Raw genomic sequence first — 72,089 nt, 5'->3', positions numbered from 1 at the left:
GGAGACAGATGTTTAAAGCCAACTAATACTTTGAATATTAGACACCATATACATCAAGGTGAAGACAAACCATGCCTTCCCTCAGGGAAAAAATTAAAAGCAGCATCTAAAAGAGCAAAGGCAGTTCTTATGGCAGGTGAGGCCTCTAGAAAGCTTGAAGATCTTTTGTTAGACTAGTCAGGAACTCTTGCTTTTCACACCCCTGTGAAATGGAAGGTAAGCAGACCAGATGCAAAAATCCTGAGTGAAATGGAAAGTCCTTTAAGGCAACTGTTAACCTTGGCCACTCATACATTTGTAAAACTCCATGTCCAGACCACACCAAGACCATGACATCAGAATCTCTATGGTGGGACCCGGGAGGTTCCAAAACCAAAGGCTGTGTTTGTGTGACTTACCTCGGATACCTTAGGATACGTAGGTTGTGATAAAGTACAATCTCGTGTATTTTTTTAAATTTATCTTTATCGTTGAAAGTATTACAGATGTTCTCTTTTTTCCCTATTGACCCCTTCCACCCGCACCACCCAATCCCCACCCCAGGCCTTCACCACACTGTTGTCTGAGTCCACGGGTTATACATATATGCATGTAAATTCTTTGGTTAATCTCTCCCCACCCTCCTGCCCACCCCCACCTTCCTTCTGAGATTCGTCAGTCTGATCCATCCTTCTATGTCACTGAATCTATTTTATTCAGTTTATTATGTTCCTTAGATTCCACATATAAGTGAGATCATGTGATGTTTGTCTTTCTCTGCCTGGCTTAATTCACTTAGCATAATATTCTCCAGGTCCCTCTATACTGTCCCAAAGGGTACGAGATCCTTCTTCTTTATAGCTGCATAGTATTCCATGGTATAAATGTCCCACAGCTTTTTCATCCACTCATCTACTGATGGGCACTTGTTTCCAGATCTAATGACGGTGTTGCTCTAACTTTAAGGAGCATCAGAGATACCTGGATACTTGTAGAAATGTGGACCAGCAGGTCCCATCCCCCAATATATTGCTTCAGCATGTCTGACTATGGTTTAGGAATCTGCATTTTAAACAACCCCTACCTCCAGGCAATTCTCATACAGACTAGTCTCAAGCTATATTTTGCGCTGCCCTATAAACTGTCTTCCAGCCGCTGGTTAACTCTAGTGCAAGTCCATATACTTCCAATTCCGTTTTCTAGGCCATCAGGAGCTTTTGCCATCTAACTTTGGAAGAATGTCTGAGATGCTTCCATTTCTGTCATCACTTCCTTGCACCCAGGGGCATTCAGTGTCAACACCAAGAAGGGAGAGCTTGAGAGACGCTATTATGAACTGAATGTTTGCGCTCCTACAAATCCATACAGTGAAGCACTCACCCCCCAGTGGGAATGTGTTCGGAGGCGACTAGCTTGCAATGAGATCATGAGGGTGGTCCCCATGAGGGTGGGATTACTTACCTTATAAAAGAGGAAGACAGTCCAGAGCTCGCTCACTCTCTGCCATGTGAGGAAACAGCAGGACGGCTGTCATCTGCAAGATGACCTCACACAAGGAACCAAATCTGCCAGCACCGTGATCTTGGACTTCTCAGCCTACTAGACAGTGAGAAGTAATATCTTTTATTCAAGCCACCTGTCCGTGGTATTTTGTTACAGCAGCCCATGCTAAGACAGGTGCTGCTTTTCAAACCTGAGTCTTGTTGGTGCTGCTGTGAAAGCAGCCTGAACATGTCCCCCCATCCCTTTCCTTTCCCATAACAATAAATCTTACATCAGAGGACATGCACTAAGCTCAAGCAAACAGGTTTTCATTAAAACATGAGTCATCTTGGCCCTCAGCCTCATTCGTAACTGAACTAAAGCTGACCGTTTTTGTTAAGCTTTGCTTTATAAATACAACAGGCGAGGGCCCTTGACTTTAATCGATGGAAGAGCAGATTGCATCCAGCTGTGGTAGGTCTCATGGTTCACTGGAACCAGCAGTGATGGATTTGGGGTGGAGACAGGCCTCCATGGAGGGTGCAGTGAGCAAAAGATGCCTGAACTGCCCCATTCACCCAACAAGGGCTCCGAGTGCCTACCACGTGCCCTGCTCCAGGGACCCAGCACTGAGCGGCACTGGCCACATTCCAGCAGGGAGCGATGGGAGATTCTTCATGATGGTCATAACAGCTAGAAAAGAATGAGAATTGGAAAAGAGTATGATAGGAAGGTAGGGAATGGCTATTTTCGGTGGCCAAGCAAAGCCTCTCTGGGAGAGTGACATTTAAGCAGAGACCGGCATGTCAAGAGGGAGCCACGCGGTTGAGCGTCAACCTATGAACCAGGAGGTCACGGTTCGATTCCTGGTCAGGGCACATGCCCAGGGTTTCAGGCTCGATCCCCAGTCGGGGGCATGCAGGAGGCAGCCGATCAAGGATTCTCATCACTGAGGTTTCTCTCTCTCTCTCTCTGTCTCTTCCTCTCTCTGATCAATAAAAACATAATTTTTAAAAAATCATTAAAAGAGGGAGTCGGGCATGAAAAGATTTAGGGGGAGAGCGGTAGGTACGAATGCCAGAGACAGAAGGAGCCTGGCCTGTGTGAGGAACAGGAAAAAGGCAGTGTGGCTGTCACTGCTGAACAACAGGAAGGAGGGGCTGGAAAAGTAAACAGGACCCTGACCTGCAAAGGCATCACTATGGCTACAGTGGCTGAGAGCAATTCAACAGTTCACACTCCTGGTGACAGAGCTTGGTTTTGTGGGCAATCACCAGGCTCCACCTTCTGCGCTGACACAGCGAGTCACTGGTCTTCAGGCAGGTGATCCCAAGCTTGGGGAGCCATCCTCTCCCTCCAACCCCTCCCCTCCCGGTCAGGAGGCCCGAAATTATAGCAAAAAGGCAGACTCAGTATCTGGCTGTGTTGCCAGACAACCCAGGTTTCAGTTTCGCCTCTGCCACTTTTTAGCTGGCTAGTTATTTAAACAACGTGCATCTCATTTTCCACAGCTGTTAAGTAGGTATAATGTGAATACTTTACTCATTGGGTTGTTATGGGCATTATATGAGATAACATATTAAGTCATTTACTACAGCTGCTGGCACATAATGACTATAAATGCTATTCTTATCCAAGAAGCTTCGTTTCATTTCTCTCAAGACATTGATACAAGTTAAATAGGAAATCTCTCTGGAGTAGTCACACTGTACGTTATTAGTCATTTATACTCTAGTGTGAATGAGTCTGCAACTGTGTTCTCCAAAGCCCCACAAAGTTGGATTTGAGAGAGACAAATTCTAGATTTCAGAGGAACTTAAGGAAGGAGAAAACTAGATGGAGGAGAGAGGGAGGTAGCCTCTAAAATCTTCGCAGGGTTTCAATTCCTCTAAAACTGTTAATAAAGGGAAAGAAGGCTTTATTCTACTTTTCCTATAAAAACTGCATTTCAGGGTCACCAAATGTTGATGAGAAAGTTTCATTTTATGAACGGCATTCTAGCTAAGCCACGAGAGGCAGTGATAGAACTGAAATGTAACCACTTAGCAACCTCTGCCAAGCTAATGGACCAAGGTCAGGATCAGGGTTGCTCCCTGAACAGAGCATTTTGTCTCCTGGGAGAAGCATACACACCCCGCCAAGGAGGCGTTTCCACTCTGAACCCAAGCCTACAGCTTTCCAGCTAACAGTTTTAGGGACATACAGAGAATAGAGGAACATATTAAACGTTACAGGGAAGCTATTGGCAAAATTCAGACCACGAGAAACTCTCTGGATAAATCACCCAGTTTCTTCCACAAACTGCAAGGAAAAGTAATGAGTGTGAGGGGAAATCTGCAGATTAAAAAAAGATTTAAGAGGCACCCAGACCAACTGCAACATATGGACCTATCAAAAGGTCCCGATTCAAACAAACAAGCTATAAAATCAAAAGCTATAATAAAAACCAGTGAAACTTGACTGGATATTTGATAATATTAAGGAAAAGCTGCTAAATTTTCAGGTGTGATAATAGTATTCTAGTTACTTACTAAATTATCCTTATCTTTAATAAATACATACTAAAATATTTATATTTACATATATCTGTGTTTATAGATATTTATAAATAGATATTTACATGTAAAATATAAAATATCTGGAATTTGCTTCAAATTAATCCAGTAGGGAGATGGGGTTTTTGTTTTCAATATTAAGAGTAACAAAAACTAAAATAAATCAGAAATATTCAAGGATAACTTTCCTTAAGGTTCATCTTTCTACACACAATAATCTTTCTACACTGATAATCCAGGGCTCCGTGAGTTGGAGGCATTTGAAAAGTTTTTGACAACCACATGACTTCATTCATTTGTGGGATATAAAACTGAACCTCACAGACACAGACAACAGTCAGGTGGTTACCAGAGGGAAGGGCAGGGGAAGTAGTAAAGGGTAGAGAGAGCCAGCTCCATGGTGGCAGAAGGAGATTTGACTTCGGGTGGTGGGCACACAATGCGATGTACAGATGTATCAAAGACATCTACACTTGAAACCCATATAATCTTATTAACCAATGTCACCCCCGATGAATGTAATAGATAAAATTTCATTTTTTAAAACAAAGATAAAAAGCCTTTGGCATGGGCATGATAACAATAATGATGACTATCATTGATTGATAACCTATGCATGGCACTAAAGCCAGTCCAGGAAGATGCTCAGCCAGAAAACTAGTGCAAGTGTCAGTACAAAAAAAAATCCACAAAGAAGGAAGGAGTCACTCACCAGAAGCTCCTTGCACTTCTGCCTCCCAAGCTCACGGCGAGCTGCTGAAGGCCAGGACACCACGTTTTATGCGTCTTCCCACTCACTCCCAGGTGCTAGCACGAAGCCCCCCGCGGGGCATCCCCAGGGACTAAATGAGGAGAAAGGGAAAACATGGAAATGTGGCCGTAGGAAGGGAATCCAGGCTTCTGATACCTAAAGCAGGGGGAAGAGAGCCGGGCCAATCTGCTTGGACGTGCCAGGCCACCGTGAAGGTACAACGCTCCACGCTACCTGCCTGGAGCTGAAATCATAACCAACACCAGAAAACCAAAAAAAGAGGCAAAGTCAGCAATCAGGGCATGTGCTTTGGTTTGGTCTCTCTTTTGCACAGTGAGCTGTGCATCCCCAGGTGAGTCTGGGAGCTGAAGGGCCTTGTAGGAAAGCAAGCTTCATCCACAGGGCCAGCAAAGAGCTCGTGTCCTAAAAGATGCTGAAACCACATCCACAGGATGTGCCTCTGCACTTCCTGCTGGGAGCTTCCATCCCTTGCATCAGTGTCTACCTGTCTCACTGGGCAAGAAAAAGTGAATAAGGAGCTTTTGGAGAAATGTGGAGAAGCAGGAAATCGGTAGCTGTGTGGCAGGAATAAACATTACTGTGACAAAGTGATCATGGAGAAGGCAGAGTGTACCACGTGGAAAGTTTTTCATACGAACATCCAGAAAACCTACACTTATCTAAACCTCAGTTACAAATTGTTCTGCAGATTCTCCCTCTCAGCGCTTGCCCAGAGCCATGGAATTCCATCGAAAAGCCAATTCCTTGCACATCCACAACTCAGCCTGAAGCAGAATCACCTGGAAGCACTGTGTGTCATTATTATTGGCTTTCTCCTCCCTGGGTTCCTTGCTGCTTTCTCCACCCAAGAACATGAACAGAAAAAAAGCTTCTGAAGAGACACTGAGGCCTTGGGAGTGAACCAAAGTTGATCAGGATAAACAGAGCCACTCGTGCACAAGCCGACCTGCTGCTTGCTTCCAGGCCCTGCTCCTGGTGCCAGGCAGACCAGCAGCCTGCACCACACTTGGGAAGGGCCTGGAGGCCTTGCAAAGGTCCTGTGTTCACACAGGCAAAGGGGTCTTGAACAGCACGTTCTGGGGGTTTTTCTCTTTCCCAGTCTTTTATTTCATTTTATTTTTGTTTTTGCATTCAACATTTTTTGTATTAGTTTCAGATGTACAACAAACATCGTGGTTAGGCAGTCACATACTTTACAAAGTGGTCCCCCTGGTATTTCAAGTTCCCACCTGTCACCATACAGAGTTATTACAATATTGTTGACTGTATTCCTGGTGGTGTGCCTTACATCCCTGTGACAATTCTGTAACTACCATTTAGTACATCTTAATCCCTTCACCTTTTCACCCAATCCCCCTACACCCTCCCCTCTGGCAACTGTCAGTCTGTTCTCTGTATCTAAGAGTCTGTTTCTGTTTTTGTTTGTTTCTTGAACAATACATCTCCTGTCATCTTCAGACATGCGCTTTCCCTTCTGTTCAGGCGCACGGCCTCCACCCCTCCCCCTTCCTCCCTGCACATGGTGTTGAACGTGAGCTCGAGGGAGACTCACCCTCCCTGCCGTATCCCACAGCCTGGATGTAGGGAAGGGTCAGCTCTCCCCCCTTCCCCACAACACCCAGTTTTTAGGCTCTGCCTTTAAAAATTCACTGCTATCTTGTGACAAAACTCTCCCAGGACCCTCTCCCACATTGTTCATCTTTATTAGAGACTCAACTTCTTCAAGATCATCGTCAGCTGCTGAGAGCTGCTTCACCTATGGCCACACCCTTCCCGGAACAGCCCACATTCAGTGGCTGAGCAAAGCAGGGGGACAAGGCCAGCTTTCTGGCCTGAGACAGACAGACAACTCTGATGGATAACATTTGCTCCTGGGTTGGCTAAGACTTTGCTAGCCTGGCATCACAACGGGTCTTTCCCTCTGCTTCCCGGCACCTTCCTCTCATAGGTGTTCATCTTCATTCATCATCTTGCACCAAACTGTCTCAGCATCTGCTTCCAGGGATATAATTTGCAACACCGCACTTCCTTTCTTTTCATACTATTTAAAAAATATATGAAGAAACTAGGACTGACCGGATATTTTAAAGTACTCTTTTCAGCATCTCCACATTCATTTCTCAAGAGCAGAAATTATAAGCCAAACATTCTCATCTTCACTAAAAGGAATCTGATCAACTGAAATAAAAATAAATAAAAAAATAAATACAATATACCTTAACGTTGCCACCTTGTTTTCTAAAAAAGCTAAACTATTTTATATACATTTCTTTTTTTAATATGTTTTTATTGATTTCAGAGAGAGGAAGGGAGAGGGAGGGAGAGATAGAAACATCAGTGATGAGAATCATCTATGACTGCCTCCTGTACACCCCCTACTGGGAATCGAGCCCACAACCTGGGCATGTGCCCTGACCGGGCATCAAACCATGACCTCCAGGTTTATGGGTCAACACTCAACCACTTAGCCACACCGGCCAGGCTGATATACATTTCTATTAAATTGCTGGGATTGCCAAAAAAAAAAAAAAAAAAGGCCTAGATTCCTAAAAAGACTATAGTCATATGTAAATTATAATAAATCCATAGATCGCTCACTTTCTTTACCCCTAATACAGCCAGGGCCAACTTGAGAAACTACAGGCTGTAGGGAAATAAATGAATTAGAACCTAAAACCTGTCCTAGAGTACATGGGCATGTAACTAAAAAATGGGCTGACCTAAAATAAAGCCTAATCAACTCCATCTTCTGGATAAGTGACTAGAACAGCCACTTTCCCTCCAGAACCTCATTTTACTCACCTGTAAATTAGAAACGATTACACTTCCAACTTCACAGAGCTGGTATGAGAACCAAATAGATACTGGAAGAGAAAGCACCTGGGACGTGGTTCCATGCTCACAACTGCAAATTGTGCCTGTTCTCTCTCACGCATGGGGCTCATGTGCTAATTCACCTGGTCGGTGGAAAGCAGAAGCTGGACCTGAACTAGTCCACCTTCCCCTCCCCTCTGTCAGCCTCTCTGACTCCTAAGCCAGGATGCTGTGTACAGGGGAGCCTGGGACATTTTTTAATGCTCCAAAACAAGGACACTCTCAAAAATTAATGAAATCATAACAAAAGGACACAGGAGTACGTTGAAGGGGATCTTTGTGGCCTAATAGTGATCTTATAAGCATCAAAAAGAATAATGATCATGGTTGAATGACATACATTGAACACAGGGGTGGACAGAAATAGGTTTATAGTTGTGAGTACTCAAAACAAAAGTTTATTCTTGTATTAGTATTTATTTATTAATTATTGCATTTATTATTACTATTACCATTAACCTACTTTTGCCCACCCCTGTATATAAAAAACCAAAATTCCATTATATTTGTTCCCCATAAGATTGGCAAAAAGCATCAGCTCTTAGCTTGAGTAATGCTAATATGGGCATGCTCACTGTGTGATAATTCACGCAGATGTATATGTCTGATGTGAGAATTTTTGTATGTATGTTATACTTCTATTCAAATGTTTAAAAATAAATAAACAGCACAATACACACAAAACGCCAATCCCCTCCCTCACTCTACTCTGCCCGCAAAAAATGCTTGGTCAGTAGCAAATGTGAGCAAAGATGGGGAACACACAAGCTCTCATATCTTGCTGGTGGGAGTATAAATTGGTATAACTCTTTTGGAGAGCAAGTGGGAATATTAGCAAAGTTGAAAATGCATGAGGTTTTACATGAATACAAAGACACAGACTCGCACTACCCATTTTTCTATACCCTCCTTAAACTCTCATTTCTGTTAAGATGTCGAGGTGGGGGAGAGGGGAATCATTCAACAACAGCTCTAAAACTCTGTGACCCTGGACACATTTATAGTCTTGAAAGATCTAACGTAACAAACAGAAATGATCATTCTGCTTACAACCTCAGAGACATCATGTGAAGCATGCCAGGCATGCTGAGCACTGTGTTCCTCTGGAAAGGAGAATTCCTAGATAAAACGATCATTAGGACTTGTAAAAAAGCAGGACTCAAAACCTGAAAAGGAATTAAGAATGAAGTTATATTAGGGGTAGTAAAGAAAATGGGAGAAGGGATTGTCTTATAATCAATCCACTACTTTTTTTAAAAAATATGTCTTTACTGATTTCAGAGAGAGGAAGGGGGAGGGAGACAGACAGAGAGAGAGAAACATCAATGATGAGAGTCATTGATCAGCTGCCTCCTGCACGCCCCCCACTGGCGATCGAGCCCGAAACCCCGGCATGTGTCCCAACCGGAAATCAAGCTGCAGTCCCCTGGATCCCAGGTCAATGCTCAACCTCTGAGCCACACCAGTCAGGCCTAATCCAGTACATTTTTAAAATATTTTTTATGTGGTAGAATATATATATATATAACATAAAATTTGCCATTTCAACCATTTTTAAATATACAGTTTAGCGGCATTAGTTATTCACAATGTTGTGTAACCATCACCACTATCTAGTTCCAAAACTTTTTCATCACCCCAAACAGAAACTCTTCAATAATAACCATTAAACAATGATTCTCTCTCCCCACTCCCCTAGCCTCTAGTAACTCTGCTCCACTCTCTGTCTCTATATATTTGATGACTCTACTAGATACCTCATATAAGTGAAATCATGCAATGTTTCTGCCTTATTTCACTTCGCACAGTATTTTTACAGTCATTTATGTTGTGTCACGTTTCAGAACTTACTCCCTCTCCATGGCTGAGTGGTATTTTACTGTATGGGTATAGCACATTTTGTTTATCCTCTCATATGTTGCTGTTTTTGCTATTTATCAAAAGAACCTAATTGACCCAGGTGAGTTCACATCCAGTAAGTGACGAAAACAAATGAAAATCATGTCCCTCTGACATCAAAGTCTATGCTCCTTCCTCTACTTTACGCTGCCCCTCTGAATTATTGTTTTTAGTTGTTTATATTACTGCTATTAACTTTTATTAGCTATTATTAATGAATATTTTAGATCACATGATTTTTCATTTTGTGCCAGCTCAATATATGAAAATCTGGGTTTTACCAAAAAATAAATGATATAGTAAGATTTTGAGATTCTTTTGCAAAAGGTTTGATTTATTTCAAAAGAAACCTCTTTGGATCCATTTAACTTATGAAAAATTAATATACAGAGGACATGAGCAAGGACAGAGAAGTGAGGATAGGGTGTTCGAGGGAAAATGAGTAATACAATTGGGCAGGAGTGTCCAGTGTGTGCTGGGAAGCTGGAGGTAAGCCTGGAAAGGTAATTTTATTGTAATTATTTATACGTAAACCCACATGTGGCTGCACCTTATTAGGTGGCATCTGCTCAGTCTCAGAAGAACCTAATTAAAAACACAGACACAAATCTAATTAAGAATGAACTGATGAGTAATGTAGAATTTTTGAAAATGCTTTGTTGTTCTAACTTAGGTATTATAAAGGGCACATATCTTCATTGTACAGCTCAAAAGATTTTAAATGTTTACCCCTTTATAGCCACTATTCAGATCAAAATAAAGAAAATTTCCAGCACTCTAAAAGGCTTCTTCAGACACTCCAGTTAACACCCTCCCCCCAAAAAACCTAATCTGACATCAACACAGATTAGTTCCCATTTGTTCTGGTACTTCATGTAAATGGAATCATACAGTTGCACTGTTTGGTGAATTACTTCTTTCACTCACCTGTATGTTTGTGAGATTTGTCTATGTTGTTGCAAGTAGCACTAGTTTGTTTTTATTGTGTATAGTACTCCACTGTATAAATATGTATATGGAAGAATAGAGGAATAAATATATGTAATTTATTCCTCTATTCAGTTGTGGGTGAGTGTTTGGATTATTTCCAGTTTGTGACTATTATAAAGCTGCAATGAGCATGTTGTTTGGTGAACTAAACATTCATTCCTGTTGGGCATACACCCAGGAGTTCAACTGCTGGGTTATAAATTACACATGGTGGTTGGCTTGAACATGTCCTAACAATTTACACTTCCACCAGCAACAGGAGAGTGCCAGTCGCCCCACACCTGCCCCCAACACTCGTCATTGTCCGTCCTTCTCATTTTTCACCATGGGGGGAGGTATAGTGGTGTCTCAGCCTGGCTTTGATTTGCATTTTCCTGAAGATGCTAAGCACTCTTTCATGTGCTCATTTGCCATGAAGTTATTTTCTTTATGAAGTGCCTGCTCATGGAATGTAGATTTTACCCAAGATTTCCTAAAAATACAAAGGTGTGGACTATATTAAATAACATAAAGTCAATCCTCCCCACAAAAAATCCCCTTAAATATCTTTGTTCTTTCTTCTCATGGCTGTGTCTTCCTTTTCTTCCTCTCTCCCATCTCCTCATAAAGATAAAAGAAAATATAAAACCTCCTCGATTTCTCCTCCCCACACTCTCACTAAAAAACCTCTTCACTCCTGCTCTAAAAGGCAGTACTAACTAGCTAATTGATTCTTACTCAGTGAATCAAAACCTTGGTCCTAACCTACTGAGTCATAGCTTGCTGCCCAGGAAACCTCAGTGCATGTCATTCAAACCAGGTCCTAAATCAACTAGACTGTGAACTCCTTCCTTCAAACCCTATCTTGATTATCATATCATTTACTCGTTTAATTTCTATGTGTTCTCAGTGGAAAAAGTTCTTGGTCAGTTAGTTTTGTTCACTGTTGAATCTCAAGTGCCTGGAAAGAGTGTGTGGCGCATAGTAGGTGCTCCATAAACATTTGTTGAATAAATAGAGGAAAGATTTAAAAGAAAATACAGAGTACACTGCAGTCACCTGCTCAGCACCCAAGGCCCTCTATTGGAAACCATGGCAATTTCAGGCTGAGTATCCACATCTCCCCAGGGAAGCCCATGTCCTTCCTGCCAGAAAACCCAGCTCTACCCTTGACGCTCAGGACCAAGCAGGTGGCAGATGCTACCTCATAATCCTGTTTCCTGGCCATAGTTACTCTACCCCAACATCTGCCAATGAGGCTGAGGGCAACCCTGAAGGATTCTAGAAAAGTGGTTTTCTTACTCTTCTGAGAGACTTTCTAGAAACCATCTTCTCCTCTCCCCACTGCACACCACCCAACCCGGATGTAGACATGGAGGCAGGTAGCCCAGGGGTTGTCAGCAGCTATCTTGTAATGTCAGCCTTAGGATGAAGGTGACACAATAGAAGACAGAAAAGGAGGAATCTGGGTCCTTGGTGACATCACTGAGCCACTATATCAGACCAACCCTAAAGCCTGCCCTGCTGTTTACGTAAGTCAATGAACCTGCTTCATTACTTAAGCCAGTGCAAGTAGGATTTTGCATCACTAGAACTGAAAACATTCTGATACAGCAAGGCAAGTCCATTCATTCTAGGTAAGAGGAGAACAAAGGTGCAGAGGACAGAAACAGCATGACTTCCAGGAACTGCGGGCAGGTCTGCGTCTGTGCACAGACTAGGAGGGAGGCACACGAGCGGTGAGGCTGAAGATGTAATCAGGAGTCAGGATACGGAGTTAAATGTGTGCGTGGAGTCTATAAAATTGCAAGGTGACAGATGGTTACTAGACTCAGTGAGGTGAGCACATTGTAAGGTTTATAAATGTCGAATCACTATATTGTACACCTGAAACCAATATAATATTGCATTCCAGCTATACTTAAGTTTTAAAAAACATATTGGTAATGGAATTTGGGGAGCAAGGCAATACCTTGCTTCGATTTTTATTTTAGGTTGCTAGAGGATTCGACATGGGTGACACTAAAGACTGAGAAATGGATTAGGCCAGGAAAGGAACTGTGAAAACCTGAACAAAGACAGTGAGAATAGAAATGTAGATTAGATACCAAATGTAAGAGACAGAGATTTCAGAAGGTTGAATTTACATGGTTAAGTCACCTATTGGATGTGAGGCAGAAAGGAGAGGGAGGAGTCGGGGCCGATGCCCAGCTTTCTAGCTGAGTTCCTGGCAGTCTTTTGCTGAAATAGAGAAAACAGACTGAGTTCCATTTTGACATGTTGAGTTTCAGGCGCTGTGGAATGTACAAGTGTCATTTGGCAGGTACAATAATGACCCCCACGTAGTGCTTTTAAATTTTTAAATCAGTTGCCAACGTTTTGTGATTAATTTGTGTGTGTACATGTGTGCGCGTGTAAAAACCCAAATGTACCCTTTCTCTTGAAAAATCAGAAGAGCTGACCACATTGGACCAGTATTCCCATATGGTACACTTAAATTTGCATATGCCTTTTTATTCACCATAATCACATGCCTCCCTCTTATTTTATACGCAGCCTGCTCTGGCTGGCCCCTTAGGAATCAGACTTTGCAACTCCTCTGATTGATGCAATTGATATCCTGGGAGTAAGGATCGCCCCCTGAATCAAGTTCCCACCACTCCCATCACTACCTGTATATCTAGTAACACCTAGAACCCCTGCCACCACCAAACTCTCTGTTCACCATGCTCCACTGCCTGCTGGCCACCTCCCCTTCTGCCCTAATTTGGCTTTCTGCTACAATCTGTCCCGGGAGTGCCTGCTTTTGAGGCAAACTCGCTGCCTAGAAGCTCTGAGCTCCCTGTGAGCCTTTTCCCTTCCCTTGTCTTTTTAGCCCTGCTAACTTCTGCTACCAGAGAAGAGGGTTCCCATCAGACTGGGAAAGTGTCAGAAACAGGTCAGTCTGGTCAGGGCAAGCCGGGCTAAACTGACACTAAAGGATAGACCTTCAGGTACATCTCTTTACCCAGGGCTGCCACCAGCTCCTTAACTGAAATTGTAATGGAGGCAGTTGTGTCACACTTCTCTTTTTTTCTCTTAGCCCCTGTTATCTGCCAGCCCCACCACTCCCAACAATAATCTCATCTCACCAACCATATTACCAAGTATTTCCTTTTTCTTTTTGGCGCGTTCACCCTCCCTAAATAGCTGTACCAGTAAACTTTACTCAGACAGTACTTGAACTTGAAAACGTAGTAATCTGAATTGAGAAGCGAGTCTAATTAAACCCTGCTAAGGACTTTGGCATTGAGAGAAAGAAGCTTCCTATGCTAGGCGATAAATAGGAAATACGTGCGCATTGGGGCATCTACCGTCAAATGCATTTCTGAGCAGCCACTGGACAATTTATCAGCAGGCTACTCCTTGTCATACCCCTTACACCAGAGCAAAAGCACTGAGTCCCAGTCGCTGCGTTTGTGCTGATCCTTGGTTATCTCCGCACAGATCTCTGCACCTTCCGTCTGAAGCATGCTGTTCTCATTAGCACTAATGTCCATATCAGGCCTGCTCATGAATGCTAAGGAAATAGAAGCTCTTCACTTCCTTTCACTTGAATTATTGCTTCCTCTCTTGGCTTTCAGAATTATATTTGAGTCTTATACAGGAAGACGTGTCTTCCGCACATTGGCCACATACTTGCTTATAGTTAAAACAGTCCTCTCTTCTTTTCTCTCTTACCAATAATATCTTATAGGTCCTATATATTTTTAAAAGGGCATTGCTAATGGAATTGTTTCGGGTGGTTATGGTTTGGTGAAAGTAATGGTAATATGGTTTAGCTTCATTAGCAATAATACGATAATAGTATTTTTTAAAATGTTAAAAATAGTATAATATCTAAATCCCACCACCCTCACATTATATTTTAATTTTTTCATATAGCTTCATTCATTGTGTCCTTATTAAATATATTTTATATTTTTATGTTATTATCACTTAATATATGATAAGCAAAACATCTGTACCTGGTGCTGGTTGGTGTGACTGGGTGATTATGGGTGGGTTGGCCATCATTAACACCATCTTCAGTAAACTGATTCATTTATCACTGCAACATTAATTTTATTGACTGCTAAAACTCTTAGATATTTCTGTAAATAGAAATTTAAAATACCATCTATGATATGTTTTTCTATACCACCAAGCAATTAACGCAATTCTCCGAGGACATGGACCCAGTGCCCACAAACTGAACTCCATTCTGACACTATCTACCTAGAGATAGCATCAGATTCCACAGATTAAGGGCTCAGTCCCTATGACTGCACCACTTCAGTTGCCAATTGCAATGACAGGTACTTCTGGCCTGTGCTTCTGACCCATTGCCTAGAAATCAGAAGTTCCCGTGACCCCTTCCTTGGGTTCTATTTATTTGTTAGGGGGGCTCACAGAACTCAGGAAACCAGTTTTCTTACTACATGACCAGTTTATTACAAAGGATATTAAAGGATACAAATCAACAGCCAGATGAAGAGATACACCAGACGGGACAAACAAAGGAGCTTCTGTCCCAGTGGAGTTAGGGGTCTGGCATGTGGATAGATGCTGGTCCACCACCCTGGGAACTCTCCAGACCCAGTCCTTTTGGGGTTTCATGGAGGCTTCATTATATAGGCATGATTGATGAAATCATTGGCCTTCAGTGATCAATTCAACCTCCAGTCCCTTTCCCTTACTCAGAGGGGAGGCAGTGGGGCTCAAAGTTCCAATCTAACCGCTTGGCCGATTTGCCTGGCAGCCAGCTCTCATCCCAGGGGTTTTCCAAAAACCAGCTCATGAACATAAACTCAAGTGTTGTTGAAAGGAGTTTATTATGAGAATCAAAACATCGTTATAGCTCTTTTCACTTAAGAAATTCCAAGGGTTTTAGAAGCTCTGTGCCAGAAAGGGGGGTGAAGACTAAATATATATTTATTATAAATCACAATGTCACACCAGCCCTCCAGATTCTACAGAGAATGTGACCTTTAGCTCTTTATTCCCAACTCCTGTGGCAAGCTCAGGTGTGAGACACTGCACTCAGGTAAATGCAGGAATGCCCTCATTCAAGCATCACTCTCCATTCTTCTGCTCACCAAGCAAGGCCCTAAGTGTGCTGCCTGACTTGGATCTACTGCATCAACTGAAACCTACCGTGTTAAGCAGTTAGTGCACCTCAAGGGATGTTGCTAGAACTGGTCACGTCAAATCTCAGAACAAGAAATATAAATGGAAATATGTGAAAATATGTATAACCTGAAAAATCATCAAAGAAATTTAAACAGTGTGATGACTGTTTTTGCATACCAGATTACCTAAGACCTTTTTGTTTAATAATTAATGAATACTTTACCAGGCAAACACACGTGATTTGGTCTAGCTAGAGTGTCAAGTGTGAGATGGGGAAAATAGAGACCAAATATATTCATTCATTCATTCAACAAACATATACAGGAGTTGGCAAAAGCAGGTTTACAGTTGTGAGGACATGAAACACAGTTTATTCTTGTTTTATTTATTTATTTATTCATTCATTCATTCATTTATTTATTTATTACTGTATTTATTATTATTAACCTACCTTTGCCCACCCTTGTATTGAGGTCCTACTATGTACCAGGCACTGGGATAGAAGATGAGAATACAATGGTGAGCCAAACCAGATAGGATCCCTGATCTTGTAGAGATCACAGTGTAATGTAGTAGATAGATACCAATCAAATAATCTCCCTAATTAATGTACCGCTGTAATCGGGTTTGGTGTTCTGCCAGAGACCACTAGGGCCCCTATATCCACTCACTCCATCTATAGTAACAGGCCTCCAGGTTCACTAAGGCTGCTTTTCCCAGCCTCCCTTACAACGCGGCGTGGCCACATGAACCACTAAACCATAAGTGTTATTTGTTTTGGTGGCTCTGCCAAACTAATACATTGGGAGGGGAGGAATTAAGGGAATGAAGGGAATTAAGTGAAGAGTAAAACCTTTGAAAAATAAAAATATACTCGATTTATTCTAATTGAAACCAGAGTAGTGTATGATGGTAAAATTCAAACAGAAGAGCATTTCTCCAGTATTCCCGGTGATGGCTTCCACAACACATTGGTACCGTCCCTAAAACGAGAATAAGAAACACAAGTAACATAAAATGTTAGGTGCTTCTATTTTGTAAGACTTTTATCAGAATTTTTTCTTAGTAGGAGGAAACCATTTAAATTGCATTGGTTATCATTTTCTCAGTTTTCTCATGAGACGAAATTTTGCATGTCTGAATTCAGCAAACGTTTATTTCCCAATTATGAGAGGATGTTTTTAAACTACTTTTTGAGACTAGCCTACGAGATTTTCAAACATTAGATATCATTTGTGAACAAAATCAGTAAAAGTTTACTTTTAAATAGTCACCAAAAGTGAAACATACAAAATTTCATTGCTATGTATCTAAAGCAAACATCTAAAATCACATGGTTATCATTCATGAAGGTGGCTATGGCATTCTAGACAGCGGTCGGACAATGTTTTCAACCAAAAATCATGCAACATATTAATAATGAGCGCTTGATTACTTTTAGCCATGGAGGTCAGAGGAAAAACATGAAGTGAAAAAGAGCTTTCTTTCGTGTAACTTTTTTATGTTTCCATATTCTTCAGAAAGAAGAAATCGCAAAAATACCCAAAACCAAATAAAAGTAGAAAAAAAATCTTGAATATCGGTTTTTAGAAGCTACAAATTGCTTATTCAAATTCTGTTACTGCCAATGGTTAAGAAAGTACAAAATGACTCTTGGACAATACCTTAGAGAATCGTATGCCCCTGAAGGAGAATGACACTGTTGTATTCACAGTCTCTGCAAACAAAACACAAAAACATGGCAATCACTAGGTGACTTTTTGGGGGGGAGGGAGGGTAGTACTGTGTGTACCTTTGACACTTTCACTACTGGCAGCAGCAGCGCCAAACAAAATTGTAGAGAAGTAATAAGTCTTATACCCTGGCTCTGATTCTCCTGTGGCTCCTCTGCCACCACAAGCCTCTCTTAGGACCAGCATGAGGAGATGCAAACTTTTTTTAAAATATTTTTTTATTGATTTTTTTAGAGAGAGAGAAAGGGAGAGGAAGAAAGAGAGAGAGAAACATCCATTGCGGAGAGGGCAACCCTGGAATGTGCCCTGACAGGGAATTGAACTGGTGACCCCTGATTGCATGGGAGGATGCTCAACCAACTGATCCACACAGGCCAGAGCAGGGATGCAAACTTTAAGGCCCACTGGTCTCAGTAGTGAATGAGTGATGAACAAGCAAGTGCTTAATATCCTTCAGCCCAAGTAATATATGTGCATATTTAATATTGCTACTACTTTAGCAGGGTATAATAGAAAAGGGAAGTTATTTTTAAAAGTAGATATGTATGATATGAATTTGAGTCCCAAACTTTCAAGGGTCTCTTGATAGCATCGATGTTTCTTAAATCAGAATGTCCTCAGCTCTGGGCCCATATAGTCAGCTGTTAGATGGACATGTTTCTTTGAAAGTTTAAAAAAATTACCTTGAACTCAACATGCCCAAATCAGAACTCATCATCTTTAAGAATTGCCCCTTCTTTGGCACACATCATTTCAGATAATGGCACTTCCATCCATCCAGTCACCCACCCTCAAATGGTTCTTGATCTTACCTCATCTTTGCCTGCCACATCAAATCAGTCAGCATGTTCTGCCAATTCTGTCTCCCAATATGTTCTCTGTCTCCTCCCCTTTTCTCCAGGACAACCATCTTTGTTCTGCCCTCATGGTCTCTCCCAGCCTCCCCGCTGCTCTTCCTTCCACCCAAGTTTCCTGCCAACCAACCCCCACCTCCTTCCATATGGACGCTAGTTATCTGCAGAAATGGACATCTCCATGGGGCGTTCCAACCCACTGTCGACAGGCTGCAGGCCAGTATTTTGCACATGACTTACATGCTTGCTCCTGCCCCCTGTTCTGGGCTCACCCCCAGCAATTTTCCCACAAGCACATTCTGCTCAAGCTACAAAAAAAAGCTACTCGCCAAATAAGCCATATTGTCACATGGCTAGATGTGTCTGCATATGCTGTTTCCTTTCCAGGGAACATCCTTCCTTTTTGCTTTCTGATTCAAGGCTCTAATAAAATACTCTCTGAAGCCTTATCTGAGTTTTTCTGTCACAGTAAATTGATAAGTATGTATATAGTTAAAACTAAGAACATTTAATTCTATTAGCTTTTATGACATTTTATTGTCATTTTTGTCCCATGACCATGACTGTCCTTCCCAGAACAGAGGACTTCTGAGGAGGGAGACCCTGTCATGCAACTTTGGATCATAAAAGCCTAAGTCGTTACATGCTCAGACTAGGTTCAACAGATGTTTGTGGAAGGGAAGGAAGGAGGAAGGGAAGAAGCAGGCAGGCTGGGTTCAGTCTGACACATCCTAGAATTTAACTTCAATAATAATAAAAATGTCAATAAAATAATTAAAGTATACATTTTTTCCTAATAAAGTTTTTTTAAACTTTTTTTAATTTATTTTTTATTTTTTTATTTTATTTTTTTTTAATATATCTTTATTGACTTCAGAGAGAGGAAAGGAGAGGGATAGAGAGATAGAAACATCAGTGATGAGAGAGTCATTGATCGGCTGCAGCCCACAACCCGGGCATGTGCCCTGACCGGTAATCAAACCCGGATCGCCTGGATCCCAGGTCGACGCTCAACCACTGAGCCACGCCCAGCCGGGCTAAACTTATTTTTTTTTAAATGATAATACCCAATGTTAACAAGACAGAGATTAATCCACTATACTTATACCTTGCTGGTGGTACAGGTATAAATTGGTACAATCCTTTAGAAAAGCAGTTTGGTCTTATGTGAATAAAAGCATGAATATACTAAAGCCATTAAGCTTAGAAATCTCCCTGGGAGTTATCCATAACTCCTTCTTCTGAACATGGGAATATTCAAATCTAAAATATGAGAAAATTTATATACAGAAACATATTAATTACAACATTATTTATAACAGTACAAATACCAGGACACTAAATGTCCAATAGGAGAATGGTTAAGTGAACCAGGGCATCATCCACTAAGGGAGGTCTTTCACTGGGAAATGTTTATACTATGATTTTTGAACCACGGGCATGCGGTTCTCTAGTCAAAAAATTTAAATAAATTTTTTAAATTGTAGTAAAGTATACTTACAACTACATAAACAATATGCATAGATGAAAATATGCAGAGGAAATACTCCAAAATGACTTTAGAAATATGATTCTGTGACTTCTTTCTTGTGTATACTTCCCAATTTTTGGTAATGTGACAGCATGACATTTATAATATTTTATACTATCTAAAATACTTGTTTAAATATTATTAAGAAAAATTCATGAGTTTGTAATAAGTGACTTTAAGATCTTAAACTCTGAAATTTTATGATTCTGTGAAAAATTCCAGGATGGAAAAGAGAGGGGAAGACACTGAAGAAACCAATGTAGCTGCGTAGTAAAATCTGGTGAGTGTCTACGAAAAATAACAAATGTAATGTTTAGAAACAGAGAACTATAACCAAGTGTAAATGTGTAATATTAATCTGAACAAGGTAAAAAATTTAATATCCCTCAAACACAGTCATGTGTCATCTTAATAATAACTCAGTAACATAATTGTAAAATGTTGTTTAAACTGCTAAAAGTAAAAACTTTGAGCCTTAGCCAGTTTGGCTCAGTGGTTAAATGTTGGCCTTCGGACTGAAGGGCCCCGGGTTCAATTGCAACCAAGGGCACGTAGGTCTGTTGCAGGCTCCATCCCCAGCCCTGGTCGGGGTGCATGTGGGAGGCAACCAATCAATGTGTCTCTCTCACATCGATGTTTCTCTCTCTCTCCCTCCCACTCTCTCTGAAAAAGGAATGGAAAAAATATCCTCTGGTGAGGATTAAAAAAACAAAAACAACTTTGAATGGAAATAAAAAGTTATCATCAGAAAAGGAACTTCACATTTTCAGTGTATTTAATTTTCATAACATTCTCATGAAGTATTCTATTCGATTCTGAGAGTAATATAAATTAAATACTTACCTCCCTTTAGAGCTCTACAAAAAGAAAACTCATCATCAGATCCTCGGCAAACAACTTCTTGGCGCACCGGAAAATTTAAGGAGTTATAGGATAAATATAGATTGAAATATAATTTTTTTATATCTCTTCCTTAAAGAGAAAAAAAATCCCATTAGTCCCTTAAATAAGAGATTATTTTATAAATAATTAACATTTATTATATACTTAAAATATGCCCTGTGTTTTTCCAACATTATTTCATTTAATCATCACAACTACCTATAATGTGGGTATTGCGATCCTTGTTCTGTAGATGAGAAAACTGGAGTTTTGAGAGGGTAACTAGTGCATTGTAACCAAGTAGAATATTCCACAGTAGGAATTATGTGCTATGCCTAAAAGCAGAGAAACCCGTGGGGCTTTTTTGAGAAAACTCAAATAAAGATATAAAATTTTCTGTCCCAGCTCCAGTCCTGCTAGGAAGTGCAAAGAAAGGAAAGGAAGTGGCAATAATCAACTCATGCCTATTTTTTAGTAGTTTTGACAAAAGATTTCTCAGAGAAAAAAATTAAACCTTTTGATTAAAACTTAGGTGTATGAGCTACTTATTATTTCCTCATGGTCTCCCTATTACCAGTTAACATGGAAAGAGCCAGTAAACAATATGTTTGGCTCAATTCTTGTAAGTTATTCAGTTGGCCCAAATGGAAAAGATGTACAGTCTATTTTATAATGACAATAGTTTATTGTAACCATCACCTCATTGAAAATATTTTCCTAATAAGGTCACCATGACTCATTGATTGTAGCCATAACCAAAGGAAACGTTTTCCATCTTTAACTTGAACTTGGCTATGGGTAACAGAACCGTCAGCTCCTTCCTCAAAGCTCTCCTTTGTTTGGTGTTGGTGCTCCCACTCTTCTCTAGATGTCATTTGACCTCTCTGGCGCCTTCTCAGTCTCGTTCATTGACTCCTCTTCCTTATGGTTCTATCCTCAGTTTTCCTCAATATTTACTCTGCACACTCTCCCTGGCCTTAAGTACCACATAGGATGCTAATTCCCAAATGGTCATCTTTAGTCTCAACTTTCTCCTGAGCACTCTCATATATGCATTCAATATCTCTATTCAAATGTTCCCCATCACCTCACCCTACAGATCCTAAATGGATTCCCTGATCTTCATCAGCAGATCAGCACTAGAATTCCCAATCCCGATAAATCTTTCTAGCCTCCATTTCATACCATTATCATGGTCTTAATGCAGGCCCTCCTTAATGTGAGCCTAAGGCACCACCCAACTTCCTAATTTGTCTCCACTTCTCTACTTACAGGGTAAAGTAGTATAAAGAACATAACAGGGTGTGCTTCAAACAATGGTCCCACGGTACAGTCCATGGACTTTAGCCTGAACCTCTCCAAAAGCATGGATGTGGGCAGAAGCTGAAGAGCTATTTTCATGAGAAATCCCTGAGACACAGGCACACAGCAGTACTGCTGGGTGTCCAGGGACAAGGCAGGACAAGGAACATTCTTCCTTTGCTGCATGGGACACAGCATGTTCCTGGTCTCCAATGACTCCAAGAAAGGAAGTTTCTTGTTTTGACATCTCAGTGGTCTACATCTTGAGTGTGGTCATGTGAGGCACATGACAAATGGTCAAAGTGAGGTACCACTTGCTTGGCTCAGCAGGCCAAGGATATTAATGTGGATGTTGGAGTGAGAGATAAGAAACCAGTGGCTGTCACCTAAAACAACTCCAGGAACTACCAGAAATGATTTTCAGGGAGGTTTATGGTCCAGCTTTATTTGTCAAATAATTTACTAGCAAGGCTATAAAGTCTCAAAACAAATAATTTCTATTTCCTACCTATTTTTTATTCAATTTATACTTACAGCCCTTACTGAATAGAGGTAGAGATAGCACCATAAAAACAAGGTTGAGTTCTATAATGTGGCCCCACACTTTACACAGACATTCTAGTATATTCTAGGGAAACTCGGGTCATAATTGCAAAGCTCTATAAAAAATATAACTGAATAATTATTTTGTTGGTAAATTAATATAATATGACATAAATGTCATACTCAGTGAATGACTAAGGTGTCTGTGGTGACCATGGAGGTACACTACTCAAACCTTCCCTCCAAAGAACCTGCTGGGAGGAAGGTAGTTGGCAGACTACCCCAGCTGCTGCTGCACCCCCATAGCCTTCTCACCCAGAGGCCAGCCCCCAGCAAGTCAGTCGCTCCTCTAACAACCAAGCACTACAAGGACACAGAGCCAGCCTACTCCTCCCTGTCATGGAACACTTGTGACAGGTAGTCTTTGCTCTAAGGCTCCCCATTGACCTGGCTGAGAGGATCTCAGGAATGCTGTTTGGTTTGATGACCATCTTACCAAATTCTCCTTCCTTCCCTCTCTCATTTCGAAGGTGTCAGCTCTGCACCTCGCTCTGAACCCTCTCCTTGCCTGCTCGGGCATCCTCTTCCCATTATTGTTCTCCAGCATTTCCTCCCGATAGATCCCCTGGATGTCTAATTCCTTCTTGGTATCTGCTTTTCAGAGAAGCCTGAGGAATGCCGTATTGTATTATTATTATTACGTGGGCCTGGAAGGATACAACTTGCTTCCTGTGTGTCAGGGCAAGGGGTTTGCTTGAAAACTAGGTCACTCATTATGCCAATAACCACTTCTGCCAAACATCTAGGTGTGAAGCACACCACATGAACCAGAAAACAAAACCTGAGAAAAGAGGAAGAAATTGTAAAGCTTTTAGCCAGGCAAAAATTCAGAGAGAGAAAAAAAGTATTTCTTTCACCCTTGTCCAAGACAGTGGAGGGAACAGTGTCGATTGTTCTCTGCTCTGTGCTGTCGCTGAGCCTCAGGCTGCCACCTCACCTGCCAGCCCATGTTATCTACAGGCTGTCCCTCCTATTGCCCTGGGAGAGTCTTGAAGGTCAAGAGAATGTCTTATTTATCAATAAATTCACAGTACTTATCAGAATCCTTGAAATATGCTATGCATTTTTCAGTGAATAAGTGAAAGCAGAAACAACATGTGCAAGTGCAGATTGAACTATTAAATTTGGAGTTTATTGCCTATCATTTCTGGGTTCGCAGCTACCTCTTTTCCTGTAACATGGATAACTAAAATCGGGGGACTCTTTATTTAAGCTTACATATGTGAAAGCACTTAGTAAAGCATAAGCTCCAAATTCAAGCAAGAATGTAGATGATGAAGAAACAATAATGGCAAGGAGGAGGGTGAGAACTGAAGTTCCTGGGATCCTAGTACTTCACGCAACAGAGCTGACTGGCAAGAGACGATAAAGGTCTTATGTGTTTTCCCAAACACTCAGATCCAGCCCAGTGCTATTGCCATGACCCAATTTAGTGTTTACTAAGCTGATGACAAGTAAAATCATAGAGAGGAAAAACAAGACAACGAAAAACAAAAAACATTGTATTTTTTATCCCATCATCTCATTTTTTTTTTAATCAACAAGCAACAAGTGCTGGTGAGGATGTGGGGAAAAGGGAACCCTTGTGCACTGCTGGTGGGAATGCACACTGGTGCAGCCGCTGTGGAAAGCAGTGTGGAGTTACCGCAAAAAATTAAAAATGGGTCTGCCTTATGACCCAGTGATTCCTCTTCTGGGAATTTATCCAAAGACACCCAAAACACTAATTTGAAAGAATATATGCACCCATATATTCACTGCAGCATTGTTTACAACAGCCAAGATTTGGAAGCAGTCCAAGTGTCCATCAGTAGATGAGTGGATAAAAAGGATGTGGTACATTTATACAATGGAATACTACTCTGCCATAAAAATGAATAAAATTCTACCCTTTGCGACAGTATGGATGGACTTGGAGAACATTACGCTAAGTGAAATAAGCTAGTCAGAGAAAAACAAGTATCATGTGATTTCACTCAGATGTGGAATTTAATGAACAAACTGAATTACCAAGCAAAATAGAGACATACTCATAGATAGAGAGCAGACAGACAGCTCTGGGGGTGGGGAGGTAGAGGGATTGAGCAAAAAAGAAAAAAAGGGAGAGAGAGAACTCATGGATATAGACAACAGTGTGGTGATTTCAGGGGAGAGGGCAGTGGGTGGAGGTAAAAGAGGGGATAGAGGGGATAAATGGTGATGGAAAAAATAAAATAATTTTTTTAAAAATAAATCAACAAACAAACAACAACAAAAGAGAAAGGTTACCTTTAGGAAAAGATGTCCTGGCTTGCTCATACACAGATCTTTAACTACTGGAAACCCAACTTTACTTATCAGTTGAATAGCTAATGACAAAGAATATACCTAGTAAATTTTTAGAAGTCTCAAGCTATTTCCATTTTTACCCATGCCATTATGTAATCCTCTCCCCATGAGTGTGAGCCTGGTAACTTGCTTCTAACAGATAGGTAAAGCCAAGTTGATAGAGTGACACTTCCATGATTAGGTTCATAAGATTGTGACCTCTATCTTGTTATGTCCCCCTTGCTGACTTTGATGAAGCAATAAGCCATGTTGAAAAGAGGCCAACAGCCAGCCTGGCAGGCATGGCTCAGCAGTTGAGCATCAACCTATGATCCAGGTGATTGCAGTTCAATTCCCAGTCAGGACACATGCCTGGGGTTGTGGGCTAGACCCCCAATGGGGAATGTGCAGGAGGCAGGCGATCAATGGCTCTCTCTCATCATTGATGTTTCTCTCTCCCTCTCTTTTCCTCTCTCTGAATTCAATAAATATTTTTTTAGAAAAAGAAAGAAGAGCCTGGCCAGGCATGGCTCAGTGGTTGAGCGTCAACCTAGGATCCAGGCGATCGGGGTTCGATTCCTGGTCAGGGCACATGCCTAGGTTGTGGGCTCAATCAATGACTCTCTCATCATTGATGTTTCTATCTCTCTCCCTCTTCTTTCCTCTCTCTGAAATCAATAAAGATATATTTAATAAATAAATAAAAAGAAAAAGAAGGAGGGAGGGAGGGAAGGAGGGAGGGATGTGAGAGAGAGAGAGAGGGAGAGAGAGAGAGAGAGGAAAGAAAGAAAGAAAGAAAGAAAGAAAGAAAGAAAGAAAGAAAGAAAGAAAGAAAGAAAGAAAGAAAGAAAGAAAGAAAGAAAGAAAGAAAGAAAGAAAGAAAGAAAGAAAGAAAGAAAGAAAGGAAAGAAGGAAAGGAAGGAAGGAAGGAAGGAAGGAAGGAAGGAAGGAAGGAAGGAAGGAAGGAAGGAAGGAAGGAAGGAAGGAAGGAAGGAAGGAAGGAAGGAAGGAAGGAAAGAAAGAAAGAAAGAAAGAAAGAAAGAAAGAAAGAAAGAAAGAAAGAAAGAAAGAAAGAAAGAAAGAAAGAAAGAAAGAAGGAAAGAAGGAAAGAAGGAAAGAAGGAAAGAAAGAAAAGACTGGGCCAACAGCCAGACAGGAACTGAATACTGTCAATAACCACATGAGAACTGAAGTGGGTCCTTCCCTATTTGAGCCTTCCAAAGAGACCGCAGTCCTGGCAGACAGCTTTTCTGCAACCTTGTGGGAGTTCCTGAGCAGGCAAGGCGAAGGAATGCCCAGCCTACTGACATAGAAAGACTATGAGATAATAAATGTGTACTGTTTTGAAGTATTAAGATTGTGGTCATTTGTTATATAACAATAGAAAACTAATACATGTACATTTGGAACACAATTATTTGTCACTGATATTTCTTGAACTCTTTTAACTGATCTATAAAAAACAAAACTTTGGACTTACTTGGAATATAGAAAATATGCAAATATCCTTTGCTTCCCATCAATTGTACACAGGGTTCAGTTTTTATCAAAATCGGATATTCCATGTGATCTAAGTGGAATAAAGATGTCAATAAATTATTTCCAATAAATAAAGTATTCTAAAATTCAGCCCCCAAACGATACCTTTAGCATTAAAAGTGTATAATGAGAAAAACTGAGGGTGGTTAAAAATATCTCCCTCCCCAGAGCAGTGATGTCAGCAAGAAGGCAGAGTAGGAAGTCCAAGACCCTTCTTCCCCCCACAAATACTCAAATTCAGCAACAATTCATGGACAAATTCCCTTTGGGAGAAATCATAAACTAATTGAAAGTTTCCTATGTCTCAGGAGAACTTGAATCCAGACTCACTGAAGCTGGTAGGGAGATTCAGGACACTCTCTCAACAGAGAGCCTGTGCCCAGCACAGCAAAGTCAGGGAGGGGAAATCCACTAGCCTCCAGCTTCACTCAGGAGGGAAAAGGTTGGTTCATACATCCAGACTCCCAAATTTTCCAAGGGGGATCCCCAGAGGACTGAAGAAATAGAAAGCTGAGACAGACCTCAAAGTAGTATGGAGACTGAATAAATAATCAAAATTTTCCCAACAAAGAAAAGCCCAGGACCAGACGACTTCACAGGCAGATTCTACCAAAATTTAAATAAGAATTAACACCAATCCTTCTCAAACTTTTCAAAAAAATTAAAATGGAGGAAACACTTCCAAACTCATTTTATGAGCCCAGAATTACTCTGATACCAAAGCCAGACAAAGACAGCACAAAAAAATAAAACCACAGGTCAATATCCCTGATAGAAATAAATGCAAAAATCATCAACAAAATACTGGCAAGCTGAATTTAACAACACATTAAAAGGGCCATGATCACGTGGGATTTATTTCTTTGATGCAAGGATGGCTCTGTTGCAGGAGAAACTAATAGGCCAGATTTCCCAGATACGAGTGGGCGTGAGGTTCTTGGGGTACCTCTGAAATAAGCATTTTCAGAAGCCCCCATGGAAGAATGAGAAGTGGTAAAAGGCTTTATTTGCATGGAGTTACATTTCTCGAGTTGTAAAGTCCCATGCCCCTTAACCCAGTCCTGAAAGAGAGGCAGCTGGGGTCCCAGGAGAGCGAAAGCAAGGCCAGTGCCGAGAGTGTCCATTCCATGTTGCAGAGGGTCCAGTTCAGCATTTAGGTTAATTAAGTCCATCAGTCCATTGTGTGGGTCGCACATGGCCATGAGCCACGTGGGAGAATGCAGGGGAGCACATCCCCTGCAACAGGAGTCACAGAAGCACTGGCAAGCAGGGGAGGCAAGAACCAAGAAAGCAAAAACCAAGAACAGGCAGGCGCTCCTTTGTTCAGAAGTTGAAATACTCAGGTTTCCTGCCCTTGCAGTGGCCATGCCCATTCTGGCCAATTACCTGTTTCGGGATGTGATTGACAGACAAACACCTTCCCACATCACTCAGACATTATTGAGCATGCACTTAAACTGCTTTTGTGCAGTCCCTTTCCTCATCGATCAGTGGGGAACACACTTGGAGTGTTAAATTAGCAAAGCTGTATAAATGGCATGTCTATATTATCTAGTCTTCCCTTTACTCCTTTCCTGTTAAATACTAACCAGATTATTAGAACTGTATCAGTTCAACAAATGAAAGTCAATCAATATGATACATCACATTAATAGAATGAAGGGTAAAAATTACATAATCATCTCAATAGATGCAGATTGGAGCTATTAAATCACTTTAAACTATGTGTGAGGGGGAAAATACTCCCCAAAACATATTTTTATAAAATTCCTTGTTCCATTTTAGGACTTTTTAACCTGTTGTTTTTTCTATTTTTCTAGTTTTATTGAGAAATAATTGACATACATCACTATAAGTTTAAGGTGTACAGCATGATGGTTTGATTACATATATTGTAAAATGATTATTATAATAGATTCAACTAACATCCACCTTCTCATATAAATACAATAAAAGAAAGAAAACAGGAAAAAACTTTTTCTCCTTGTGATGAGAACTCTTAGGATCTACTTTCGTAACAGCTTTCCTCTATACCATAGAGCAGTGTTAGCCATAGTCATCGTGTTCTGCACATCCCTAGTACTTAGTTACAACTGGAAGTTTGCACCTTTGGACCATCTTCCTCCAATTCCCACTTCCCCCAACCTGTGCCTCTGATATCTTTTTCTGTGAGGTGTTTTTTTTTAATATTCCACATATAAGTGAGATGATACAGTGTTTGTCTATATCTGATTTATTTCATTTAGCATAATGCCTATAGGTCTATTCATGTTGTCACAAATAGTAGGATTTCCTCTTTTTTATGGATGAATTTTATACACACACGCACACACACACACAAATTCATCCATCAATGGACACTTAAGTTGTTTAGGGGTGACACAGAGAAAAGGCCATATGAAGTCACAGCAATAAGGTGGCCATCTGCAAGCCAAGGAGAAAAACCTCAGAAGGAAACCAAACCTGCTCTCTCCCTTGATCTTGGATTTTCAGCCTCCAGAACCATAAGAAGTAAATTTCTGTTGTCTGAGCCACCCAATCTGAGCTGTTTCGTTATGGCAGCCCGAGCTGACTGATACATTGTTTATGCCAGTAGCTTGGCCAAGTGGAAGTCATCCACACGGAAAAGACTGAAAAAGGGCCACAGTGATACCTAAAGGAATCGGTGCTTTCCACCCAGGATACACTTTTAGCTGGGTTCTCTGAGGTGGGGGAGTGAAGTGGAGGTGGGGATGGAGGCCAGCAAATTTGCTGTAGCCATGCACCCAGCTTGCCCCCTTCAGGCCTGACATCCATGGGGCAGCAGGGAGGGACCACCAGATTTCTCAGCATTAGAGAGAAAGAGGTAAGATCCTCCAGCAAAAATTAAAAACAAATCAGTTCTAGTCTATGTGGCTCAGCTGGTCCGACGTCGTCCTGTGCGCCAAAGGGTTGCTGATTAGGTTCCCAGTCAGGGCATGTACCTGGCTTGCCTGCTCAATTCCTGGGAGGGGGCATGCAGGAGGCAGTCAAATGATGTTTCACTATCAGATGGATGTTTCTCTCTCTCTCCCTCTCTCTTCCTCTCTCTCTAAAAATCAATAAAAATATTTTTTTAAGAAAAATCAAATTATTGTTACTAGGAGCTTGAAAGCTAATTATTATATGAAGTGTTATATAAATAAAGGCCCTCTGAACCTTAGCACAGAGAAGGTGGCATAATCAACATGTGGGGCCGAGTGGACTGAGGAGCCTTCCTTGAAGCGGTGAATGGACACTGCAGGATGGAGAAATTCCAGAGCCAAGTTGAGAGGGAATTCAGCACAACCCACAAATATGAGAATGGGCTTGCTCTCACACCTGTCAATTATGCTAATTCCCCAGAAGTAATGTTATATTAGCATTTGCCAGGGTGTGTTTCTCAAGATAGCCAAAGCACACTCAAAAAATGAAATACAATTGAAAATCAGGAGCTTATAAATAGGTTTCTTCATTGCAGAACTTCTCAGAACTTAACATGCATTTGTAATTCTCCTCCAAATGATTAAACCACAAATCCCCTTTCCCAAAAAGAATGTTAAAGCACTAATATTTTGGTAAGCCTCCCTTTCAGCCCTTCTGATATCACATCCAACCCTTGGTGAGCAACGCAGTGGAGAGTACCAAAGAAAACTGTGGTCAAGCCCTGAAGCTGCTCTTTCAGAGAAAGGGTGGGGCTGGGCAGTGATACACCAGTTAATGGCATTAGGGTAGGACTGGTTTTTTAAAAAGTGATCAAGCCCAGCCGGGCGTGGCTCAGCGGTTGAGCCTAGACCTAGGAATCAGGAGGTCACGGTTCGATTCCCACTCAGGGCACATGCCTGAGTTGCAGGCTCAATCCCCTGTCAGGGGGTATAGGAGGCAGCTGATCAATGGCTCTCTCATCATTGATGTTTCTCTCTCCTTCTTCATTCCTCTCTCTGAAATCAATAAAGATATATTTTTTTTTTTAAAAAGTAAACAAGACTGTTTCTATCTATCTCTGTGCTAAAAATTTTACCTCACACCAATTCTTGTAAAATAGGTTCTAAAATCACTTTCATTTTACAGATTAAAAAACTGAGACAGAGAGGCTAAGGATTTTGCTCAAGGTCACGCAGCTAATAAATGGCAGAACCAGGCTTATATCCAATTAGGAGTCCTCAAAAATCACAGCCTAAAACACAGAGCACCACAGAGCACCCACTCCATTACACTCCAACACTGTGCTGAAAAAAATACAGCTTACAAGAGTGATTTTCAACCTTTTTCATCTCACGGCACACAGAAGCTAATTACTACAATCCTGCGGCCCTCCAAGAAATACACTTTTTGCTAATCTGACCCAAAAAAGGAGGTATAATTTTAATTCATTTATATCAGAAGGCTGTTGTTGTGTTGGCTGTTGTCATTTTTTTTATTTGACAGTCTAAGGGAAAAGAGGTCAGTGATCCTGACTAAAATAGTCAGGTACTGCATGTTTTAAAAATTCTTGCGGCACACCGGTTGAAAATCGCTGGCTTAGAGCAATAATCAATTCCAGGAGGCAGCTAGGACCATTCTTCCTTTTCAAAAAGAACCAGTCTTGTGGCTGGAGACAAAAGCTCAGAGGCAGACAGTTCTGCCAAAACTGGAAGGAATCTGAAACTTGGGCTTAAGGTGGAGAAAGCTGGCCACCCAGAACAACAGAAGCAGCTGGAGGTCAAGCACAACAGTTTAGGTTAACAACTGGTGAGGTCTGTGAAGTATCGAGATAACCCACACAGGGAAGTCACCAGCCATCACCCTTGCTGCCAGCAGCAGCTGGAACACGTGATCATTTCCTATGCCCCAGCCACAGCAGAGTGAGGTTCTTGTGAAAACACACCCTCGAACTAGTTGCCGCTACAACCACTTGTTGCTGTGCACTTACCGCAATAAGTGTACCAAAAGGTCAAATCAGAGGAGTTGCAGATCCAGTGGGGCTCCCTGGGTTCAGTACATGTGGAAGAAAACAGCATGGAAAAGAGCATAAGTGGAAACATGATTTAATATCTCCAAAACTTTAGAAATGCAAGGAGAATCAGTAACTCATCCTCAGGCTCTTCCCTTTCAGTAAGCAGAAAAAATTCACTTAGTCATCAGTCACATGACTTCTAAGTTCCAATCCAACTGTTTCCTCTTTTCTGTGTGTGTGTGTGTGTGTGTGTGTGTGTGTGTGTGTGTGTGTGTGTGTGTAATATTTGAGTATTTCCTGCAAGGGGAGGGAAGAAAATGATTTAGAATATACTCTTTTCCAACACTTGATGCAAAGGAGAGCACAGAGCTTTAAAAACAAAACAAGGTATTTCCCAGTCAACAGTAACAAAGCTAGCCTGTAGGTCTTCTTTAGGATCCCAACTGACAACACCCCTTTTTCATCTGCATTGCGATTCTCCCTCACAGGCTCTTTAGACAATTTCTCACAGTGCCCAGAGTGTTGGGTGAATAGATCTGAACCGAATCGTCATATGCACACTATTTCTGCTCAGCAGCGGTTCAGCCGTGGGACAGAGCCGGGCCAGATGAGAACCCAGGCACACCACCAGCTTGTAGTTCTGCACTGTGGGCTGGGGGCCCACCAGGCTTGAGAAGCCACTTCCTTATGCAAACTGAAGCTCCAGGACGTATTTTGAGCCCTAACAACAGAATGATCACTAGCTTGTGTGTGGCATGTACTGTATTTCATTTCAAAACTCTTACTCCATTCCAGAAAAACAAGTGATCCTTTAGATTCTTTGCTCCTTAAAGTTGTTTATAGGATATAGTTTGGGATTACAATGGCCTGGAGTTGGGGCCTAAAGATCTACAAGTTTAGAGGGAAATAAGCACATGTTGGTAAAAGGTTTCAAGAACTGTGTGACTTTACCATTTTTTAAAAGGCAAAACTCCAAGGGGGAGGAGGACATGGGGAGTTGCTCAATGGATAAGAAGTTTCAGGTTTGCAAGATAAAAATGTTCTAGAGATCTGTTGCACAACAATGTAAATATAGTTAACACTATACTGAACTGTACTAAACTGCACGCTTAAAATTCGTTAAGATGGTAAATTTTTGTTATATATATATATATTTTTTACCATAATTTAAAAATATGGTTCAGTTGGTTGAGCATCATCCCAGGCACCAAAAGGTCTCCAGGTAGATTCCAGGTCAAGGCACAGGCCCAGGTTGCAGGCTCAATACCCAGAAAGACGCAGTCGAATGTTTCACTCTCACATGGATGTTTCTCTCCCTCTCTCTCTCTCTTTCTCTCTCTCTGTCCCTTTCTCCCTCCCTCTCCCTTCTTCTTTTTCTAAAAATCAATAAAAACATATTTTTTTCAATAAAAAGTTTGTGGGGAAAAGGAGGAAAAGCCCCATGAATGCCCCTAGTGGTCTCAAAATACCATTTCCCACTAAAAGGAACAAAGATTGAAGAAACTGCTGATTCCAGGTCTGGGGCAGAAAACGTAAAAGATGAGCCTGAAATACCTTATCACCTTAGATAACTAATTTGAAAACGGTCCCTCTGACCAAAGATGGGTTTCCTATTGCCGCTGTAACAAATAACCACAAATTTAGGGCTTAAAAAATTACGAATGCATTCCTTACAGTTCTAGAGGTGAGAAATCTGAAATCAGTTCCCCTGGGTTCGAGTCACAGTGTCTGCAGATTCGGTTCCTTCTGGAGACTAGAAGAATCCATGTCCCTGCCTTTTTCAGCTTTGAGAGCTACAGTCTTTGAACTCCTTCATCTTCAAAGCTCAGCACTCCTATCTCTGCTTCCATAACTACATCACCTTCTCCTCTGTCTCCAGGGTCGTCTTAGAAGGTTCCCTGTGATTATGCTGGAGTTTTTTGGATAATACAGGATAATCCTCCCAACTCAAGATCCATCTATAAAACCCCTTTTGCCGTGTAATGTAACATCTCGGGGGACCATTATCCAGTCTACCTGTAGGCTACATGGACATTAAGATAGTAATTTCAATGCATTGAAATACATCAAATATATTTAAATCCATGAGCTCATAATTTCTTAAAGTCTAATTAATCATCAGATGATACTAGGAAAGCAACTCTATTTTGTAAACAGGTAAATAAAGGGAAAGAATCAAGCACTTATCCTAATTTTTTTCTGCAGAAAATGAACTACTGGTGACCAGATCACAGCAGCAAGTTTTCCGTGCCTTCTCATCCTCTGTTCTCTACTTTTCTAAGTATTTCAGCTATTTATCAAAAAGGAATAATAAATATAAATAACCATTTTGCAACACCTAATGAATTAGTAAACTTAGGCATTGGCCATTACAGAGAGAAAGGCATTGTGTACCTCTTGATGGGTGACCACTGTGGTGGGCAGCCTCTAAGATGACTTTCAATGACCTTTACTTCCCCAGATGCAAGTCCTGTGTCATCCTCTCCAACAATGAATAAGGCTGACTGTGTAACTAATAAAGTATTGCACAATGACAATGTGCGACTTCCAAGATAGATTATAAAGGACATGCGGCTTCCACTCTCCTGATCAACTGCTCTGGGGGAAGCAAATAGCCCTAAAGAGAGAGCCACGTAGTGAGAAACTGATGCCTCCGACCAAAGAGCCAGCACAGACTTGTCAGCCACGTGAGCGAGCCATCATGGAAGCACATCCTCCGCCCCAGTTCAGCCTTCAGATGACAGCAGCACCAGCTATCTTGACTGAAACCTCATGGGCAAACCTGAGCCAGGCCATTTAACTAAGTCACTCCTGAATACCAGACCAGCAGGCATTGTGCACTATTACATGTTTATCTTTTTTATTTTTTTTACTTTTTTCATTTTTTAAAATTAAATTTATTAGGGTGACATTGGATAATAAGATCACATAGGTTTTAGGTGGAGGTTTTTATATATTGCACTGTGTGCCCACCACCCAAAGTCAAATCTTCTCCTATCACCATATATAGGACCCGCTCTAACCCCCATCCCCTTCCCTCTGGTAACCACCACTCTGTTGTTTGGGTCCATGAGTTTCAGTTTTATAGCCCACATGTGAGTAAAATCATAAGTTTCTTAGCTTTTTCTGACTGACTTATTTCACTCAGCATAATATTCTCAAGGGCCTTCCATGTTCTTGCAAATAGCAGTGTTTCATCCTTTCTTATGGCTGAGTAGTAGTCCATTGTATATGTCCCACACCTTTTTATCCAGCCCTCTATCGCAGGACCTTTGGTTGTCTCCATGTCTTGGCCACTGTGAATAACGCTACAATGAACATAGGGGTGCATATATCTTTGAGAATATATGTGTTCAAGTTTTTTGGGTATATACCCAGGAGAGGGACTGCAGAGTCATATAGTAGCTCTATTCTTAATTTTTTGAGGAATCGCCAGACTGCTTTCCATAGTGGCTGTACCAGTCTACATCCCACCAGCAGTGAATGAGGTTACCCTTTTCCCCACAACCTCTCCAACACTTGTTATTGCTTGTCTTGTTGATAACAGCCACAAGGTGTGAGGTGGTATCTCACTGTAGTTTCAATTTGCATTTCCCTAATTGCTAGTGAAGTTGAACATCTTTTCATATATCTATTAGCTGTTCGTACATCTTCTTGGAAAAGGTCTGTTCAGATCTCCTGCCCACTTTTTGATTGGGTTGTTTGGTTGGTTGGTGTTGAGTTTTACAAGTTCTTTATATATTTTTTAAATTAAACCTTCAAGGAGCTAGTGTTTGCAAATACCATCTCCCATCTGGTTGGCTGCCTCTGTTTCGTTCCATTTCATTTGCTGTGCAGAATCTTTTTAGTTTGATATAGTTCCATTCATTTATTTTTGCCTTTACTCCCCTTGCCTTTGGGGTCAAGTTCATAAATGTTCTCTACGCCCAAGGTCCATAAGTTTGGTACCTGTTTTCCTCCATGTAACTTATTGTTTTGGGTCTTATGTTTAGGTCTTTGATCTATTTTGAGTTAGTTTTTGTTCATGGGGGTCTAACTGTAATCCAGTTTCATTCTTTTGCGTGTGGCTTTCCAGTTTTCCCAGCACCATTTACGAAGAGACTATAATCAATTGTGTCTTTCTGGCTCCTCTGTCAAAAATTATCTGCCCATATACATATGGTTTTATATCTAGGTTCTCTATTCTGTTCCACTGATCTGTGTGTGTTTCTCTGCCAATACCATGCTGTTTTGATTATTGTAGCTCTGTAGTATACTTTAAAGTCGGGTAGTGTGATATCTTCAGCTTCATTCTTTTTTCTTTGGCTATTAGGGGTCTCTTGTGATTCCATACAAATCTGATCATTTCTCATTCCATTTCTTTAAAAAATGACATTGGCATTTTGATGGGGACTGCATTAAATCTGTATGTTGCTTTGGGTAATGTGGCCATTCTAACTATGTTGATTCTTCCAATCCATGAACACAGGATATTTTTCCATTTTGTTGGGTTTTTTCCAATCTCTGTTAATGCTGCTTTGTAATTTTCAGTATATGGGTCTTTCACATTCTTTGTTAAGTTTGTTTCTAGGTATTTTATTCTTTTGCTTGCAACTGCAAAAGGAACTGTGTGGGGGTTTTTTGAAATTTTGTTGTTAGTATATAGGAAGGCAATGGATTTTTGTACATTGACTTTGTATCCTGTAACTTTACTGTATTTATTGTTTAACAGTTTTTTGGAGAAGTCTTTAGGGTTTTCTATATACAGAATCATGTCATCCACAAAAAGTTAAGTCTTACTTCTTCCTTCCCTACTTGTCTACCTGTTATTTCTTTCTCTTGCCTGATTGCTCTGGCTAGGACTTCCAGAACTATGTTGAATAGGAGTGGTGAGAGTGGACATCCTTGCCTTGTTCCTGATCTTAGAGGAAAACCTTTCAGTTTTTCACCATTGAGTATGATGTTAGGGTTTATCATAGATGGCCTTTATTATGTTGAGGTACTTTCCTTCTATTTCTATTTTATGGAGTGTTTTAATCATAAATGGATGTTGTATCTTATCACCAAATGCTGCTTCTGCATCTATTGATAAGACCATGATTTTTTGCCTTTCTTTTGTTAATGTGGCATCTCTTACTTTAAACCTCAAAGTTTAAGGGGCAGTTTTTTATGCAGCAACCCATAATACAAACAACATAAACTATGAATTAGTCTTGTCCAAAACAATCAAACCTCAATCTGATGAAGCCTCAAGCCCAACTACCAATTTATAGGAAATACAGAAGACAGAGAAATATGTCAAATTACACCTTGAGAGTACAATCAGAAAATCTAGGCCATGAAAACATGTAAAGAACAAACAACAGTTTCTTCAACAGATAACTTGCAAGGAGGGGGGAAAGGTGGGGAAAAAAAGGGCCCATAATTTGAAGTCATAAAGTGTCAAAAATTGGTGACTAACACCCGGCCAGTGTGGCTCAGCAGTTGAGCATCGACCTACGATCCAGGAGATCGAGGCTCAATTCCCAGTCAGGGTACATGCCTGGGTTTCAGGCTTGATCCCCATAGGGGGAGCACAGGAAGCAGCCGATCAATGACTCATCATTATCTCTCTCGCTCTCCCCCTCCCCGTTGCTCACTCTGAAATCTATTAATAAAGACATATATTTTTTAAAAATCAGTGACTAAGGTGTGAACTTTACTTAGATCTTAATCCAAACAAAATGGGGGATGAGGGAAGATTATAAAACAATTGGATATTTGAACAGACTAAATATTTTATAACATTGGGGGAGGTGGTTTAGGTATTATAATGGAATAGTAGTCATATTTTTTAAGCTCTCACCTTGTAGCGTTACAAAATTAAAGTTATGACGTCTGAGATGCTTCCAAATAAAAGTAGAGAGCAAGTGGTGGAGTCTAGAAATAATATTGGCCAAAAATTGGTCATTTTGGCTCCTTGTCCACTTACACTTCTGAATGTTTGAAATTCTCAGTGAAAGAAAATCAACAACAAAAGTAAAGTGTTCTGAAAAAAATCAATATAATTTTAACAATTGTTTCCAAGCTAAGGCTATTATTCATGCCCATTTGTTACTGGTTCTCAAAAGCTGCAGTGTTACATTATAATGAACCCTACATTGAGAAAAAGGATTATAATACATTTTATTGTCCAAGGGTATATATTATCTGATGTAACCGAGATGTCAGCTGGGATCACCCTGCCTTTTGAGACTCAAAACTGACTCAAAGCCCTTCACACACACAGTGGGGGACACACCACGTTCCCAATCTTTCCAAGATCATTCTGCCTGGGATTAGGGTAGTGAAGTGGCATGGAGAGATGTGCGTATACTCCTCACCTGGGCCCGCGTTCTTTCTGCTGACTTTGTTGATGACTCATGTTATCCTCTGCATGCTGATCCTTTTGAGAAATCATCTTTCTCATTCATCTTTTAAGCTATTTTCTTTTTCCTGAACCAAATTGTCTTCTGAAGAATCATTCTGACACTAACAAAAATAGATTTTTCACTCCGTTACACAGGTGACAAAATGGTTACATGGATAGAGGACATTTTAAAAAAGGTATAATGTACTCAAAACAAATTATGATGCACATGACCCTTAGAAAACTTTTAAAATGTTAACGATGCTGTGTAGTTTTTTAGAACTAGGCATTTTTTCTTGCTTCTACTTTCCAGTATTTTATAATGAGCAATTTGATGTAATAATTTTTTATAGAAAGATATCAATCACATTAACTATAGGACAGCAACAAGTATGTATTATGTAACACGGGACAGAACAGGCAAGCAGAGACCCAACCTGAGGACAGAGATGGCGCCAACTTGTTCATCTTTCTGAGACCCAGAGCCCGCCTTCTGCTGGGGAGATCCTAGTGGAAGACGGGCTCTGGGTCTCCGAAAGATGAGTACTGTTCTACCTTAAGCTGTAAGACTTGAATGATCTTCCCTAAGAACTAGTGATGGCCCTGCTGCTTCTCCATCAGCCCCCCTTGCACAGAGGCAAGCCATGAAGATTAGATTTACTGCCTTGACAGCAGTGACATTAGGCAGCTCCATACAGTCTGGGTGTTTCGTTCTTAACTGTGACTCTGGCAACTAGCACAGTACCCGGCACACTCTAGGCACTTAATAAGTATCTACAGATCTAAATAGCATTGTTCGAGGTATTTTGTTCCTGGCTGAAAATCCTTCACGGGAACCAACTTTTATTTTACAATTAGAGGTAAAAATCTTAAAATGCCAATATTTGGTTAGCACAGAGATTGCTATTTTATAAAATGTACTATCCACCTACTTAGTACATGTGCTCTTCCTACTGAGATGGTGTTAAAGGGAGGAGTGCACGAGGGACAAATGGGACCACAGAACACAGAACTGCTTAGGTCACCATTTCCCCCATAGCTGACGACACGGAGAACCTTACTATGTACAGGAAGCCTTGCCAGAGAAATGAGGCAACGAGCTGTGTACTAAACCAAAGGCAGCAGATTAACACTGCTTTCCAGAATATGTAAATTTTTAAAAATAGTTTTTAATGTGAGAAAAGATAGTATCTATACACTTATAAAAATCCAAACACAAAGGAAAAATAACTCCCTTATGTATCTGACACCAGATCCCCAGCTGAGAGGCAACCACACTTATCCATGCATATGCCAGCATGCACATGTATTTTCACACCTTTTTTAAAACACAAATGGCAGAGTATTATGTTTTGTTTTTCAAACATAGCTTATTATAAAAGAACATAATTCTCTGAAAATTAATCAAAAATTGTTTGCTACAGTTTCAAGTTATTTTTAACAATGTCACTAACAGAAAACAAAAGTAAAGGCAATTTTATTATACATGGGAAAATAAATCACATTTAAGCACAAACATAAAAACAACAGGCTCATTTCTCATCTTCAAGCTGTTTCTTTTCACTGGTTTCTTCCATATCAAAAGTGAATGGTTTGTCATAACCCATTAGATGATCATAGTCTTTGGAGTTTGGAAAGAGACCTGGATTAACTAACAGTGATTTTGTTTTAGCATAAAATGTGGTAAACACATGTGTGCTGTTTGGAATCTTCACGTCACTCTGGTGAAAAACGGTACTCGTTTCTGAAAGCAAAACATTGTAAGTAATGGCTTTGTAAGTGTCTGTAGTGGCCTCATGGTACAACCGAATGACATAGCCTTTTGTAACAAAGTGAAGCAGGACTGGAGTGACCACTGTAAAGCTGCCTATGATGCCATAAAATAAGATTTGCAAAGGCAGACTCCCAAATACAACATTATTTTGTGCAAAAATGTATGGTAGAAAGGCAAGGCTGATCGCACTTGTAGAATAAGAGAAACATTTCACACCTAAATAGAAAAAAAAAAAAGGGAGAGGATTAATACTTTTACATTGTATAAAAGAATCAATCTATCCAATTAATTTTCCACCTTTTTCCTTACTATATCATTATTAAAACTACAACAAAATCAAAATACATATAACTGTTAAATCATTCCAGGCTCTGTCTGAAGCACTCTACATATTGTTCATGAGATCTATAGAAAGCCCTGTAACATACATGCACAATTATTATCAGAGGTAACTTAAGAGATGAGGAAAATGAGGTGCTTGCTCAATGTCACATAGCTACCAAGTGGCAGTGCTGGGACTCAAATCCAGGCCATGCGACTGGCGTCCAGGTCATTGGCCATTCCAATGCACTGCCTCTCTAAAGTGGAAATCAGCTTTAGTGTTAACTGGCCTCTACTTCAGTTCCCCAACAAAAGATTTAATATTACCCAAAGATCCTCATGACTACTACAAAAATCAATTCAGTCAGCACCTTATCAAATAAAACTCTATTAACAAGCACTTGCACATATCTAATTTAAAATCTTCAAATGTGGGGCTAACTTTACAAGCTAAGTTACACTTAGGAGTAAAACAACAAATTACCAAATATAAAAAATAAAAATAACACCAGTGGGTAAGAAATACATGGGAAAGGTATTCAACTTATCATGTTAGAAAGATTCAAATCAATGACTTCTGAGCTATATACTTAAAAATGGTTAAAATGGTAAATTTTGTTATATATTTTACTACAATAACTAAATAAATGACTTTAAATGTAAATTTCTTAGTTTGAATGTACACTTTTAACTTAATCCCAATAAAAATACCATGTTTGGAAAATAGACAAGTTGAGATTATAAAGTTAATTTGGAAAAACAAAAGAAGCATAAATAAAAATGGAGGGGTGTTAGATAATAAAACGTAAGACTATAATTAAAATAGCATGGTACTACCCTGGCTGCTGTGGCTCAGTTGGCTGGAGTGTTGTCCCGTACACCAAAAAGTCTCGGGTTTGATTCCCAGTCAGGGCGCATACTTAGGTTGTGGGTTTGGTCCCAGGTTGGAATGCGTGTGAGAGGCAACCTATCAATGTCTCTCTCTCTCTCCCCTTTCCTCTCTCTAGTATATGAGAATAAAAAGACCAACACTGTCCACAAACATGCAGGGAATATAAACAGACAGTTCACTGAAACAAAAATGCACATAGTCCTTAAACAGATGAAATGATGCTAAACCTCAATCATATGAAACATGCAATAAAAACCACAATGAGATACCGTTTTGCCCCAAACTGGCAAAAACCAAAAGTTTGACAATATACTCTGTTAGTGAGGCCTTAACAAAGCAGACACTCTCATACATTGCTGTTGGTTGAAGGCTTAATTATCCTGCATCAGTAATTTAAAAATAATTCCTTCCTCCCACAGTAGTTGCCATGACACTGGTACACATGGGATACAATGTGGATCAAGTTGCCTCCAATATAAAAGCCTCCTCAGCCCTTCCAATTACCTCTTTTATCCCTATTACATTTGTCACAGTGTAGTGGGTTGAACAGCATCCCCCCAAATTTATGTCTACCCTGAACCTCAGAATGTGAACTTATTTGGAAATAGGGTCTGTGAAGACAATTAAATATTGAGATGAGATCATACTGGATTAGGGTGGGCCCTAAATCCAATGAGAGTATCCTTATAAAGACAGAATAGGACAGACACAGAGAAGGGCTTGGGAAACAGAATGCAGAGATGAGTTATGCAGCAACAAGCCAAGGTACACAAAAGTATTGCTGGGAGCTACCAGAAGCTAGAAGAGGCAAGGAAGGTTTCTTCCCCAGAGCCTTCATAGAGAGCGTGGTCCTGTCAACACTTTGACTTCAGACTTCTAGCCTTCAAAACTGTGAGAATAAATTTCTGTTGTTTTTAAGCCACCAATTTCGTGAAAATTTATTACAAGAGCCCTAGAAAACTAACACACACATACACTTTATTTTGCCTGGATTGAAGTAATTGCTATTTTTTAAACATATTCTAAGAGCATCTGATATCTTGCTCCCTGGCATCAGTTTGGCTCAAATAAACTCTTATAAATTTCAAAAATAAAAAAGAAATGAACATATTCTAGGCTTTCCCATCTTCCTGCCTTTGCTCATACTACTTCCACGCCTGGGATGCCCTTCTTTCACACCTCTTCATGTTTAAATTCTATTCATCTTAAAATGAGAATACTATAACATCAGTAATTATTTGTTGCTAAATTAACAAAAACTATTAACTAAAAGGCTCTTCAAATGTCTTTAAACTAGGACCCATTTGGTAGTCTGAAGAACCTCCAGGAATGGTACCTGTATAACTTTATGTCTCTCACGTAGTTTTACATAGAAAAAAATGTTTCTCCCTGTTTCTACACAGAAAAAATATTAACCTGTGATAAGTATATAGAGTGACTTTCCATTATCATAATACTGAAAGAAGTCGAACATTAAATTCCTCTACAAGTTATAATTTTAGAACTTTGAATAACCCGGATAGCTATGCTCTTCCACAAATATTATATCCTACCCATACCAAAATTAATTCCTATTAATAGTCTCTTCTTTCTAGAATGAAGTCAAACGGGAACATTAGATAAATTGATAACCCTTGCTGCATTTGAAGGAACAGTGACTGTGTTCAGCAGGAAGGGTACAATGGGGATCACTGTTAATACAGCTCAGTGGCATCAATCCAGGTATCCAAGGCCAGAGATGTGACAGAGCACAGGCTCAATGGCCTAGTCATGTATTGACTTCTGAAGAAATATTTATCTATTCAAAATTGGTTACTGCAATCAATAACATCAGAACTCCACTCAATAGTGATAGTAACCTGTCGTTATTCCTAAAAAGTTTTAAATAGCTACAACTGTACTTTACATGTACTCTATTTTAATGTCACACACTTGAGAACTTACAGATTTCCAGAGTAAATTTTAGATGATTGGTTGATACGAGCATAATCAAAAACACAAATGCAAGCAATGGCCTGGTAGCTCAGTAGATTAGTGTGTCATCCTGATACACCAAGGTTGTGGGTTCAATCCCTGGTCAGGGCCCATACAAGCAACAACCAATGAATGTATAAATAAGTGGAATAAATCAGTGTTTCTCTCTCTCCCCCCTTCCTCTCTCTCTAAAATCAATCAATCAATAAAAATTACTTTAAAAAACACAAATGCCTATGTGGGTGCTGAAATCTTATGTGGGCTGGCCAGGTGTGGCTCAGCGGTTGAGCATCTATGATCCAGGAGATCGTGGTTCTATTCCTGGTCAGGGCACATGCCTGGGTTTCGGGCTCCATCCCCAGTAGGGGTCCTGCAGGAAGGAGCTGATCAATGACTCTCTCATCATTGATGTTTCTCTCTCTCTCTCCCTCTCCTTTCCTCTCTCTGAAATCAATAAAGATAGATTAAAAATATATATATTATGGTAGGCTTAGTTATAAAAATAATCCTCCAGCTCTAGCCTGTTTTGCTCAGTGGTTAATGTCAGCCTGCGGACTGAAGGATCCCAGGTTTGATTTCGGCCAAGGGCACGTACGTTGGTTGCAAGCTCCCCTCTCTGTCCAGTTGGGGCGCATTCGGGAGGCAACCAATCAATGTTTCTCCCACATAGATGTTTCTCTCTATCCCTCTCCCTTCGACTCTGAAAAGCAATGGAAAAAATATCCTCAGGTGAGGATTTAAAAAAAAAAAAAATCCTCCAAATAGTTCAGCTTATACTCTTTAAATTTATCTTATTTTTCTTAAAAAAAACATGTACCAATGGCTAGTATGTTTCTTTTCTTTTTTTAAATATGTTTTTATTGATTTCAGAGCGAGAAATGGAGGGAGATATAGAAACATCAATGATGAGAGAGTCTCCTGCACGCACCCTACTAGGCATCCAACTTGTAACCAAGGTTTGTGCCCTTTGGCGGGAATCAAACCTGGGACCCTTCAGTCTGAGGGCCAGCACTCTAACCACTGAGCCAAACCAGCTAGGGCTAACCATGTTTATTGAAAATTCTAAGATTACCTGAAAAAATGTAAAAGAAAGTATTATGTGCTCATTTTAACTGCCAAGTTTTAAAATATATGCAATAAATATCTATTCCCCCAAAATAACTACTCTTCAGAGGTATTCTTCCTTTTTTATTATCTGTATATTCAAATGTTACACAAATATACACTTTTTGCTGTTTTATTCTGTTGTTAAACATCCCAAGGGGTGACCAAAGGAAGGAAGCTTTACCCAACAGTAAGATCACAAAGTCATAATAGTCTTCAAAAACCTATTTTAGCCCTGGCTGGGTGGCTCAGTTGGTTGGAGCACAGCTCTGTACACAAAAAGATGGCAGGTTCAATTCCCAGTCAGGGCATATACCTTAGGTTGCCGGTTTGATTGCCAGTTGGGGTGAGCGTGGGAGGCAACTGATTGATGTTTCTATCCCTCCCTCTCTCTATCCCTGTCTCTCTCTTTCCCCCCACTTCCTCTCTAAAAAAGTCAATAAAAACATATTTTTTAAAAATCAGTTTTAAATCTAAACATGCAAAGGTATCAACCTTTAAATCTTGTATCAACAGGCCACAAGAAAAAAAAATTATAATCTAATTTTTCCTTAGTTCTTATAGTTAAGAGATAGTAAAATAACACAGGCTAAGAGCATTTTTTTTTTTACAATTAAAAGGACAAAAAATACAATACCCTCATTTCTAATTACCCACCAAATACTGTTCGAGCCAGATTTCCAGTATAAATTAGTCTTCCATCTTCTGATTTTTCAACTTGTGTGTGTAAGCATCGAACACATCTTTCCCAACAAACAGGAATCTATTGAAATAGAGACCTCTATAAGTTAAGTACATAATAAATTGCATTTAGACCAACTTTTAAGTTAAGAAAAAAATTTTTAAGATAATGAAAAGAGAACTTGTCACATGAGGTGATTTAAGGAATTCTCCCAAATAATCTACAGAGCTAAGAAAATCAAACTGGCTAACAGAATGAATTTCCTTAATTCCAGTCATAAGTACACAAGCTGAGCTGGAGTTTGAAGACCTAGGTTTGCATCCCAGCTCCAAGCTTTTTAAATAGTGTGACCATGAACATGTAAAAAGTTTACTGGAATAGTTTCTTCTATTTCACTGTTAATAAGAACTTCACTCCCATTTGATTGTCAAAGATTTACACACATTTGCTCTTCAAAAACTAAAATTAGTTTATGTGAGTAAAACACTGAAAAACCAGATTATGTAAAGTCCAGACCATTTTAGTACTTCTAAAATATTTATACTATAGCTAGTACCAAAACAAACAAACAAAGTAACTCTCTAAAGAGAGTATCCATCCCTTGTTCCTTGTAAGGAAACTATTTTACTTGAAATCCACATCAAATTTCATGGAAACAAGGGTCCCCCGAATATCTGAAAATGAATTTCACCGCACATATACTTCAAAAGGCATGCCTAATTCCTTTATGCTAAAATATAATTAGATTCCAATTCCCATGTTAGGCATTTCCTCCAAGTTTCAACCAAGTCTGCTAATCCGGATATTTCACAGGGCAGGATTAGAAGACAATTTACTCAGGTTAAAATGAGAAGTTTAACCTCTCCATCCCCTTTTCCCAGGGAACAAGATATTTCCTAAAATAGAACAACCTAAAAAAAATAATGCTTGGAACCACCCAGAGAATAACCATTTTCCAAAGGATGTTACTGGACTCGCGGGCGCCGAGCCCCCGGGACCACTGGCTGTTCCCGAGGCGGGGCCTGCGACTCCTGGGGACCCTGCCGAGGGCTACAGCCACCGGCAGGCGTGGGGCGCTGTCGGAGCGCCAGGGCTCCCCAGACAGGACGCTACGCCCACTTCCCACCCTTCCTCGGGCGAGCAAGCCCTCGACGGCGCACCTGCGCTGGCACCGGACGCCGGAAAAGCAGCGCGGCTCCCCGAACCCCAGCGCTCGGGCCGCCAACCAGCCCTGAGGAGCCGCTGCAGGAGGCCGCCCGGGTGACGGCTGTCCTGGGCCCTCGGAGCGCGGTGGCAGCCCACAGCGCCGCCCTCTTCCCGCGGAGACGCCGTGCGGCCGCCCACTGGCCGCCCCACGCCAAAAGCAGCATTCCGCACGAGTGAAGTGGTGAGGGCCGGCGCCGCGGGAAGAAACCCCGAAGGCCGACTCCTCACTCCACTACGGCCTGCGCTGGTCGCGCTCGCCCCGCCCCCTGGAAGCCCACCGGGCCGGATTGGCCGCCGCAAGTGCGCGGAATATGCGGCCCGCCGGCAACCTTCGCTCCGTCGCGCACGTTCCCTGCCTGCGGAGCTCCGACGCCGCGACACCGACCCCTCGCTGCACAACCCGCCCCCGCCCGGCCTGAGCGCCGGGGTTCCTCGTCCCGGAGCCGGCGGCCCGCAGGACAGCGTAGGACTGAGGGCAGCGCCGCGCACGGAGGACAGCGCCTGGCGGCCAGGGTTAAACCTTTCATTCTTGTGGGCATCATTTTCTAGGCCCAAAAACTATATTCTTTCCGGAAAATTATTCTAGCCTGTTGACACAGAGAAATAATACTGTCTACGATTTGAACAAAAGTGAATGGTAATTTAATGCAACCAGGGATGGAGAGGAAAATGAATGGAACTCGTTCACAGAGTATACGTGTTAAATTTGTCTTGGGGAATCAGTCTCAGCCATATAAACACTGGTTCACTACTAGTTAAAGTGGTTAAGCGTCTACTGTAAGGACTAAGTTAGGAGCAGAGGATACAAAGATACTGGATATCATTGGGAATCCACAGTACTCACATAGTGGAGGAAACACCTATAAATAAGCTAAAATATAATGTAATATAATTTAAAATAGACCAGTTCACAAACGGCTACAGAAGCCCATACAACATCATGATTAATTTGGCCTCAGAATGTCTAAAGGCTTCATGTTCAGCTCAGTCTTGAAGGATGAGCATCCAACTAATAAAAGCACACTTTTGTTACTATTTGAGAACTGTTTTTGACTCAACATGTTATTTGCATAAGAGAAGAACCAGCTAATAGTCTTAAATAATGTGACCTTGGCAATTCCAAATCCTGTCTACTCTTTTCTGGGTACCCAGAAGGGTAAAATTATACTACTCCTTTATGAATAACTTCATTCTCAAAGTTATATTCCTCTTGCATTTTAAAAACTCTTCTAAATAAGTGTAATTCATATGCAAACAGTAATCACTTATCCATTATTTTACTGATATATTTTTAACTTTTTCTGTTCATAGTGTTTTTCTTAAGACAATGTTGTTTAAAAGATAAGCGGAGGCATATTAAGAATTTTGAATCTGAACAAAAATTTATTCAAACCGGGCAGCAGCAATCGAAGTGATTAGGAGGGCTCAACTGACCGAAGCTAAAGGCGAGGTTTTTATAGACAATAGGCAAAGCGAAGCAATTATCTAATTGGCTATAACTTAAGTGGTTGCATTATTTGGGAAAACCTAGTTGGCTGTTTGTGACTGGTGGTTCTTATCCTTGAGGCATTTACAGGAATTGACTCTGGCTTAGGTTTTGGTTTCCTTCCTAGGCTACCAAGTATCAGAGTCATCTCAGTCTAATGGCCTTCTCATTTGATTACTTCCACAATATGCTGAGAAAACCTCTGCATTTTTATCCTCTGTTAAGATTAGTTCCTTCCTGCAGATAGTCAGCAAGTAAAACATTTAATCTACTTCTCAAGGTTTCTAAATAGCTAAAATGAAATCATGTTCTGAAAACTGTGCTATTAAAGTATAGGAAATTGTTATGCATTGTTAAATAGATTTCCCAAGTCTAGTAATTTAGAGACATTTATTGAATGTAAACTACTTGAATGGGATTTTAAAATGATACTAAGGCTGTTTAAAAAAATAAGCTTTGATACCTCATTCATATTATCTGAGAAGTTCCCTTTAAAAATGGAGGCTGACGGAGAAATTGAAAATGGATATCACTTGTGGACTGTATGGCTATCATTATTGTATGTAATTTTCATTTGTTTTTTTAGATGTTTTTCCTCCCCACCCACCAACCCCTTTCCATCCTTTAAGGTGAGCTTAAGAGCAGAATGGCACGATGGAAAAAAGAAATGAAAAATTTTAGTAAAGCTAGTATATTGTTAAGAACACTAAATACTTTTTTATACATTACTGGTTTAAAGCATATACTGGGAGAATCTTTCTAGAGAAGAATTTGTCAATGTAATTCTATACAGAAATTTAAAATGATGCTTGTGGAGATTTTGGTCACAGAGGTTTGAGTTTTTGAGATTTGTTAAGTTGGAAAGTAAATAGTATACAGAATCATATATATATATATATATATATATATATATATATATATATATATATATATATAGTGTGTGTGTGTGTTACTTCTGGTGATCCCATGAAAGTGACGTCCACAATGTCCTATCCTCAGCAGCCCTGCTCAGCTCCTATAGACTCAGGCCTGTGGCTTCTTTTTTGTGGAATCAATCCATCTTATATTTGGTCTTCCTCTTTTACTGCTCCCTTCTATTTTTCCCAGCATTATTATCTTTTTCAAAGAACAGTGCCTTCTCATGGTATGTCCAAAGTTTGATAGCTTCAGTTTTGTCATTTGCCTCCAGCAATGTTTCGGGCTTAAGTTGCTCTAGGGCTCACTTGTTCATATTTCTGGCAATTCTAGCATATTTCTGGGGAATCCATAGAGCTCTCCCCCAACACCATATTTCAAATGAATCAATATTTCTCTTATCAGCCACCTTCACTGTCCAACTTTGCATGTATACATAGGAATTGGGAATATGAAGGTGTGGATGGCCTTAGCCTTGGTCTCCAATGACAGATCTTTGCTCTTGGTGCACTTTCCATATTCTTCCATTGCTGCCTTTCCAAGTCTCAGCCTTGTCTTGATTTCTTGATTGCAGGCTCCATTTGAATTGATGAGAGAACCAAGGTAAACAAAATCTTTAACAATTTCATTGTCTTCACTGTCTATGTTAAAGTTGTGTATTTTTTCTGTAGTCATGATTTGTCTCTTCGTGATGTTCAAATGCAGTCCAGCTTTGGCACTTTCTTCTTTCGCTTTTATCAAAAATCATTTCAAATCGTTGCTACTTTCTGCCAGTAAGATGGTGTCACATGCACATTTTAAGTTGCTGATATTTCTTTTACCAATATCCTCCTTCCTCTGAGTCTAGCCCACATTTTTGTATATGTTCGGCATTAAACTAATAGGGAGACAAAATGCACCCATGTCTGACATCTTTGCCTACAGGAAACCATTCTGTCTCCATATTCTATCCTGACAGTGGCTTCCTGTCAATAATACAGGCTACACATCAGAGCAATCAAGTGTATGATCATGTAAAAGCTCATGTAAAAAAACAAAATTATCTGCAATTTCTGCATTTTTTGTAATAAGCATGTATTATATTGATTACATAAATAAATAAAATTTAAAAATAAATTAAATTTTGCATGAAAGAAAAAAAAAGCCCTAGACTAGGTTCTAGCCTTCAGTCTGGTTTCAGCTAGCCTCGGGATCCTCATCTGGAAAATTCTATCATTCTCTAGGCAACTATCACCCTTTAGACCCTAAAGTTTAGAGGGAGATAATGCAGTGAGGACAAAAGGGCAAGCGAAGAGAGAAAAGGACACTTTGGAAGTAAAGGAGGAAAGTTCTGGTTGAAAATGGGCCCACAGCCTCCTCTTCGCACCCCATTGTGTCTCCTCCCCACCAAACTCGTGAGTACCATTACAATCAAAGAATTTAAACGGTTTTTTCACAGGTAACCCACGGCAGTCTTTCTGTTAAAAGTAATACAGTTTATCTGCCAAATCAACTAAAAATGTCTTCCCGCAAAAGTCATTAATTAGGTCAACAAACTTTGGATGGGCCGTATCTGTTTCCGTTTATGGACATTGTTACATAACAGCGCTTAGTTGAGCAATTTGCACTGGTGAGCTTCTTGGCCCTACTTTCCCCTACATGCCACAGTCCTGTAAAGAGCGTGAATATTTAGCTGTCTCAGCCTTCCTGGAAGGGTGCCTGATATTAACCACAGGAAAGTATATAAAAAGGATAGGCGGGTCGAGAGAGAGCAAGTGAGCCAGAGAGCCAGAGAGGGTGCGGGGGAGAGAGGGCGTGGAGGGACCGAGGTCTCAGAAGCGAGTCCTGGTGGCCGACGCCTGGAACTGGTGTGAATGATCTCAGAATCGAGGAGAGCTGAGCAACCCCGGGGCAGGGAGGGGGCGGGGGAGAATGTGCTTACTTTTCGGAAAAACACTGAAGGGTACCGGGAAGAGAGGAAATGAGGCCAGCCGATTGCGCTAACAGTCGAGATGCTCTTCAACACGCACTGCAACTTCTCACAAAAGACAGATGCTGCTTCATAAAGAACACGATCTTGTTAGCTTAGAAACCACACTCCCACCATTCGATCTTTCCTATGCGGACAGTCTCCAGCCTCCAGGCCTACCACCCTCAATCGAGAGGCAGGGATAACCTCTAAAATTGCCCAAATCGTAACACCCAGAGTGAGAAACTACAAGTCCCAGGACGCACTGCTGCCTCGACCAAACGCCGACAGACCGGCCGGCAAAACTACAAGTCCCAGGATGCAGTGCGGCCTCGGATCGGGAGCATCTCTCTGAGGGCGCTGTCCTGACGGAAAATGGATCAGGGTCGGCTCTGCATGCTGGGAATCAGAAGACCTAGTATCAGATTGGTTGAGATTTACCAGTGATCGCTGTGCCCCACACACTGGCCTAGGGTACTGGAAGAAAGGAGGGGGGCTCTGTGCACTTCCTGTGGACGAAAATGGGCGACAAACTCCGTGCGTCCCCGCCTCGCCATACACTAATCTCCCGCGCGTCGTAGAGAGCGTCTGTGACCCGACGGAAGTGATTCCTCCAACTGCCCCGGAACCCACGGCGGCAGGCTTGTGGGGGTGGGGGGGCGGCCCTGGAGCGGGGGCTGTGGCGGTGCGCGGGGACCTGGTGCGGTGGCTGCAGGACTGACCAGTGAGTTTCAGGGTGGGGTGGGAACGGAGCTCCGGGTCCGCGTGGAGGACGAGGGAGGCTCGTACTGGGCGCGCTCGCTGCCCCACTGTCCACCTTTTCCCATTTGGGCGGGGAAGGAACGGAAGCTCCCAACCTCCCCGGGCCTCCCTGGCCCCAGGTTTGGGGGAGGGGAGAAGAGGGCGGCGGGACCTCTCCCGGCGCTGTTCGGTGGGCTCCGGGTAGGGTGGAAGGGGGGCCGGCGGCTGGGGAGACTGGGCCTTCCCTGGGCTTAGCGCGGGGAGGGTGGAGTTAGGAGCATGGCAGCCCTGTCGCTTTTCATTTTTGCTTTCTCCGTGTGCACTGAGCTTCGCCCCTTTCTTGGAGGCAGTCCCTAGTCATAGGAAAGGGCCCTCGCGCTTTCCACCTGGGGCACCCAGAAGTTTACCTTCTGGGCAACTTACTGGGCGATCTCTGCCCGACTTGGTGGTTTGCGGCTGTCGCGCATCTATCTCCCAGTCTGGTCTGAAAGGAGGTATCTAGTGTCAAGTACAGTGGCCATCGAGTTTCTCTCGTGAAACTGAAACCTCAGTTGTAACCCATAGCTGTGGGATTCGTGTCATTAATGCTAGCATTTCGACTGCGCATCGCCTTAAGTGTAGAAAACAACCGAAATTCTTTAGAATTTTAAAATCTCATTTTCAAACTGCCAATTTTGCTTTTTGATCCCTCAGTAGTTGTTTCCTTTTGTTTAGTGGACTAAAATGATAACTCTGACCTCCTTTTCATTATCTAATTCATGATGCTGAAACATCACAGTTTTCACGTGGATTGATTCATTCTGGAGATAACAATGGCAAGGAATCCGCGATGGTGGATATTATTGTTCATTGCCAGTGATTTGGGGTTCATACTTAATTTTTAAAGGACTATCCTTTTTTCCCTATGTATGAGACTTATCTAATTATCGAACATTCCAAAAATGTATGTATATATTTCAAATTGAAGATGTCAGTTTCATTATCTTATGGTAATTTTGTAATATAATTCGGCAGTAATTTGTAATCAAAAGTTAGAGTTGGCCTTATATATCAGGTCCTAAAGTAGTATTAGTTTATGCCTTATAAAATGCTGTTTGAGGAGTTTTGGTAGATTTTTCAGTACTAGAAAATAATCTGGAAAATCTTTGCATTTACACTGATACGTGTTAATGCATTTTAACTAATCTGTGCTAAACGTTTACTGTTCATAATATCAGAAAAAGCCCATCCAGTGATGCCTGACATTTCAAGCCTTGGTTATTGAGAAAACAATGGTACCATTCATTCAAGAAATATTTACTGAGCATCTCCTATATGCCAGGCACTATACTAGTCCTGCGTTTGTGGAGCTTGAAGAAAGAGAGAGGATATATAGTAAGTAAGCAAATATAGTTCCAGGTAGTGATAAATGTGAAGAAAATATAGCAAAATCAGAGTTAGATTAAGTTGGAGTGAATAGGGTGGGGGTGTCTAATTTTGAAAGGGAAGTGAACAAAGAAGATCTACCTCTCTGAGGAATTGATGTTTTGCCTGAAGACCTAAATAATGAGGAAGATATAAGGGAAGAGATTTAAGATAGCAGTATCTGTAAGTGCAAAGACCTTAAGGAAGAAATGAATTTGACCTATTGTAATTCTAAGGATGCCAGTGTAGCTGGTGCTTAGTGAAGGAATAGTGATGGGAGATGAGGTCAGAGTGATTAACTAGGACGAAATAAGATGGAACTTGATATTTATTTTTCTGTTTGTAATGAGAAGCCATGAGAGGATTTTGTGCAAAGGAGGGACATCTGATTTATGCTTTTGATGACTAGTTGCTGGGTGGAGAATAGACCAAGTTGAAGGAAAGTGGGGAAACCAGCTTCTAAGGAAGTTCATGGTAGTCTAGTTGAGAAATGGTGGCTTGAACTAGAGATGTAGAATTGTAAGTTAGCGAAAAGTGGTTTGATTTGGAATGTAATTTGAAGATGAAGCCAAATGTCTTGCCTTCATGCTTAGGAGCCCCCCCCCCCAAAAAAAAAAATTATTTATTTCTTCTTCTTTATTCATTCATATTTGAGAAATCAGCTGTTTTGCCCAAGCATCTGGGTGAACAGTAGTGCCATTTACTGAAATGAGGGCTGGGGAGGGTGCACTAGTTTCTGAGGAATAGATCAGGAGCTCTGTAAAGGAAGTACAGAATATGTGCAGTGGCAGGGTTGGATTTCCACAACTGTTTCTTAGGGAAGATGTCTGGCTAGGGAGATAATCTAGGAGTCAAATTTTATAGGTAATATTTAAATCTGTGGACTGACTGGAGGACATCAAGTACAGAGTGTTAATGGAGAAGAGAGCAGAAGACTGGGAGCACTCTGGTTAGAAGAGCCAAAAGTGATGGAAGCAGAAAAGAATGTGGCATCTGTGATACTAAAGGAAGGAAAAGTTTCAGGAAGGAGGCAGTAGTCAACTGTAAAACCCTTTACATGTGACCAAGTAAAGTAGTTGAAATTTTGTAAGAGCTCTTTGAATGAACTAATAGGCCAAAAGTGATCAGAGTGGATTAAGGAGAAGTGAATGGTAGTGATGATGTTACAGCATTTTCATGTGTTCATGGGAATGATGGCAACAAAATCCTTGGATAGATGTGTTTACGTGGAAAGTTTAGCCTTGGCTAGAAGGATGGTTCCTATTTAACTTTTGAAACAGGAGGGTAGCCCAGCTGGTGTGGCTCAGCAGTAGAGCGTTGACCTATGGTCCAGGAGATCCAGGTTCAATTCCTGGTCAGGGCACATGCCCGTGTTGTGGGCTTGATCCCTGGTGGGGGTGTGCAGGAGGCAGCCGATCAGTGACTCTCTTATCATTGATGTTTCTATCTCTCTTTCTGCCTTTCCCTTCCTCTCTGAAATCAATAGAGACATATTTTTTTGAAAGAATGAAACATGAGGGTAGAGTATATAGTATATATATGCAGCTAGGATGAAGGAGGAAAGACAAGGCAATTGAAGTAATTGTTTACTCTTCTTTTTTTATTTCAGAAAGGAAGGGGAAGAGAGAGAGAGAGAGAGAAGCATTGATGTGAAAGAGAAACATCGATAGGTTGCCTCTTGTACTCACCCCAACCCGGTATCAAACCCGCAACCTAGGTGTGTGCCCTGACTGGGAATTGAACCTTCCACCTTTTGGTGCACTGGATGATGCTCCAACCTACTGAGCCACACCAACGAGGGCTATTTCCTTTTTTTTCTTTTTTTCTTTCTTTTTTTTTTGATGAAATAAGTGGTCAGGGCAAGGAGGAGAGGGATATTGGAGGTTTCAAGGAAGCTGTAAATTTTCTCAGAGTAATAAAACCAGTTTGCTAGGATCAATACAATGCCAAGTTCCTACATAAAGCATGTGGACATAAATTTAAAGTTATGAGCAGCCGTCCCAGCCAATGTGGTTCAGTGGTTGAGCGTCAACCCAAGAACCTGGAGGTCAAGGTTTGGTTCCCATCATGGCACGTAAGGGGGTTGCAGGTTCAGTCCCTAGTAGGGGGTGTACAGGAGATAACCAATCAGTGATTCTCTCTCATTGATGTTTCTATCTCTCCTTCTCCCTTCTTCTCTTGAAATCAATAAAAATATATTTTTTTAAAAAAATTTTTTTTTAAAAGTTAAGACCAGCCAAAATGGTTGTCTTTTCTCCAGCCACATTCAGCTCTTTGGTTGACGCCTGAGCTAGGCAGAGAATTGGTTTGGAGGAGGTCAGGGAGTTAGGGATAAAGCACAGTGAAACATGGGATGAACAAATAAATATAAAAAGACAAATATAATTATCTACCATTCCAAATATATATATATATAGTATATGTAAATATATATAAATTTCAAATGGAGGATGCCAGTTTCATTACCTTATGATAATTTTGTAATATAATTAGGCAATAGTTTGTAGTCAGAAGTTATAAGTAGCTCTATATATCAAGTTCTAAAGTAGTATTAGTTTATGTCTTATAAAAGGCTTGTTTGGGATTTCTTGGTAGTTTTTGCAGCACTAGAAAATAACCTGGAAAATCTTTGAAGTTATACTGTAGTATTTGCTCATACTTTTTAAACCAAAACAAAGGAGTTTGGAGATCATTGTCTAAGGGAGATTAGGTAGTTTCCAGGGGTGAGATAGATTCAGTAGGAACGCAAGCTGGAGCCGGATTGTTCTCTACTGTGTGGGAGCACTCTGCTTAAGAAAGATGGGAAATTGGGAGTTCAGGCATTTATTGTAGAGAGAAGATGAATTTCCAGTGGGTTCAGTCATGAAATGGTAGAGCTGGAAGGGACTTTAAGACACAATTTATCCCATTTTTTTTGCAGTTAGAAGGTAAAGAAACAGAAGTCTTATCACTTAACCTATTTGGGTCTCAAGATAGAAATTCGAAGATAACTGAATTAGTTGTAGGAAACATGAAATTCCAGAAATCACGTATGTACAGGAATATATGTTTCATACACTTGTATTATAATTAACAATTTATGATAGTGGGTGCAAAATTGTGAGACTGACATTTTGGTTATCATAATTTTATAAAATGTGTTTATGCCCTGGAAGTCTTTAAGATAAAGTTACTTTAAGAATTAGAATTCTTCCCAGCTGGGCGTGGCTCAGCAGTTGAGCATCGACCTAGGGTCCAGGCAATTGGGGTTCGATTCCCGGTCAGGGCACAAGCCTGGGTTTCGGGCTTGATCCCCAGTCGGGGACATGCAGGAGGCAGCTGATCAGTGACCCTCTCATCATTGATGTTTCTATCTCTCTCCCTCTCCTTTCCTCTCTCTGAAATCAATAAAGATACATATATTTTTTTAAATTAGAATTCATATTGATTTAATTCTATTGTGAAAGATAGAATACCATCTCCCTAGTCACTCCCTTCCCTCAGTATAAACCAGAATATTTCAGTAAACTTAAAGAGATGTTTCCTAGAAAGAACAGTTTTTATTGTGGCTGTCCGAAAGTTCCAAATTTGTAGAAGGCCAACATCAAGGAAAAATATGAAAAGAATCAGTCTTAGTCAAAAGTGTGGTGCCATTGAGTATCTGTATTTTGTTGGAAAGCTCAGGATACTGTCTATGTCTGTGGTGGGTTAACATGTCTGTTAACATGACCACATAGTTACCATTGTGTGCTGGATATGTGGATCATAAAGAGAGAGAGCCTCCCTGCCTTGTGGAAGCATAGCTAGTTAGGATGACAGATAGATCTAAAAGGACACACTAATAAGGCAGCTGTGAAACATTTGTATCTATTAGTGGAGAAAACTATAAATTCCACTGTGGAGGAGAAGATGGAAAAGGGTACTATTCACTAAAAGTATTAAAACTGTCTACCTAAGAGTTAAATATAGGAGCATTGTTATAAGTTGAATGGCCAGAATGAGGATTTTAGCTCATCCTCAGAGACATGCATTCTGTAACACTATAAGCACACACTAGGCAAGATATTTTGATATCTTGTTAAAAGTTGGAATTGTGGCCCAGCCGGGCGTGGCTCAGAGGTTGAGCATCAACCTGGGATCCAGGCTATATTGGGGTTCGATTCCCGGTCAGGGCACATGCCCGTGTTGCGGGCTCAATCAGTGACTCTCTCATCATTGATGTTTCTATCTCTCTCTCCCCCTCTCCTTTCCTCTCTCTGAAATCAATAAAGGTATATTTATTAAAAAAAAAAAAAAAAAAGTTGGAATTGTTTCCTAACTTCTACCAATTTGTATTATATGGCCCACACCTCTTCATATAGACCTGAAGATTAGATAATTTTTGGTTAATGTAATTTACTTTGTTTTGCAAGTTAATTGTATTACATATAGTTAACAATCATCAGGTTTACTGACCATTGTCCCCTTCATGCACCGTTTGGTTCTATGTGCTTATTTGTTGCTTTTTAAAAATCAGTTTTAATTCATAGTTTTGTAGTTATGTTTATTTATACTTCTGAACATGTATTTTTATGCATTCATTTATCTGCAAAAAACATGAGGTAATTAAGGTAAGAAGTCACTTATTTTACATAATGGCAGCAAACTACACGCTAGCATTCTAATCTGCTTTTTAAAAAATAAGCAGTTTCTCTTGGCATGGGGATATAAAGTACAGAATAGGGAAGATAGTCAGTACTATTGTAATAACTACAGTGCCAGATGGGTACTGGAAATATTGGGGGGAACACTTTGTGAAGTATATGATTGCCTAACCACTATGCTGTACACCTGAAACTAATACAAAATAATATTGAATGTAAACTGTAATTGTATCTTGGTATTTCCATGTCATTACAAATATAGATTTAACTTTTTCCTTTTCACTGCCCCATAATATTTTGTAAGTACAGACATACTGTTTTTATTTAGCTCATTCCCTAATTGGTGAATCTTTTAGGGTATTTTCAGTTTTTCTTTTGTACACATATTATAGTAAAGAACCTAGTTGCCTTTGTACACAAATGCTGGGTTTCTCTAAAATAGATACCAAGATTGCTACCCTCCTGACTATTCTGCTGCTGCCTTCCAAAACTAGTGTGTTGTTTATTTGGTATCACCCATTTCCCCTCCCCTCCAACACTGATTCTTAGCAAGTGTAAATATTTACACTTGCATTTATTTTACTGCTTACCACTGAGACGGAGCATTTTTTACAGATCTGTGAACCATTTGTATTTTTTTTTTTAGCTATTTTTCCAGAGTGGTGTTTTTACATTTGGTACTTTGACCTACAGTGTATTTTGTGAGTAATGTCAGACATTAACATTTTTTCCAGGTAAATATCCAATGTAAAAAAAAAAGTAGATTTAAAATACCAGCGGTAACCTTTCAGAAACTATAATAGGGAAACAGATCCCATTCATAGTAGAAACAATACGCAAAAGTAGTAATAACAAAAAGGGAATTGCCCAACCATTGAGCAAAACATGTTTATCGGGCTATTTAAAACATTGGGGATATTGGTCAGGTATAAACAGGTTGATGGAACAGAATAGAAATCCATGTAGCAATATAGTATATGAAAAGTAAAATTTCAAATCAGAAATATGATGGGCTTTTCAAAGATCTTTTCAGTGTTCAATACTAGATTCAAAACTGATTTCATTTGTAGGCCCTGAGCTCACCTAGAATTTCTCTTTGTTACCAAAAAATGAAAAAAACTATAAAAGAGTAATGTTTATATATAATATTCTAAGAGCACAATCACGTCTTAGTCAGGTCTTTATTCACACTGTGTCTTCTTGCCTAGACCTACTCTCAGCCCACGGCTCCTTGACCACTTGTTTTTACCTGCCTAATTCATATTTCCGTAACAGCCCAGTTATGGAATAGATGCGCAAATGTTCGAAATGAGACTTGCCACCCCAAACTTAGATTTCTGTATGTAATTTGTGAGTTAAGTCCAAATGTAATCATACTTCAAATATTTTCCCTTCTACCTAGGGATTAAAATTTACTCTTAATTCTTGTTGATATACTCTTTGTTAGTGAGTCTTCCCTCTCCCCCTTTAACCCTTGCATAAATGCTGGAACTGATTTACTATATTAAGAAGTCTGTGGAGAAACTGTCGCTACCCAAAGGGCTTCTATGATGTCACTTTGCCTGGTTGCCTAGCTACTACTAGTTAAGTAAACATTCTGGATATTTTGCTCTGAAAATTTTCCAGATAGAAAAGTTGGCACTTGAAATTCTTGTTCTAGTTTTTCTAGCATTTTGTCCTTTTTTGTTGTTTTGCTTTTTGTTTGTTAGAGGAGTGATTACAAAGTCGTATGAACAGAAGAAAATAATGACTGATGAATTTTTAATTGCCAACTGTTATTCTCATAAAATGACATAGTGCCATTTTTAAACCTGAGAGAATGATCTAAGGAAATCGATCAGCAGCTCTCAGCATAGTGGATAGTAGTTTTGACGGGAGCCGAATGCTTTACCACGGCAGTGCGGAGTAATAGTAGTGTAGGCTATAAAGCCTGCCTACATAGGTGTACATCCTCAGGCTGCCACTCAAGCTGGAGAGACCTTGAGCAAGTAGCAGCCTCTATGTGATTCCTCATCTTTAAAATGGGAACAGTAATTCCTTTGCGAAAATGTTATTTTAAATTAAGACAGTGTAAGGCATTTAATGAAGTGTTTGCCGCTTACCAGGCCCTTAAATTGTTGGTAATAATGCTACATTGCCTCTACTGCCTTACTCTCCCATTAGAAACAGTACTTTAAATATCTCCCTCCGTGCTGAGCCAGTTTTCTAGACTAACATTTGATTTCTGCTCCATTCCATCACTACCTGGAACAAGTCATTCATCTTCTCTATACATCAGTGATGTTACCATTTTTTAAGGTGAGGATGACATAGGTTATCTCCAAATTCCCTTCTTGCTCTAAAATATTGTGGTTCATTTTTTGACCCTTCCATTAAGGCTGGAATTAAAATATTAGTCAGGAATTTCTTAGAGAAAAGGATAATAAGGATATGCTGTTTTCCTGATAGTGACATAAAAAAATAATACTGGTATTAATAAAATCCTCCTTTGAAGAAATGCTGTTAAAATACAAATTACTGAAAACATGAGCCCTTTTCATTTAGCAGTCATCTTATTTTATAAAATTTAGGATTTCTCCAAAAATTATGAATTTTTACCATTGTACTGTTAAATTTCAAAACTTGGGTAGCCTGTCTGGAGAACAAACGAAGCAGTAAGATTTATTATAGATGTGCACATTTACATAAGAGGGCAAACTTTGTCTTTTTCATTGCCATGAAACCTACTTCATGTCCTTGGATTTATCATGTTGTCATTTATTCAGCAAATATTTTAGTGTCTACCAGAATCAAGTAGATACAGTATATATATGAAAACGATTGAGGCCAAGGATCTCTTTCAAATTCAGCTTAGGTCCTAACAAACAGCATCTGTGTTTTTAAACTGTTGTTAGAATAGTTGTCTTAAGGGGGGTGGGGAGGTGTGGAGGAAACAAATCTGTATTTTGACTTTTTTGTCCTGGAGGTGATCATCTTTTCTCAGATATTCAGAAACTAGATACTGTTCCATAGTGTGGTGGCTGGGAAATTCCTGCTTAGCAGAGGGTGGAGATGGGGGCAGGGGGGAGTCCTTAAACTTGTAACACCGAGGACATTAAATAATAATGGATGAAAAACATGTTATTTCATCATTAGTCTTAATATAGCATTGTTATATTTTCAGGAAACTACTAAACTTCCTGTGGAAGCGAAGTAGAATTTCATAAGAACATAATGGGTAAGTTTCATAAGAAAATAACGGGTAAGTACTTCAACTAGTAGAAGCTGCTTTTTCCTCTCAAAGATAGGCCTTCAATATCAGTGAATGCAAATGCAAGTTAGAAAATGGTCAGAGCAGATTGCAGGTAATTGTTTTAAATCAACAGCTTATGTTTACTGTATAGTCTTGAAAGATCAGTAACGTTATTGTACAAATAAAATTTGTGATTCCTAGTAATTGTATCTTAAGATATTAGAAACTTTTCCAACAGATATATAAAATGGTTTAGCTTGCAAAAAATACTAGAAGTATAAATTAAATAATTGATAATTATTCTAATATCAGTTATTTAAATAATTGATAATAGAAATTGTCAAGAACTGCTAAGAACCTGTATGCTTGGATAGTCTATAACTTAGAAGCTATTTGCATCTTTACAAGTCCCCCCCAGCTTTTTGTAATAAAAAATTGCAAAACTAGTGCACTACATAACCTTTACCTTTTGTTACTGTTTGCCACATTTGCTTTCCGTGTGTGTGTTTATATACACACACAAACATATATACATGTGTATATATACACAAACATATATACATGTGTATATACACACATAAACATAAAAATGCTTTTTTATCTATCATTTAAGATTTAGTTGTACACACCTAAATATGTCAGCATGTATTCAGTTCATATTAACAGTTTTTCAGTTGTTTCAATAGTGTTCTTTTATAACAGGCTTATTATTTTAAATCCAGGATCTAATCAGGGATCACTTATTGCATTAATTTGTCTCTTTAGACTCCTTTAAACAGTTTCCTATCTGGGGGTGGGGGTGAGGAGTGAAGTCTTCCATGGCATTTTAAATTTAGATTTATCTCAGTGTTTTCTCCTACTATATTCAGAGTAGACATTTTGGGCAGCAGTAGTACATAAGTAATTTTGATATTTATTAATTTTAGGGATATCTAAATTAACTATTAAGAAATAAATAAGTAAATGGGTGTTAGTAGCTGAACATTACTTCAGCCTCATCCTTTGTACTTCTCTCTAGGGCTCCCTAAATTTTTAGAATAAACCATAAGAAACTTTTTTTCAGATACTGGTAACCATAAAAATTAAAATATTCTCAGTACAATTTTGTAAAAGTTATGTATGTGAGAAAGATCTTAAAGGGATATGCAAACATACATACTCCCCCAAAAAGTTGTATTGAGCTAGCTACCGTGGCTGAGGCCAGCATGGCGGCAGTGGGGGTAGCTGGTAGCAGGTGACATCTACACATTCCATCTCCTCCCCTCCACTTTCAGTGTTTAAAGATTGACATTTGTCTGTATTCATTACTTTCATTGTGCAATAAGTTAAACTGAGCAATAAAAAATTTTTACAACTATTTTTATGGATCAAGAGTAAAATGCTGAGTAAAGGAAGCCCTGACATTTAGAATTTGAGCTTGTCAGAAATTGAGCTCACATGGCATATAAACATTCACAAACACACTATACATCTTATTTTTTAAATGAGTATTTTAAGTGATAGAATTAAAGTTCTTTTTTTTTTAAGTTTTTTTTTTTTTTAATTGATTTTTAGAGAGAGAGAAAGGGTGAGGGAGAGAAAGAAACACGATGAGAAAGAAACATGGATCAGCTGCCTCCTGCACACCACTACTGGGGATCACCCCAAAACCCAAGCATTTGCCCTGACCTGGAATCGTACCAGCAACCTTTTGGTACACGAGACAGCACACAACCTACTGATCCACACTGGCCAGAGCTAAAGTTTTACTATTTGAATATTTTGTTTTAGTCTTCAAATTTGAATGTGCTGCTGTGGTCACAAACATATTGTTAATACTTCCTTGAAAAGTACTGGCAGATTTTCCTCCAAAGTAACATGCTTGAATGTAGTTTTATTCTGACATTGGAAAATGTGTCAAGAATAATAAGTTTAAAAACTTTAAAATCTTGGTAGCTATGAGCCCCCAGAAATCTTTCTGATCTCAGTTCCTCAATATTAACCTTGGTAAACCTATTTGTTAATAAATTTTGTGATTCAGAAATCATTTTACTACTTTATTTAGATGGAGAAGAGAAAACCTATGGTGGCTGTGAAGGCCCTGATGCCATGTATGTCAAATTGATATCTTCAGATGGTCATGAATTTATTGTAAAAAGAGAACATGCATTAACATCGGGAACAATAAAAGCCATGTTGAGTGGCCCAGGTAGGAACACTTCTTTATTTTCTCTTCATATATCTTCACCTTTAATGTTTGATGAATGTTTTTTTAAGTTGAATTAAATTACTCAAAGCATTTAAAAGAGACAGCAACTATTTGAACATTGCATGATTATGTTGCATTGGGGAAAAGTTGTTTTCTGCCATATCTGTTTTTAGCTGCTTACCCTAGTTTCAATAAGACCCAGTTGGTTACTTTGTAATAGGAAGGAGCATCTCCCTAGGTTAGTTTCCATGGTCAGCTTCTCCAACACAGGCCTCTGGTGATTTGTGCTCCTAGTTAGATTTGTGCTCCCGCTTCGAAAGTTTATCTATGGAAGTTACCACCTCCCAAATATCTATTCTTAACATTTTCTCTGAGGTAATTTTTTTACCAGAATTTTTCTTGAAGATTGGAATTTCTGGAACATATGGTAATTTCTATGTTTAACTTTTTTTGGAGGAAATGCCAAACTGCACAGTGGCTGAACCATTTTCCATTCCTCCCAGCAGTGTCTGAGGGTTCCTCGTGGTTTTCTCCACATCCTCACTGACACTTTTTATTTGCAGTTTTTTAATTCTAGCCATCCTAATGGGTATGAGTGGTATGTCATTGTGGTTTGATAGCATTTCCCTGGTGACTAATGATGTTGAATATCTCTCTTCATGTGCTTGCTGGCTATTTGTGTATTCTCTGGAGAAATGTCTCTTCAAGTCTATTGTCCACTTTTTTAATTGGGTTGTTTGTCTTTTCCTTTGTTGCATTGTAAGAGTTCTTTATAAATTCTGACATTAGATTCTTATCAGATACACGATTTGCTAATATTTTCTCCCATTCTGTAGGTTGTAGTATATTTTAATGAATAAAAGTTTTTTTGTTGGTGAAACCCAATTTATCTTTTATCCCTGTTCGTGTTTGTGTTTTTTGGAGGCCTGTCTAAAAATCCATTGCCAAATCCAATGTCATGAAGATTTACCCCTATGTTTTCTTACAAGAGTTCTATGATTTTAGCTCTTACAATTAGATCTTTGATTCTAACTTAATTTTTGTACATGGTATAGGGTAATAATTTAACTTTATCATTCACATGTGGATATACCAATACAATTTGCTGACGAGACCATTCTTTGTCCTGTTGAATGTGTGGGTTTATTTCTGGACTCTTAATTCTCTTCCATTGAGCTACATATCTGTCCTGATCCCAGCACCAAACTGTTTTGATTACTGTAGCTTTGTACTAAGTTGTGAAATTGAGAAGTGTGAGGCCTCCAACTTTTTTTTTTCCAAGACTGTTTTGGCTATTTAGGGTCCCTTGCAATTCCTTTTCTATATTCTTTTTACTATGGAGATTTAAAAACATACATGGAAGTAGAAAGAATAATACACTTTCATGTACACAGCATCAGGAGTTACCTACATTTTGCCAATATCATTTCATCTATTATTCCCACTTTTTAAAACTTATTTCAGGCAAATCCCTGACATTGTCATTTCACTTACAAAATCTTTGATAGTCCCCCTTCACGCTCCTTTTTTTCCAGACCATCAGTTTTACAAAGAAACAAGGTTATTTATATAATGTCCACATCCTGATTAGGCTTAATGTTTCATCTTGTAAACTCATAATTAGAATTCCAGATGCTTGCTGAGAACCTGGTTCATTTTACTAGGCAAGAATACTTCATAGGTCGCACTATTGTATCCTGTTGTAACACATCTTTTAGCAACGTCAAGTTTGATTTGTGGTGCCAGGGTTATCAAGCTGATTCATCCATGAACAATTCCCCAGTCAGACTTTCATATAATGGTTTTAGCATTCATTGTGATTATTGCTGAGGTATATACTTCATATGGAATTACAAAACTGATTTTCTAATTGCATAATTTCTTCTGAATTTATTAATTAGAATTCTCCTTTAAAGAACTATTTGGTTATCCTGAAATACAGTTTCTACAGGAAAGAAACGATAAAATGCTTAATTTTTCCCCCCTTTACATATAATTTTTTAGAGTGAGGAATTGGTTCTCCAGCATCCTCCAGTAGCTTGGGGGGTTTTATTTGGTTGGTTTTGCATATCATTATCAGCTGATGACTTTATGATGGTTCTTCATCCAGTGCAGTCACTCACTGATGCTCAGATTCCTCCCATTTTTATGCCAGAAGGAGCCACATCATGTTGGCTTCTGTATCTTTTTTCCTTTTTTATTCCTCACCAAGTATATTTTTTTCCATTGCTTTTTAGAGAAAGTGGAAAGGGGGGTGGGGAAACATCGATGTGAGAGAGACACATCAATTGGTTACCTCCCACACACAGGGATCGAGCCTGTAACCAAAGTACGTGCCCTTAACCGGAATCGAACCTGAAAGAGTAGAAATTCAAGATTATGGTGTCAGCAGGGTTGGTTTCTTCTGAGGCTTGTCTCCTAGATGGCCTTCTCCCTGTGTCTTCCTTCTGCTTGCATCTGTGACCTAATCTCCTCTTATAAGCATACGAGTAGTATCAGATTAGGACCCACCCTAATAAATCCTGTTTTGCCTTAATTCTTTAAAGACCCTGTCATAGTTTTTGTCTCTATGCTCACTTTTGCAGTATGTATACTAAAATTGGAATGATAGCATGGGCCCTGTGCAAGGATGACGTGCGAATTTGTGAAGCATTCCATATTTAAAATGTTTCCTGAACAGGAAAAACAACAACAACAAAAAAACCCATCTCCAAATACAGTCACGTTCTGGAGTGCTGGGGGTTAAGGACTTCAGTGTATGAATTTGGAGGAACACACTTCAGCCCATAACAAACATACCTCTTTTTCTTTTATAGGTCAGTTTGCTGAGAACGAAACTAATGAAGTCAATTTTAGAGAGATCCCTTCACATGTGCTATCAAAAGTATGCATGTATTTTACTTACAAGGTTCGCTACACTAACAGCTCCACGGAGATTCCTGAATTCCCAATTGCACCTGAAATTGCACTGGAACTGCTGATGGCCGCGAACTTCCTAGATTGTTAAATAAAATAAATTATAATAAACTGTTAACTTTTTTCAGTATTTAATATCTGTAGTTCAGTTAGTAATTTTTTCATATATAGCATGTTGCCTGTGTGCGATTGAACTTTAAAGTTCATTGCAAAGCAGACCACCATCTCTTCTTTTGCATAGCAGAGTTGAAATTTGTTTGCTACATCAACAGATTAAGGACATTTTCACAAATTGAGAAATAAACAAATACGCCAGTTCCTAGGTAGTTTTGCCTTATCCTTTGGATGTGATTTTTAAAATTAGAGCAGTGGTGATATAGTAAATGCTGAAATTTAGTCATAAATGAACATATTCTACAGGTAAATATTGGGGCTACGTATTTTTATGTTTTTAGTGTTTTTTTTAAACCTATTCTGGTCTTAGAGCCGTCATTAGCATTACTAGAATTATGCAGATAATTGAATTATAAACATGTTTATAACTTAGCCAAATATTGATTTTTACAACTGTCAAAGACATAAGAGTTGAAATTTCTTATGTGTCTTTTGATAAACTGCAGTATTGTTTAAGTGTATCTTATCTTTTTGTTCTTGCTACAATTTAAGAACTTTATTTAAGAGCAATTTGAAAGATTACTAGGTACAGCTGTTGAAGCAGTAGCTTTTTGAACTGTAGCCGCATGGTCAATAAGTAAACTACATGACCTTGATTTCATGTGTACTGTGCATTTTGGCCAATCCAAAGTACTGTATTTTCATTAACTATAAAGCTTCCTTTGCAGTATTCATTCTTTTTTACATAGTCCCTTGTTGTGATTATACTTCTGGTTATTTAAATATTTTAAAAGACTCACTATGAACTTTACCCAGATCTTAAAAGCTAGACTTTTCTGAACTATTCCAGTCTTCCTGCATCCAACTGAAATGTTATAAATATGACAGACATGTGGAGAGATGTAGTGCAAATCTTATAATGCACTTTGATATAGTATATGAATTATCTTCTATTAATTAAAATATGTCCCAATAAATATGCCCATCATCTGTGGGTCTTCTACTGAAATCTTGCTTATAAAGAGGTCATTCCAACTTTGATACTAAGCAGAGAAAAAATTTTCAAAAACTATGATAGAGTCTCTGCTTAGACCTGGGAAAAGAGCCCTGTAGTTTGGTTTATTATTGTTCCTCTTAGTAAATCAAAGCTGTCGTTAGGGTCTATAAGTTTTCACCTTAGTTCTTCAAGACTGGTTTAATGTGGACCAGTTTTTCTGGAAACTGCAAAAATCACAAACAACCAAGATCTATAAATAATTTTCCTCTTAGAAGACTTAACATTGTACTTTCCAGCTTATTGAAAGCAGTTAAATATATATGTTAATTGCATATATTTTAGTAACTTCTGAAGACATACTGGTACATATTTTAGTATAGAAGATTATCAAGTACAAGAATTACATTCTGTTACTTGATGACAAATAATGTCAATTATAAACCTAAATAATAATCTTAAAGTTTAAGGTGATAGCTAGAATCAAGTTTAACTTTGACCGATTTTAGTAGGTTACTTTTTATGTTAGATCCACAAGTAACCTTAAGTTAAAATATTGAAAAAGAATTGAAAGATTAGGAAAACTTGTATATCTTGTGGCAAATGATACTTGCATGTTAATAAAGGCTCTGTTGACTGAAAGGTTTGATGAACACTTGGTGTTTGATCTTTTTAGCCTTAATTTTCTCTTTTTCTGAGGATTCATGAAACTATTTGCTTCAGGATATCTTGCCATATGATTGAATAGCAGGAATTTTTACTTGGTTAAATTTAAGAGGTAATTTTATGTAGCATGGAAGCTTTACCAGCTTTCTGACACTTGGTAATTAGTTTACTTTTTAAAATTATGTGCAAGTCTCTCCACGATAGTTTTTTCTGCACAGAAAATATTACCACAAAATCCTCTGTTTTATTCAGTTAGTATTTCATTTTTGTACTCTCTATTTTATGCTTTCTAGATTGCTCATCTTTAATTGTTATTGACAGATAAGTCTCCTTTTGAAGGATCTTGTTGATACTGAGAAATACAGTTTACTATAAGCATTAAATTCAGAGACACTTTGCTATTCATGAACCTGTCATCTTAGTTACTTTGCTAAGTTTTTCAATGATCATTCTTTCAAAAGAGTACAAATATTCTGAGAAATAATATGAAATTGCTGTTAAAGATTGGAGAGTGATTAAGTTAGGCCTAGTAACTCCTGTCTATATAGAGGAAATGTCATACAAATTTACAAAGCTTTGATGTACCCAGACTTAGCAGTGCTAAGTTGAGCTTCTGATTGGTATATAAGTTTGATAAAACACGATCTGGAAATCAATAGATGCCTTTGATTTTATATATGTGGTATTTTATTTGCCATATATAAATCTGGTTTAGTTTCAAGTCAGGCATATTTGTGCTAAAGTTTTATATTCCTGTTGGGCTAAATTCTTAAATATTGTAATGGTTTGTTGGTTTAAACAAGTGTTTATTAGCCCAGAAGTATTTTGGTATATTAGAGCACCAACTGGGAGTTAGAAAGTCTGAAATCTTGTGCTGATTAGCCATGTGATCTTGAACAAGTCACTAGGCCTTAATTTCACATCTAGAATATTAGGAAATTGCACATTTATAAGGTAATGTTTACTACTTCTTTTTATAAGCAAATAAGATTGTGTTTATGGATGTTGCTTAAATCCAAAATTGCAACATTAAAGGTGATTAGGTTGAAAGAATTATAAATAAGGGAAAAGGGCTTTCTTGTGCATCTGTTAAATAAGTCTATAAATTTCACGTTTTGCTACTTTTAATTAGGCATTAAATATTACACATCAGTATTAAATATGTTAACTAGATTAATTTAGGATTCTTGTAGTTTTCTGTTGCCTGTCATATAAATAAAATTCAACTTTAGCTCTGGTTATCAATAACTGTTGATATAAAGGGAAATTTATATGCTGTTTTCATACCAGTATCTGCAATGCCAAATCAACCCAAAACTCATTTTTCATTCATACTCTAATGTAGTTAACTTATCCTGAATTAGGTACATATGTAATTTTATCTGTTTCATGTATCTCTAGCTGAAAACAGAAGACTTTTTTTAAGGCCCTGTGGAATATTCAGTTTCCTTTCACATTCCCTGGTTGGTACCCCCAACCCAAGTTTTTTTTATTGGGAAATTTTTAAGTTGCTTTGGGATAGAACTTACAGTTTTAATCATCAAGTTCTATAAATTTTGTGTTTGTTATTTCTCCCATAGGGCATAGGTTCATCAGAATTAGATTTTCCCCTCTTTATAGTACTAGATGCTTATAGTAATTTTTAATAGAAAATGCTTTATTACATTTAGCTAGATATATATTTATGTGCTGACCTTTATCTGTGATAGGGTCTATTGCTTCGTTATTTAGAGAAGCGTGTATAAGATGACAGCTTAGGATAAGAAAAATTTTAATTTCATGACTTTATTCGACCAGAATTGTCTAAAATCTTTTAATCAGAGCCGCCTTTTATGTAAAAATGTTTCTGGAACTGGTTTTAGAGCTTATAATAAAAGTTCTTTTGAATAGCCTCAGTAGGAAGAGGTGATTTTCTTTAAATCTTTTGCCATAGTGAAACCTGCTGAGTAAAGATGAGTAGCCAGGCTGGGTCAGGAAGAAGGTATGTAACTGAAGAAATGAGAGTAGGTTTCTCAAGGAGCCAGTAACCTGGCTTAGGTAGCATGGCCTGACAAAAGCAAACTTAAGAAAGTAGCTGCATCAAAGTTGGGCTTTTTATGACTACTTTAACCATTCCACCAGTCAGTATAACTTCATGGCCTCAGCTCTTTAGGAATCAGTTTTTCATTGGAGAGCACCTTAGGGTGGGATGTCTTAGCTTCCCAGAGGCCTTCTGGCTGGCTCCATTCTCGATTGTTCTCTTGACTATACCAACTCCCATTTTTCTGTTTTTCTTTCACATTTCCCCTTTCTATTGAGATCTTTCCTTAGAAAGCATGGATGACCAACCATTAGGAAGTACCATTGGTCAGTCATTGAAAAGCAACATTGATCCCTTGTCTCCAGGAAGGCTCACTTCCTGTATGTCATGTCCCACGTAGGAGGGAAAGTCCCCTGAGTGTACAATAGGAGAGCTTATGGCTACATGTGAGCAACAAGGAAGCTTGCCCGAAGCAGAGCTAAGTCATCATTCACATCTGAAGTTCTTTGGTAGAGATGTTCTCAGATTTATTTGTTATAACATCTCTAGGCATTGGGCTACTACCATTATTCTGGTAGTGGCTGTCAGTGATTGTTCGATGCACCTGGTAAGACATCTAATTAATGTAGCAGGCGGTGTAATAAAACCAGTATACTGAAGGGTCTGTAATAGAGAATGAAGCCAGCTCCCTATTCCTGCAGGCAGCCAGCTAAATAAGTCTGTCCAGTGCCAACTTAGGGGCTAATGTTCTGTCCAAGGATTGTAATATTTTATTTCAAAACCTCAAGCTGTTGTATCACTACCTGATTTGTTGACATAGAAACACATTGCTCTTCCTGTAGGGTACCATGTACTGCCTTGGGCCACTAACACGCCTGGAGCCCTATGGTTTCGTAGGCTACCTCAGACGGTCAATCAAGAGCAGAGGCAGTAGTGTCCCATGATTGTCCTCCAAGAATAGATTTCTGATCAACTTTTCTAGTTCAACTATTTCATACGAAAGAAAGCTCTAGCGAAGTTATGCCCAAAGTCTGGCTTATCTATTTTGCAGTCTGGGGTGAAGAGGGCCGAAAAGAACATATTCAAAATTCCAATTTTGTTTGGTTTGTTTTGGTCAAAGTTTATAGACAAAAGAGCCTAGATTGGGGATAATTGCAGAGGAAGGAAGAGTCTGGTGACAGCCTTAGGTACTAACAATGCCACATCTGCCTCATCATCAGGTTGACAAGGTGACATATATTTGGGCCCCACATAAGAAGAAAAACATGGTGCCTTCAAGTGAGAGCCTGTGATTAATAGGCCCTTCAGCCTAGACCCTGAGTGCAGTATTAAGTCCTCTATATTGGCCAGGGACTTCATGTTCTCCAATTGTTGGGTGATCATAATAGTCGTCAACACAGAAGACAAAGTCATCATATAATTCATCATGAGTGTTTAAGAGAGCATCTGAGGTTTCTATATGTTTGGGTCAGGGTAGGAACTTTAGTATGGGTTTGGTTGTTCCAAGTTTGGGGGTTGGGATTCCTTGAGACAGAAAACTGCCCAAGCAGTTTTCGAGAGTGGAAGGACACCTGCTTCCCAGGATTGAGTGGTGACAATCCCTGAATTTCCCCACATTAAGTAGATACTGTAAGAAGTAACATAGTTGATTAAGGCCCATCAAGGTGTGAACTCATCTGAATCATACAAAAAAGTAACACATTTTTATAATCAGTAAATGAAACAGGTGGTCAAAGGGAAGACCAAATGTAAGGGTTGCTGGGAGGATTTGCATATTATTGGACTGGTGTGGGGTCTTGGGAGAGCCATGTACATCAGGTACCATCTGATTTGATCCCAGAATGAGAATCCTAGTGGTAGTCTTGGGTTCAGAGATTTTTAGCTTAAGATCTCCAATAGGTTGAGATGACCACTCAGGTGTGGGTGGCCTTTTCATGAGAAACGAATTCATGAGTCAGTACTCTTACGTTTAGCAGCACAAGAATTAGTAATAACTCATGTGGCCCTTTCCATCTGGCAGAAGGGCATCTTTATGGAGATGGCCTTTCCCATAGACATGGTCTCCTGGATGGAGATCATGATGTAGACCATCCTCTCAGGAGCACCTGTGGAATGATTGCTGTGTGAACTGTGACTTAGTCTTAAAGGCCCTTATAAGTTCTTTACAGTAAATCAGGAGGGCTCCATTCAGCAGTGCAGAAATACCTTGATCTAGTCTCATGGGTCAAAAGGAGACAATCTATGTTTATGGAAGGGAGATCTTAGATTGAGCAATACCAAGGCAAGAGCCTTAGGCCAAAGCAGAGGAAAAGACAGTAGAATAGATTCAATGACATGGAAGCATAGTTGAGACTGACGAATGTCAGAGGGATGGAGGGGGGTGGGGGAGGAGAGAGTAACCAAAGAATTTATATGCATATATGCACAACCCAAGGACACGGATAATGGTGGGGAGAGTGACTGGGGAGGGGGAAGGAATGGGGGTGGGGGGGAACAGGTCATTGGGGAGAAAAAGGGACATCTGTAATACTTTAAACAAAAATAAAAATTATTTTTTAAAAAAAAATGAGTTTTGTCAATTGAATTTTAAGTGCCCCATTAGTTCTATAAGACTGGAGGACTGGTCATGACAATTACAGTGGAGATGTTGCAAAATTGCTCAGATCTTACAAAAATATTGTATAATTTGTCCTGAATTCCCCATTCGCTATGGAGTTCTGAGTGGATTCCGCAAGTGGGGGAGGCCCTCTCTAGGAGTTTTTCACTGACTGCAGAGGCTGTGGCTCTGCAGTATGGGAATGCCTCCACTCAATGAGGAAACATACAAATCACTAGCATATTTGTATCCTTGGGAAGCGGACAACTGAATCAAGTCCATTTGTCAAAACTCAAAGATCCTAAAGGCAAGGGAAAATGCCCCACGGAGGTATGGCTGGGCTTTCCAGAGTAATGCTTTGGGCAGATCTAGCAATTTTTGGTATATGTGGGAAGCTATCTTTGGAGATGGCTTCCAGTAGTATTGTTTTACTGATTAAAAACATTTTGTCAGGGTTCAGGTGAATTAACTCAAGTACATAATGTAATATATAATTGTATGCTATCAGAGAAGAGTGGATGGTCATTTGGACCTACTCATAAGCTTTTTAGGGTCAAATTTA

At 39.6% G+C, this 72,089-nt stretch overlaps 3 protein-coding genes and 1 pseudogene across 4 annotated transcripts; 2 read left to right on the top strand and 2 right to left on the bottom strand.

The window, feature by feature from the left end:
* Positions 1-16,535: 16,535 nt before the first annotated feature.
* Positions 16,536-31,561, bottom strand: LY96 (lymphocyte antigen 96). Its single transcript, XM_016216003.2, has 5 exons — positions 31,342-31,561; positions 26,374-26,463; positions 20,643-20,771; positions 17,346-17,398; positions 16,536-16,664 (listed from the first exon to the last, which is right to left on the bottom strand). The coding sequence occupies exons 1-5, from the start codon at positions 31,451-31,453 to the stop codon at positions 16,566-16,568; spliced, it is 483 nt and encodes a 160-aa protein (XP_016071489.2). The 5' UTR covers positions 31,454-31,561; the 3' UTR covers positions 16,536-16,565.
* Positions 31,562-39,193: 7,632 nt separating this feature from the next.
* Positions 39,194-45,908, bottom strand: TMEM70 (transmembrane protein 70). Its single transcript, XM_016215980.2, has 3 exons — positions 45,640-45,908; positions 44,455-44,560; positions 39,194-39,722 (listed from the first exon to the last, which is right to left on the bottom strand). The coding sequence occupies exons 1-3, from the start codon at positions 45,847-45,849 to the stop codon at positions 39,265-39,267; spliced, it is 774 nt and encodes a 257-aa protein (XP_016071466.2). The 5' UTR covers positions 45,850-45,908; the 3' UTR covers positions 39,194-39,264.
* A 4,831-nt stretch (positions 45,909-50,739) lies between these two features.
* ELOC (elongin C) lies at positions 50,740-66,887 on the top strand. 2 transcript variants are annotated; one of them, XM_016216076.2, is made up of 4 exons: positions 50,740-50,758; positions 59,965-60,018; positions 62,078-62,221; positions 65,038-66,887. In XM_016216076.2, the coding sequence occupies exons 2-4, from the start codon at positions 60,015-60,017 to the stop codon at positions 65,226-65,228; spliced, it is 339 nt and encodes a 112-aa protein (XP_016071562.1). In that variant the 5' UTR covers positions 50,740-50,758; positions 59,965-60,014; the 3' UTR covers positions 65,229-66,887. The 2 variants fall into 2 exon arrangements, with proteins under 2 accessions (XP_016071562.1, XP_016071563.1); XM_016216077.2 differs by lacking the exon at positions 50,740-50,758 and adding an exon at positions 56,549-59,099.
* Positions 64,791-64,885, top strand: LOC148091358 (U6 spliceosomal RNA; annotated as a pseudogene).
* Positions 66,888-72,089: the final 5,202 nt, after the last annotated feature.

Source organism: Miniopterus natalensis, chromosome 16 (assembly GCF_054644295.1).
Source record: "Miniopterus natalensis isolate mMinNat1 chromosome 16, mMinNat1.hap1, whole genome shotgun sequence".
NCBI lineage: Eukaryota > Metazoa > Chordata > Mammalia > Chiroptera > Miniopteridae > Miniopterus > Miniopterus natalensis.
The sequence above is the reverse complement of the archived record's forward strand: the minus strand, read 5'-3'. Positions and strand labels throughout refer to the sequence as shown.

What these genes read in the sequence shown, in the direction of transcription:
- LY96 (XM_016216003.2), bottom strand. Translation starts at nt 31,453, where the DNA reads ATGTTTCCACTTATGCTCTTTTCCATGCTGTTTTCTTCCACATGTACT. An exon ending in GCATATTTTCTATATTCCAA is followed by an intron (nt 20,772 to 26,373) that starts GTAAGTCCAAAG and finishes TTTCTCTTTAAG; the next exon opens with GAAGAGATATAAAAAAATTA. An exon ending in TTGTAGAGCTCTAAAGGGAG is followed by an intron (nt 17,399 to 20,642) that starts GTAAGTATTTAA and finishes TTTTGTTTGCAG; the next exon opens with AGACTGTGAATACAACAGTG.
- TMEM70 (XM_016215980.2), bottom strand. Translation starts at nt 45,849, where the DNA reads ATGCTGCTTTTGGCGTGGGGCGGCCAGTGGGCGGCCGCACGGCGTCTC. An exon ending in GGCGTCCGGTGCCAGCGCAG is followed by an intron (nt 44,561 to 45,639) that starts GTGCGCCGTCGA and finishes CTATTTCAATAG; the next exon opens with ATTCCTGTTTGTTGGGAAAG. An exon ending in TCTGGCTCGAACAGTATTTG is followed by an intron (nt 39,723 to 44,454) that starts GTGGGTAATTAG and finishes TTTTCTATTTAG; the next exon opens with GTGTGAAATGTTTCTCTTAT.
- ELOC (XM_016216076.2), top strand. An exon ending in AGCCATGTTGAGTGGCCCAG is followed by an intron (nt 62,222 to 65,037) that starts GTAGGAACACTT and finishes TTTCTTTTATAG; the next exon opens with GTCAGTTTGCTGAGAACGAA.